This window comes from Agelaius tricolor, unplaced genomic scaffold (genome assembly GCF_023055355.1).
Source record: "Agelaius tricolor isolate 1412-34295 unplaced genomic scaffold, bAgeTri1.0.p SCAF_4, whole genome shotgun sequence".
In the NCBI taxonomy this organism is placed as follows: Eukaryota; Metazoa; Chordata; class Aves; order Passeriformes; family Icteridae; genus Agelaius; species Agelaius tricolor.
Genome location: NW_027269264.1, coordinates 54739543 through 54811631, shown reverse-complemented (window position 1 = coordinate 54811631; position 72089 = coordinate 54739543).

Genomic DNA, 72089 nt, shown 5'->3' with positions numbered 1-72089 from the left:
AAATCCAGAAAACCAAAATTATAATATTACTCTGTGCAAAGCACTAATATTATTTTGAGATGAGTATCTTTCCCTTTCCCCTGTGTCTGGTCTAAACAGCCATTCTGTCAATATAATTTTTTTAAAAATATTTATTTGATTATTATTTCTCCATGATTATGTAGCTTCTAATTAAATGTGACCTGAAGTTTCAGAGGCTCTTTACCCCGAACTTTTGTGTGAGGCTTAGTACAGATGATCTCTTTGATGAAACACATTCAGGATGTCCTTCTTGAAAAGCCTGATTGAGGAGTGTTGAGTGGTTGTCGGGATCTTGATGATCTGAGATGTGGAAACCTCTCTGAGGTCTCAGCTGAGCCTTCCTGTCTTTTATTTCTAGGCTAGAAAGAAGTGTTCATGCCTCTTTCCTGGGGGAAATAACAGAGCATCCAGTGTTTTTCACCTTTACTGGTTAGGAAAGGAGGTGATAAAAGAATGCAGTCTGGTCCTTAGGATCTTATGGTGTTGTTTCAATGAAGTTTAGATGTTAACTACTTGCATGAAATGTTTTTTAATGGAACGAGCTTTTGCCAGATGGGAGAAAATATATGCTGCTTGCTGCTATTTTATTTTTCTGCATTTCCCTCAGGCTCCATTTATATAACAGCCATAACCCAATCTCCAAACTCAACTGCAATGAGGTTGCCATCTTACCCCAGCAACATTTCCTGAGCTGAAGGGATCTAACCATGTTTCTGGAACAAGGCAGAAAGTTAGAGGATCCCTTTAACACCACTTGCATTTCAAACAGCTAGCAAGATCAAAAGGAATTTGTTAGCACCTCATCAGTCCTCCAGGTTCAATCATGTTGAACCTTGTTTTCTGGCTGTAGTTATTTGTATTTTAATGCGGATTTTGGGTTCAGATCTCTCAGCATGCAGCTGTGTGGGCAACCATGCTCAAGTGTGCACCAATCCTTGATGATGCAAGCTGATAATACAAACTGCAGGATCAAGGGTCCAGCAAGAATACTCTTGGTTTTTTGTCACCCTTCCCACTTCAAAGGAGACAAAGCTGCATGGGAAGCCCAACTCATAAATCCTTAAACAGCTCCAAATTTTGGCAAAAGTGGGTTCACGTAATTTTCACCTCCAGGCAGCAGAACCACCTGAGATCAGGCAGGTCTATGCCTCAAACTGGCTCCTGGATTTGGGATATAGGAAAGGTTTAATGAGAGGGTCATGAATTTAATGCTACACATTTCAGATCATTCTTGGCTGTGGCTTGCAGTGCCAACAAGAATATGATTGCAAAGACTCAGACCAGGCTTGACTATCAGTATTTACTGCTTCCTGCAGTTAAATCTGCAGAAATATATGCCAAGTGCTTAGGAGCCTGAGCCCTAAAAGGATTTTACCTTTCCTAGCTTTTCATTGCCCAAGGCAACACAGTTGCCTAGAAATAGCTAATGGTGCTCCTTGCAAAGCCCCATTCTCCTTTAAGGGTCATCATTATCTCCATTTTAAGGCTGAACTGAGATTTAAATATAACTTTACATTATTGAGATGCAAATCACCTTGGTCTCATAAGTACTATATGTCTAAATCATATTTTTCATCATGAAAACCTCTCTCTCCTTTTTTAAAGTGTTTCCCTTTAAGTACATTTTTCCATTAAACTAAATATATGTTCAATTTTTTTTTTTCTCCTCCAAAGGCAAGGTCCTTTCAATTCATGCCAGTGTTATTATTTCTCAAAACGAGTTTCATCTTGATCCATAAACATTTTATGCCAAGAATAATGCCGTTTTAAAGACAATAAGTGCCTATTTCTGCCTGAGGCCATCGGAAACCCCGTAAAGGAGGCAGTAGGAATTAAAGACACTTAATCATATTTACCCATTTTTAACTGCTATTTTTTTACACTCTGAAGCAGTTTTTCTATCCTTGCTGAGTCCTATTGAATGCCATAAATCTTAATTAAAGATGTAATTTTTTTTTTTATGAAATCTGAGCTGGAAAACACATTTCTTACTTTTAAGACCAGCACTATGTATAGGCTCATAAAGCAAACAAGACTTTTACACTCGCAGGGTTTCAAAACCAGTTATTGCTGTTATTATGTCGAATCAGTGCCATAATTATTATTATTGCTTGGTTTGGTGTTTTTATGATTATTGTTAATGCCTGAGCTTTGCATTTTCTGTGCACAAGACATCAAGGGGAAAAGAATAGCTTATACTAAGTGCGTATCTGTATGCAAAATGGAGGAAAGCTTGCAGAAATGTACCCACCAGCGCAGGATTTTGGATTTAATATCTTCATTTTAAGGTTTAGTGATTTTTTTTTTGTGTGTGTTTGGGGTTGTGATTTTTGTTGTTGTTTTTTTTTTTTTTTTTGTTGTTGTTGTTTTTTTGTTTGGTTGGTTTTTTGGGGTTTTTTTGCTTGGTTTTTTTTGAATGCAAAAGCTGTTTCAGTTAGGTAGGCTTAAATAACAGCATATTTGGTGTACACTTGCATTATTTTATTGAAGCCATGAAGCCAAGAGAATTACACTGCTTTATACCGCACAAAATGCTGTCTCTCATAATGTCATTTTCCCACTGTTCCATGTAATTTTGCTATTGAGAGGAAGGAGGGGAGCAAAGCTCCATTGTCTTATCTGCTTTGGTGGAAAGAAATAGGTACTCCACGCCTCTCAAGACAAGACTTGAGTGTGTGTAGTATCTCCCTGAAGATGAAATGGAAAGCACTGCACAAGAGGTTTTGATCTGAAGCCTGGTAAATTCAACTGGAAGATTTGTGTCGGCTCTTGGTAACAACCAATATTTGCTCTCTATTAATGGCACCTGCTGGAAATGGCATCACCTGACAGCCCCTTGTTCTGAGCCCTGGGGCATTTTAACAGCCTGCTCCAAAGTCAAGGAAAATCAACATGAATTTTCCCAATGATTTCAACACTGTTTTGGATTCAGCTGCTTTGTAGGCCGATGGAGGCAGGTACATTCCAAGGAACTTCACTTGGTGGGAACCACTGGCCACCACACTGCCACGGTTTTCCCAACACTTCCCACCACTGATGCCATCAAAGTGGATATCACTAAACTTCACCCAGCACTCCTGATGTGGAGAATGTAGCAGTACAGACACATCCAGGGGTGTAGCCCATCTATTCACAGCCTCCAACCTGACAGGTGCTTAAAGAGCCCCTTGGCTCTCCATGGCGTAATTTCAAATTTCACATTAAGTTAGTTAGGCATTTACATTCTGAAATGCTCACAGTCCTGCTGGTTGGTAATGAATTGTCCATTTAAATTTGGCTCTTGTATCTGGAGTTTCTCCAGTTAATGCTAGTACTTTTCTGTGTTTTAGAAACAGAACAAAATAAAGGGTGGAAGTTTTGAAGGCTGAGAAGCTGGTTTAAGGCTTGAGTGAGTGTACCAAAATATGATTCTTCAGTCACTATTAAGTACATGAATAATGTTGCTCCTGTGAGTAATGCTGCTGAGTCCACAATGAAATATTCATGGGGATAAACCTACCTATGGCTGAGGCTTTGTGGGGGTGCAAGCTTGTGCTCTCACCTTTTGCTGCAAGGTCACCCTGTTTCCACAGCTGCCAAGCCAACCAACGAGACACTGGTGGCTTTTATTAGATACTCACAGTTGCTGTTCCTTAACATAACATGACCTTCCTCAATGAAGCCTGAATCAAAAGGGCACTGATTTACTGGCTGTGAAGTGATGTTTCCTCACTGGCGTCTAATAATTTATTTAAGGCATGGTTTTGCCAGGAAAGTCTCTCATTATTTTAGAACCATCTTTCCTCTTCCAAAGGCATTTTGGAAGATAGCAAAAATGTGAAGAAAATATGTTTCCCATCACACGCCACTCACAGAATTTATTTTGGGTAGCTTTCATGCCTGCAGCTACAGTATCTCACTTCTTCATGGGCACTAAGTTTGGGAGAAAAGCAGGAAGCACTTATTTTGCATCACAAATCAGTTGCTGTATTTGGTAGTTTCCATTTCATTCACGGTAGTAATTACGTGGTTACAGCTATTCTGAAGCTTCCTAGTGAAGGATCATAATTTTCATGCTTCCTCTAATTTATAAAGGGTAAAAAAACCCCAACCAATCAGTATCATTTTTTTTTTCTCAAGCTGGTACAATTTCAAGGGCAAAGTTCATAAAAGAGAAGTGAAACTTTATTTTGAGGATACCCTGATGAGTACAAGTGGGAGGAAAGGCCAAAAGCATTGCTGGATTATGGATAGTGGGGTGAAAAAAAGGTTCCCAGTGGGGTGCCATAATTAGACAAACTGGTCTGAGGACAGGAGAGATCAATAATTCCTAAGATTCAAAAATCCAGATAAAGTAATCTTTTTGGATAAAACACGAAAATTAAAAGAAAAAAAACCAAAACAGCATATCTAAGGATAATCCTGTGCAGCATTACTGAAACAGACTCTATTTAGACAGAAACTTTGATGGAAGAAGGTTTGACATTGAGTACCTTTTTTCTTTTTTAATTGCTCTTTGTTTGTTTATGTTTTGAGTTTTCATGAGGTCTCTCAGTTTGTTTGTTTGGGGGCTTTGTTTGTGTTTACTTTTATTTTGTTTCTGGGTTTTCTGTTTGTTTGGTTTGTTTTGCATTTTGTTATTAATTCCTGGAAATGGGAATTCACTTCTGTATGATCTTTCAAGGATTTTGGCAGTCATTTCACAGGCCCCATTCTGACACCTTCCAGACACCCAGCAGTCCATATACTGCAGTCTGAGAAACACAGGACAGCACAATTTCTCCAGGCTCCAGCTGGCTTTATTTGCTATAAAACTCTGATTTTGCAAGTTCTTGGGTTTACAAGTAATTTAATGCAGGTGAGCAGGGAACTGACACAGGTCATTTTGGGCTATTTTGGCTTAATTTAATTTTTCAGTTCATGACATATCTTGTTGAAAGCTGATTAACTCTGTTTGTGATTGACTGTTATACCACCTTTCCTTTTTTTCTTTTTAAACAGTTGTGAATAGAAGGCCCACAGAAATAATAATATTAAGAAAACCTCCTTCCACAACCTGTGACAAAGGTTAATAAAGTTTTTCTATGTTTTTTAACATTTAGGTTTTTTGTTGCTTTGTCAGCTATGCACATATGCACACACACATATATATATATATGTATACATACACCTATAGGTATTTAGGTATACATAGTAATGTATATGTGCATCTATCTACAAAAATATATATTTTTTTAAATTTATCTTTACTTTCTTCAATTCCTGAAGTTAACTGATGGGTGGTGAGTTAGAGTGTTATTAAAGCAATATATTGAGGGAAGTTTAAAGATGGTTTTTCCATATGAACGCTTTGAGCGCAGGCCACAGGTTGAGAGGGTAAATGCAACCCCTGGATTGGTACAGAAATGTACTTTATCCTAAAGTACTGCTGAAGCAATTCCATTGACACCAGACGGCTGTTCTATATCTGCAGCATGGTCCAATGTTTCTGGTGAGTGTCTGAAGCTGATGAGGTTAGTTCTCCTCCTGGCAATCTGGTAAGGAAATCAGTAGGGCATTTGTTTTTTCTTTTTCTTCTTCTTTTTTTTTTTTCCCAGTAAAACTTCTTTTCCTTTGCAAAGGTGAACCTGGCACTACTAACCAAATGTGAAGAAAATATTCCTGTTTTCATTGGGGATCAAGGGCAGCCTCAAAACTGGGTTGTGTGGACAGGTCTAGGAAGACCTTTGTATTTCTCTTATTCTATGATTTAAAAGTAATTTTATATTTCATATTCTGTATCAAGTGTTTTCTAATGGTCTCTGGCACTTTAAAAAGTGAACTGTCATTTAAGGAATACTTCATACTTAAAAATGTCACCTAGTCTTTTCTAGGTATTAGAATTACTTATTAGATTATAAAAATCTCCTGCATTGTGAATTCAGAAGAAATTCAGAAGAATAGACAATGCTGGACTTAAATTATAAATGCAAAATCTCAGAACATCAGACTTTAGAGATTATGGGACTCAGATTTGCTATGATAGTTGAGGCTTGTGGCTTGGGTGCCTCTTTATAATGACATCATGTTACCTTTAAAAAGACTTCCCACCAATCTAATAGGCAAATTATAGTAAATAATTATTAGCTCTCAGCTCAGTCTCTATTTTATTTAGTGGGCATAAGCAATGTAAGTACCTGAATTACATGGTTATTTATGCAAGGGCATCTTTGTTGAGATAGTTTTTTTTTAATAAAGAAACAACAATTTTATGATGATAAATAACCCATGAATAAAATTATATGTTCATGCCAGGAATGACCAGTCTGCCTTGAAGAGATGCAGAAACCTTTCCATGAGCCTGTGAGCTGCTTGTCTGCACACCTGAACACCAGAAATTCTGCTTCTGGATGAGCCAAAGGACAGCTTTACCCCACTGAGAAGGCAATGGAAGGAGTTGCTGATGCCACAAGCACAGCCACAAACCTGCAGGGATCTAACTAAATCTGTAGGTCTAAATAGTGAAGAAAAGGCCTCCATTCCAAGGAAAATACAGATATTCATCCTTTGTGGTTTCACCCTTTTCACCACCATTTCCTTACCTCTTGTTCTGTTTCTACTCTCAATTAATTTCATAACCAAAGGGTGTCTCCTGGAAAATACATTTCCATAATTAATTAATTTTTTTTTTCCAGAGGTTGAAGTCTCCAACCAATTTTGAGCAGGCAAAGTGGAAAGACATCAATTAAAGTTGTTGTTGTCTAGTAAAATTTTTATTTCAAGAAAGAAAAAGGGTTTTCCTTTGACTTTTTATCCTAAATAGATTTTTGACTTCTTAAATAAATTATCAAATTTTTTAGTAGTTAATTCTTTTAAACAGAATATTATGGCAATAGTAGCTCATGAAGTATACACCCACACATATAAAAATATAAGTATATATTACATTCTTACCTTTTCTATAGAAAAGTAAAGTACAAAATGCTACTTCATCAAAAATTAATTCTTTAGGGTCCCAACGACCCCAAAGACAAGATATTTTTGAAGTCCTGCACGTTTCCTCTTTTATATTTTTTTTGGTGATTCATTTGAGAGAAAAGAAAAAGGTTTTTACAGTATTAGAGCTACATGGGGATTATTTGCATCTTTAAATGCTCTTCCTTTCACTGTGCCTCACCTTCAACCCCTGATGGCCCTGCAGGAGGCTGGACAGGGAGCAGGATGCTCTGGTTCTGCTGCAGCCTCACTTCACTGACAGTGGGTCCCAGCTCTCCTGAAAGAACTTGCATTTGTGATCCAATATATAACCTGGCTGAAGGGTTTAAACCTCTGGCAGGAAGGGACAAGTGGTGCTCATACTGAGAAGAAAACAGACATCACCTGCCTCCAGAGCCATGTGGCAGCACACTGTGTTTTCTGGGACTGTGGATGTGACAGAAAAAAAACAGGGTTGGGTTGAGATTTTGCCCATTGAGCTGGGGAAGGTGCTGTACTCAGAAGTGTTGCATTTTGCATTATATTTTTTTTTTTTTTCTTGAGAGAGGGTGGATGCATAAGCCACAGCAAACTCAGGTGTCCCCCTTAAGCTGTAACCATCCATATCACACAGTGTGGCACGCTGCACTTTAAAGGCAGCAAGGCTTGTGCTCCTGACAGGAAATTGTCACAGATGTAATTACTCAAACAATATTGTTAAATTCCAGCGCAATATGTATTGTCACCCACCAGTTACAATAATCACTGTACAGATACAATCTGTTCCTTGATAAAACGCAGAGGTTTGTGATGTACATGGAGCTCACACAGAAAACCCTGCCTGGGACTCAAAGTCCTTTATCCACTCTAATTGTTATTACTTGTAGCTGTCTGGTACCTGGGGACAATTTTTCTCATATTGTACGTTCTGAAAGAGCAGAAGCCATTCAGGTAGCTGAATTGGTAAAATGAAAGCTGCAATCTGGCTGGGGGAACAGGTTGTCCTGGACAGGCTCTTCTTACTTATTATTCACAAGAGGCTTAAAGGCCACTTGTGAGCTGGATCACAGAACAACTCAGATAAAAAGGACTGCTGAGGGACATCTACCCCCACCTCTCCTGTTCCTTGAACCACAGAAGGGTTTGGGTTGGAAGGAACCCAAAATCCCATCTCATTCCCACTCCCCCGACATAGGCAGGGACACCTTCCACCATCCCAGATTGCTCCAAACCCTCTCCAACCTGGCCTTGGGCACTCCCAGGGATCCAGGGGCAGCCACAGCTGCTCTGGGCACCCTGGGCCAGGGCCTCCTCACCCTCACAGGGAAGAATTTCTTCCCAGCATCTGATCTTAATCTCTCCTCTTTTAGTTTAATACTGTTCCCCTTTTCCTATCACTAAGTGCCCATGTGAAAATGTGGCTCAGCTCTGTTTCATGGGGTTAGTCTTTCCCAGATAATGGGCTCTGGGAGATTCCAGTTTCTGCTAGCCAATTTCTCCAGGCCACATAAGCCCCTCTGTATAAGAACTTTTGTCAACCACCCAGTCCAACACAGTGTGATCTACAAACCTGGTGAGAATGTACCATCCCCTTTTTCAGGCTCTTAATGAAGAGCACAGACTGACTACAGGCTGGACTTTGTATCACTGTCCACCACGCTAAAACCCAGGAAGTATGGCTAATTTTCTACAATCCAGCCAATTTTCCACAATCATCACTTCACAGAATATTTATTCAGTTTATGAATTGGCAATTTGGCTATGGTGTATTCCAGCCATCTGTGTCAAAATCTCTGCTGGAGTCAAGGTGTGCAGCTCCTGCTTCTCTTTCCCTGTCCCCAGAGCCACGATTCAAATCCCAAACACATAATACCATGTTAGGTGTGCCGAGAGGGAAATGGAAGCACAGGTAATTAAATATGCCACTGGTTCCTAGTCTAGCAGAAAAGGATATTAAGAAAGTAGACAGATTCTTCGGAAAGTAGACAGATAGGCTTTGGAAGGTTTGTGACTTTTGTAGGGGTAAGGAATATTTTCTGCATCTTGGTAAGAGGAGGTACAGTACAGCTGCTTGTTTACAGAGGGCTGGATCTCAACAGCACACACCAATCTGTCTCTGTGTGTGATATATCATTTTAATTACCCTGAGTTTACTTTCTTTATAGGCATCCCTTCCATTATTTAAAATTAGCCCTCCATGTGTCACCCCACTGGCATGGATGAAGAATCCCAGCCAGAAACATTGCCCTAATTCAGCTAGATCAGGGGCACACCATATTTTTCAGTTAAACAAAGGCAACTCAATATTTAGATCATCTTTCTTGTTCCAGCTGCTGCCCCTTGCGTGGTGTGTAAATTAAGAGCTCTTGTGCTAACCATTGATTTTTCTTCCCAGGATCCCAAGGGGACACATCCTGCTAGGTTTATTCTTGAGGAAGCCCATTCCACCGCTGCACAAAGCTGGCATTGTCAGGAAGATTTAGCTCCCGATGACAAAACATCTTTCATTGTGAATTCTACTCATCATAAGGAGCTTACAAATCCTAAATCACAGTGGGGCCACCCTTTCTTTTGCTCTCAGTGCACCATCATAACTCTTCCACCTTAACTATCAGAGGAATGCTGCCTATGCCTCTTATCAGGCCCGGGTCAAAGGTGAATATCTGAGCTTCTCGGTCACAGTGACACCAAGTGCTGTGAAATATGGCAATAACGATCCTTCAGGAATCTCTGGGGCCATTCTGTAAACCCAAGCGGGGTCTGTGTGACTCTGCTTTTTGTCTTCCACTGCAGATGTGATGCTACCTTGAAAGAAGAGGCTAAAAATCCCCCTGAAAGCAGCTTCTGTGTTTGGGGTGGTTAGGGGGAGAGGGTTGGGGTTTAGCCATTGATGGTATGGGAGCTGGGAGAGGGGGTTTGTGGAACTGTCTCTGGTCTGTGAGCTCAGCAGTGCTGATCACCATTGTAAATAGACACTGATAACTGCTAGAGATATTCGGTAACCTTTCAGCACTCCTTCCTAAAATAGACTTCTTTGTTCTTAGGAGAGAACAAAATGAAACCACAGTATCATCCCTGAGCTAAAATCTTCTAATTATCAATTACCCCCCCCTTGAAATAAGGGTTTTTTTCCCCCCCATTCTTGCTGTACTTCTAGCTTCCAGTCTGTTACCTACTAGTTTTCTTAGACAAGAAAAAGGGAAGGTGGGATATAGAATTATGTAGGTTTAAAAAAAAACCCTCCAAGATTGTTGAGTCCAACAATTAACCCACATAAAATATTTTTGGATCACGAACACACCTTGGGTGAGGAACACCCAGGTAAATTACAAAGAGGAGCAGAGGAGATTCCCTGAGCTGGTGGCAGGCAGCAGGGGAAGAGTGGAGGGTCTGTTGAACAAAATGCTCTTTATTCTGCAGAGCACGGGGAGCTGTGTGTGTGCAGGGTGATTAGAGCAGAAAGGCCAGCCACTGCCAGTGTGTTCTGAACCTGTAATAATCACAACAGAAATAAAAAACACGGTGAGATGGAGCATGATTCCCTATGTCTGGGCACGCAGAAGGAGCAGGGAGGCTCGCTCACCTTTTGCTGCAGAGATTAGGAGGCACAAAAGAGACTTTTCCTCTGTGCATTTAGGTAATGGGCAGAATCTAAACAGGCTCTATTGCTGCAGACAGCCCCGTTGAAGCAGCTAAAGGTCATGCCCACAAAGACCTATTGCATTTCCCTAACCCTTAAAGGAATTAAAATAAAAATGTGCTCCTCGCTAGTGCAGCAAACGTGTTGTAATAATACTGGGAGGCTAAATTTAGCATTTGCTCAGTAACAGCTTGCAGTCCCATCATCACGGAATACCCTGAGCTGAAGGGACACATAGGGATCACACCCTATGCCTGAGAATGTTGTCCAAACACTTCCTGAGCCCTGACAGGCTTGGTGCTGTGACCATTCCCTGGGGAGCCTGCTCCAGTGCCCAGCCACCCTCTGGAGGAAGAGCCTTTATCTAATACCCAACCTAAACCTCCTCTGCCACAGCTTTGGGCCATTCCCCGGGGTGCTGTCACTGTCACCAGAGAGAAGAGAGGAAGCTTCAGACCCCAATGAGGTCTCCCCTCAGACATATTCAGCCCCAAACCCCCTTTTGGCCTCATCTTTGTTCTCCCTGCCTCTCACACTCCCTCTCCTGGGTCACATCTGACTGCTCCTCCCCAGTGTGCTGAATAGCCAGAAACCTGGTTGCTAATTACTGTGGTGAAGATTTGCAACCTGTCTGGCAGTGCCAGGAAGTGGGGCACAGCCTTTGCAAGTGCAGAGGGATCAATCAGGCTCAAGCCAAAACCAGAGTGTTTCCAGCCAGTTCTGAGGGTGGGCAATGACAAGCACCATTGAGCATGGATGTTTGGCTGTCAAGTGTGCAATTCATTTGGGAACTCACCCCATGGGAAGGGCAATGCGATTTTTCTATTTTACTTTTATCTTCCATACTCAACTCATTTGATCACACACACCAAGGGAGAAAAAAAAAAAAAACAAAAACCAACCAACAACCAAAACAGAAAAAAACAGGTGGTGGTGGTGGGGAAACTGTCCATGAAGAATTTTCAAGTCTGTTTTCAATCAGACTGATACATCTGTTCCCAAGGTTGGTGTTCCTGCCACCCTCTGTCCCTGCTTCCTCCGCTCCTTTTCTGAGCTCTACCATGAAGTTATTTTTCTAGGGGTTGTGACAAGAGACTTTGCAGACTTCATATTTTTGATGTCTTAAAGTGCAATTGGATATATGGGAGATATGATGACTAAAGGAAAATTAAGGTCTCAGGCCTGGCTGCTTTCATAGCATCTTTTGACTGCATAGTAATTCTGTCAGTATTATTAAACAATATTGTAGTAGTAACAAAGAATAATAGCCAAATGTCAGAGATTTAGTATGCTATGTGGAAAAAAAAATTAGATTCTGCGTTAATTGAATAGTCAGGAAAATGTGAGAATGAATCCAAGTTTTCATTTACAGTTCTGACAGAACCAGAAAACAACAGATTTTAAGACCAGAAATAGACCTTAAGCTATCTGCTTTTTCAACCTCCTATGTAACAAAGCTATGTATCATCCAATTTTTCAAAGTAGAAATAGTAGTTTAATTTCCATTTTCTCCCTGTTATGTTTTTAAAAATGGGAGAGGAAAGCAAAGGTGTGAAAAAAAAATTGATGCAATTTTTTACCAAGTTGGAATTTACAGGTACAAAACTTGTAGTTTTGGGCCACTACTCATGTATATCTAAGCACCAGAAACAGGTCAACAGTGTGATCATTTTTATGCATCTCAGGATACTACAGAAGAGAAGATCTGTGTGTGGAAGTGGCAAGAGGTCATTCCCTGTCCTAACACAAGCTTGATGAGAGCTTGTGGAGGGCCTCCCATTTGCTTTTGCACATCACATCAAAGGAAAAAATCAAGTTCTACCTCTTTATTCACCCTTCTTGCAGAGCAGAGGCATTGTGGATGTTTGTTTCAAATGCTGTGGGTGGATGACCCAAAACCCGCTTGTTTAAAGACCAAGTGAAATTGTTTGTAGCTGGCGACCTAATTGTGGGTGTCCCTCCTGCACTCTATATGAGAATTTCTGTATACAAGTATTACTTTTTCCTTATGCTAATAATTGTATGAGAGGGAGAGTGATATGTTCTTAAACTGGCTGTCACACTGGCTTTGCCTAAATCTTGGGGGATGTTCTGAACAAAACAAGTTCCCTGGATATTGGAGAAGTTGTTGCAAAGATATTGAATATTTTTCACATTTAATTAGTTTGTTTAACCTGTCTAAGTAACTGCTGCTGCCTCTTGTTTCCAGTCATGAGTAAGGGCAAAATGATCTTGAACGGAAAATGAGAAATAACAAATTATTGTTCCCTTATAAATTGCTGTGTATAGTATTTCATGCACAGAGAGACACATTTAGTCATAGAGATGATAGAGGAAAGAAATCAAGTATAACTTTTCGACTTAAAGAGTATTAATTCATGCTTCAGGAAGCTGTCTTTCATACTTCAATGCAGGTATAAAGGGGTCTTTTTGAGCTTCTTAAGCTAATTAATAAATCCAATGAGAAATTATGTGTCATCAACTGTAATCCTTTCTACAATATGTGTCTTATGAAAAGCAAAATTATCAGTTGAATACGGTTAATGGCAGACAGAAATCACAGGATAATACAATTTTGGAGGAACCTCTGGAAGCCAAATCTTCAGCTCAAAGGATGACTTGATCAGATCAGATAAACCAAATCTCTGCTGAAGCAATGAATAAAACAGTAAGGCTTTTTCCCTTGAATTTCCTTAATTTGCAGGTTATTCCTGAGCTTGCATCGTGCACCACCTGCTATCATTGGGGTTTGTTAGGTGCCATTGTAACTGACCCTATTAAAATGTTTTTCCTCTTTCTTATAGGTCCTCTTAATGTATTAAAGGGCCACAATAAAATCTTCCTCATTATGGACTGTATAAACCTATACTAGTTTCTCCTATACCAAGGAGAAAACAAGACCATGGTAAATGCAGTTGCATGAAATTAGGTGATTTATTCAATTTTCAGTGTCTAGATTTGATTTAGTATTTTCCAGCCTGGATATCTTGAACATTGCTGATATGTGGGCAAAATTTACTTATAGGTTGGCTCAAGATGGAAATGGAAAAGTCCTTACAGAAAACTCATAATGTGGCTGAGGTGGGAAAATATTACTATTGCAGTATTTTTTGTCATTTTCTTTCACTAACTCGAACATTCAGATACAATTCAATTAACTATAGATTAAATTGGTTTCTTATTCTTGTTCTCTAGAAATATAAAGAGCTCTGGAGAACATAATGTTTGCTCCTTTCCTTAGTGACAAAGGTGACACAATCTCAAAGAAAGGGAGAACATGGTAGCTGCACTCAGTAGTTCTGGCAGCAGTAGCCCTGAGGACTATTTCCTCCTCAACTCCAAGTACTTAAAAGATTAGTTTAAGCCATGAGGCAGGAAGGATTGCTTTGGTATGATAATAGGGAGAATTGCACAGGATTCCCTTCTGAGTATGTTGGTTTTGAATTTAAGGAAAAAAAAAAAAAAAAGAATTTCAGGTCAAAACAAAAGGAGATAAAGAAGCACATTAATAAAACTGAAGTGATGAGATTCTGGTTCTCAAACCTGCTCAAAAATTGAAGTTACTTTAAATAGAGTATTATAGGATGTCAAGAAATTTCACTTCTTGTTGAAAGAAAACAGAAGTCAAAGCTGAGACATTTTAAAATAAAATCTTGAACCATATTTTCACTCCATAAAAGATAATTTTCTCAGCAGTTGTTTTCTCTTGAGCTCATTGGGTTTTATTTATGACTGCAGAATTGCCTATGATAACAAAAACCAAACCCACACCAGAACAAAACTGCTGTTTAAGAGATGTTCAAGATATTTAGTAATTTCTTAAGAATCTGTGTGACTTTTGTATGAACAGGTAGGCATTTGTTAGAGTGGGATTTCACTGAGCAGCTTAATTAGCTCTTCATGCTATTTAATGTTATGTTAAATGACTTACCAGAAGTTATTAATTAAAGTATTAAAATCTCATTATTTGTTAGTAATGGGGCACATGGGAAGAGGGAAAAGAATAGGCCTTTATTATTAACACATTTCAGGGAACACGCAGTAAATTGGATAAACAGAAGAAATATACATCTGGCTGTTTCCACTTGTTGTATAAAACATCTGATAGTTTATACTTGTTACAGGAATCCTATAAATACTCATGCATTTATTTCCAAATATATTAAACTTCTAGCACTGTTGGTTGGTAGTTTAAATAAACCTTTCCATAACCAAATTTAGGAAATCAGGGCTTCCTCAAAGGGATTCTCAACTCCTTAGGGAACATGTGTTTGTATTTACCCACACACTAGACCCATGGTGAGAATGTATGTTTCATTCTGGCCTGTTTTTTAATAGTGGAGATGGCAATTGATTTGCTTATTACTGGTCTGATTAAATGCTGTGTGCCATGGTGACAGAAGGAGACCAACCTCATTATATTCCGTGTCCACCATTTCCTCTGTCAGGTCTTCATGGCTTGATGATTTCCCACTCTTCCATCAAGGCCTCCAGAATCCCATGAGCTTCCAAGAGGTGAGCCTGTTCTTAGACACCGGGGTTGTAGTTTCTCTCACCTGTCTTAAAATGTCTATATTGCATGTGTGTGTCTGATCTGGGAGCAGTATGGACTTGAGGGTGTAATTTCTTAATTATGCCTAATTTCTGATGCGGTGAGAAAAATTTAGCTTGAACGCTATTGATAATGCTGTCAGATTTCTTTCCCCTGTAGTGGTAACCCAGATAGATTTTACATCTGTGATACCACAGATGTCTTCAGTCATGGTGTAGCTATATCAGCCCAGCTTTTATTTGCCTGTGTTTTTTCCTGTGATGTGTATTGTGATCAATGTAAATGCAATGTAAATCTGGGTTCATTCAGAGTGCAAGGAAAATAACCCAATCCATCAGTAATGAAGGCTTGAATTTCTCTGTCCAGTTCACACTCTGGAAGAAAGAGTTGCTTCACCGGAGGAAAATATCCATGTTGCATAATTTTGCAGCTTGTATATTAAAAAAAAAAAAAAAAAAAAAACAACATAAAAAAATCAAAAAAACACCACCCCACAACAACAAAACAAACCAGAGAGTCTAATTGTATTCCTTTTAGCATTCAGTCAATACTCTGAATGACTTAGATGACTTAGATCCCTATTGTGATCTTCTTATCTTTTATGAGTGGTGTCTCATTTAAAGCTGTGTTTAAGGATGCAGCTCAGGAATCATTACCTTGCTGCTCTTAAAAGTCAAAAGCAGTTCTGGTTGTGTAAAGCAGAGTGCCTGTGGGACCAGTAAATGTTTTAGAACTTCCAGCTGGACTTCTAAGGAGTGCGAAAGAGACAGGAGGAGACAGAATACCTCAGGATTCTGATGGTACCCGCTGTCTTAATGAAATTAATAAGCAGATCTCCAAGAGTTTGCATAGTTTCTGAATATTCCACAGGAAATCCGAACAGATAGACTCAAGCTGAAGCTCACAGAGGTCTGAAAGTGACCTTGAAAATTTTTCCTGGTGAGCAGAAATCATAAATGCTTAAACAAAAGAGTCAGCATGGATTTTGGTCTTTGTCCTAAAAGAGATAGTGATGCTTGGATGGTGCTGTTTCAACAATGGGGTGAAGAGGATAATTCTGGTCCCGTTGGACATTTCCTCCCCACCACAATATTACAACAACCTTGGGGGCAAAAAAAACCTAACATGAACAAAAGATTGAATGCGCTGACATGCAAAAAATTCCATAGGGTTTATGTTTTGGGCTTACATTTTGTCTAATTATGAAGCAGAGGATAATTAGATGGAGGAATGGAGGAATATTATGCTCAGCTGTGGAAATATTTCTGGTCACTGAGAAGTATTTTGGCTAGGTGTCCTCCCCACATTCAAAGTGTCCTGTGCCAAACTGGACCTCTCAATTGGTTTATAAATTCCAAGTATATGCATGTGGAGGGAAAAAATGGTGCATACTGAAAGCATGAATTTGAAGTAATACTCAGGAAAAACATCTTCAGGAGTGTGCTAAGCATAATTAAAAATATTTTGGGTCCAAAAGAGGTGAAAGATATGAATAAAAATGCTAGAAATTACCAGGAAAAATCAAACTAACAGGGAAACTAGAAATATCAGTTATTTTTTAGGTTCAAGATTGTCTATATTTGAAATTATTCTCAGAAAGGATGTGGGAAAATAATACAAAAAGTACAATGGTGAAGACTGAATTCCATGAGGAGGTGCAAGGCTGTGGTTGTAACAGCTTCAATATTAGACAAGCAGGGCTGTCAATGATGTCCAGAAACTCAAGAAGGTTTTATGGGTAAAGTATATTGAAAATAATTAATGTTTTCACAGTTAAGAAATAGTTATCAGAGGGCATTGGATGAAATTTTTGGGCAGAACTTTTAATGCAAATCTGATGATTAATTACTTTGTAATGAAATGCATGGTTAAACTATTAACTCGATGCCAGAACATATTGTGGAGGTCAGACATTAATTATTAAATTTAGTCATTGAGAAACAAGATGCTGCTTGTAAAGTTCATAAGATGGTGGAACAGAGAGGTTACGCCAAGAGCAGGGTGCTATTCTATTACTTCATTACTCAGATCTAAGTTATTTTCCTAAGCATCTGCCATTAACACTATTACAGATACAGGCTAAATAAGCCTGTGATATGAACACTTATCCTTACATTTTGTACTATATCCTTATATATATGCATCTTTTTAGATGGTTGCATGGGAATGATCATAATAGAGTGGTTAAAGTGACCAAAATGTATTTGACTAAGAAAGAGAGTCACTAGGAACACACAGAGCAAAAAACAGGGAGAATATTTTTCTCAGAAGTTATTTCAATTATTTCTGTATGTACTAATATACACACTTAGAGGAGACAAAATGCACCAAATGGTTGTCTTTTACCAATCTAAAATGAGCTTTTAAATATTTAATCTGGATTAGAAGGTACACCACTTTTCCGGAGATATTTTGGACAAACAGCACGGCTAAGAAGGCCCATGGTCCCTGGGCTGTCCCAGCCAGGGTGTGGCACAGCCCCAGTGTTAAAAATAGGTTAGAAACTGATGTAAAATAGTTGATAAAGTGTTAAGCGAGTACTGTTAGTTTGGTTACTGTGAAAGGGGTTAAAAGGGTAGTTATAGGAAATACGGTACTCAGCGTACCATATTACACCTAAGTAAAGTGCACCAGCCCCAAGGGAAACGAGCCAGCCTGGACAGAACTGTAATGGGCCAATCGAGCGCCTTAAACCTTCATGCAAATGAAGGATCCAAACAGAAACCAATATAAAGGGGCAAAAAAAGAAAAAAAAAACAGGATAAAAAGGGGCTTCTGACCCACTGAACCTGTGCCGCTCCATCTGGGGCATCGGGGATATCGCTGCTGAGCAGCCCCAGCGCCGGCGCTGCAGCACCCCCGACGGGAGCGCTCCTGCTCGGCCCGCCGGCGCCCTGCTTTAGGCCTTTCTTTTTCTTATAATAAGTGCTGAAATCACTCTAGTACCGGGAGCTTGCTCTCGTTTTTAACACCAGGGCAGGGCCTGTCCCTGTGCCGGCCCTGCTGAGGCACCTCCAGTGCTGGGGACAGCTCTGGGCCCTCAGGACAAGAGAGACCCTGAGGGGCTGGAGCGTGTGCAGGGCAGGGAACGGAGCTGGGAAGGGGCTGGAGCCCCAGGAGAGGCTGAGGGAGCTGGGCAGGGGCTGAGCCTGGAGCAAAGGAGGCTCAGGGGGGCCCTTGTGGCTCTGCACAGCTCCTGACAGGAGGGGACAGCCGGGGGGATCGGGCTGTGCTCCCAGGGAACAGGGACAGGAGCAGAGGGAACGGCCTCAGGCTGGGCCAGGGGAGGTTTAGATTGGATATTAGGGAAAATTTCTTCACTCAAAGGGTTATCCAGGCCTGGCACAGCTGTCCAGGGCAGTGGTGGAGTCCTCATCCCTGGAGGGGTTTAAAAGCCCTGTGGATGTGGCACTTGGGGATGTGAGTCAGTGGTGGTCTTGGAAGTGTTGGGGAAATTGTTGGACTTGATGATCTTGGAGGGCATTGCCATCCTAAATGATTATTTGACACTTTGAATAAATATGTCCACCCTTCTTCAGTACCACTCCATCCCAAATAATTTTGTTAGTAATTTTATTGAGTACCCAAATGCTCTAACTGTAGATTTTAGGGAGCCTGACCTTCCCTCACAAGTCAAGATCATTGAAACATCTGGCTGGCTCTGACTGGGTTTTGTCATACTCTTTTTACTCAGCTGTTAAAAATATTTGACCACGTGTATATTTTTTGTATACTAATTTAACTGTTTTTTTCCTCTTTGTCATTTAGATGCAGACAGGAACAGCACTTTAGTGTAAGCAGAGCAGAAAAACACAAAATATTTGTTTTTGGAAAACCAGAATGTGTTGGGTAGCTGTGGACTGCATCAGAGAGATGGGTTTAGTGACAAAATGCACCTTTGGCACAGGAAATGGTGAATCCCAAGATTATACAGAGCCCAAAGAAATGTATAACAACAACAACAACAACAACAACAACAGCAACAACAACAACAACAACAACAACAATAACAATAATAATAATAATAATAATAATAATAATAATAATAATTTTAAAACCATAATAAAATAGATATTGAAGAATATTTGTTAGGGTGTTTGAAAAACTTTTTGAAAATATTAATTTCTACTATATCCATGAGGGAAAATATGGGAGTCAGAGAAGACAGCTATGAAAAGGGAAGAATTATGAACTTAAAAAATAATCAGAATGAATGACATCAAGAACAAAAATGTCTGAAACAGTATTTTATTATTATTAATATCTTACAACTTTTGCAAAGCTTTATAAGCAAAGACTTCTTTTATTTTTTAAATATTCACCTAAGTAAACACTGAATTAAAGACATCAAGATTACAGGATGGGGAGATATGAAAGGAATTAAGTTTTGCATGCATGCACATTCTGCACATTTGATAAGTAATAGTATTTTACAGCAAATTACTAATTTTCATCCTCAAGTTTCTCAAGGAACTTTACACTGTAACTCTGTGTATGTGTGTGTGTGCATGTTTGGAAATCCTGCCAGCTGTCCAAGTGTGTCCCTGTACACTATTAAGGTGGCACAAGCATGAGCTATTTTGCCCAAACTCTGAGCAAATGTTATAAATTTGTGAAGGGTCTGAGGAACAGACATTTGGAGACCTTACCTAAAAAAGGTCCTGCCATGGGCAGAGACACTTTCCACTAGACCAGGGTGCTCCAAACCCTGTCCAACCTGGCTTTGAATACTTCCAGGAATGGGATGGCCACGACTTCTCTGGGAAAGCTGCGCCAGGGCCTCAGCAGTTTCTTAATAAAGAATTTATTCCCAACATCCCATCTAACTCTGCCCTCTGTCAGTGTAAAGCCTGGCACTTCATGTCCTTGTCCAAAGCTCTCATGGCACTGGAAGGACTCTAAGGTCTCCTCCTCTCATCTCTCCCCTCCCCTCCCTTCCCCTCCCCTCCCCTCCCTTCCTGTTTTCAACATTTCCTCACAGTGGAGAAGCCCCATCCCTCTAATCCTCTTCTTGTCTTCTAAATAAATCTTTACATTTTAATGTGTAAAGATTTTATCTAGTTGAAGGTAATTGCATTATCTGAAAAGACTCTAAAAAGTGCAACTACTTTTTAGATTCCATTAGCCTATCTTCCCATATAAATTTCTTCCCTCTTGCCTTTGTGATGTATGGAGCACATCCTGTAGGCAAAGGGTGATCACTTTATAAAAGTTGAGAGAAATCCAAGGGAAATTCCAAATTGCACTAAGTGTAAGATGTATGTGTAGCCTGGACTGAAGGGCTGTGTGCTTCTGTGGCCAAAGGAGTACAAATTCAAGTACAAAAATGAAGCAGAGGAGGCCTTCAGGACAAGCAGAGGGACCAGAGGAGTTCTCAGGAAAAGGAACTAATGAACTGAGATGAAATCTCATGGGATTGCTCATCCCAGTGAAGACAAAGGTGGCAGGGAAATTACTGCAATCTTTTGAGAGGAAAGAATGAAGACTTCAAGGACAGCACTCAGGGAATGAATTTGAGCTGACTACAAATAAATTTTAGACAATTTTAAACAATGGGAACAACAGATAAGAAAAGGAGTTTGGCAGTGCCCTCTAACAGGAGAAGGATGGGACCCTCACACCCTCAGAAAAGACTTGCTGAGATGAATACTGGCATGAAAATAATTTGCTTCATGAGCAAAAATGTCTGGTCTAGTCTTCTGATGCACAGCACAGCACATGTTCTGGTACTTCAGCAATGCGAGTGCTGTGCACCTAAATTACACCAATTTCACTGCTGGTCCTCTGTGCCTCCAACCATCCCAGCTTATAGAGGTCCTTAGATTTGAGATTGTTTCCTTAGATAATTAGCCAGCACCTTTTGTGACTCTAGCCAGTTACTCGTTCTTTAAGTACTACTTTAAAGGACTGCAGTGAATACTGAAATGAATACTGAATACACTGAACTCAGTAAAAAATTAGCATGAAAATCTTCTGAGAATTACTCTGATCTCTTGTGCAAATAATTTGCAAGTTTTAAATTATAAGTTTTCATACATTTCTTTCTTTTTTCTTTTCTTTTGTTTTAATTCAATTCACTAAACCAGTCAACTGCTTTGTTTTATACAGAGTCTTGGAAGATGCAGATAACATTTCTTTTCTGAAAGGGGAAAATTTGGTTTCCTGCGCTGAGCTGCAATTTATATGTTCTTAGTGTAAACATTTGTGTTCAAACAGAGAATAGGAGGACCCCACAAAATCAGCCCTGCACTCATTTTCAAGGAGCTTTATGACATTCCTGATGCATGATGTTCTTTCTGGCTTGGGTGATGGGAGGATAGGGAGCAGCACAAGGCAGCCCCGCTGGTCACATACTCACTGCTCTCGTGCCTGCATTCAGAGACAACTTTATTGACCATATATAATGAGTATTATGAGACCCATGGGGTTCCTAGGGGAATATCCCTGTGCCCCAGCAGGAGATTCTCCACTTCCTCTCCATTCACAGGTGGTTGTTCTCACACTGAGCTGCTGCTGCTGCTGCTGAGCCTCTGCTGGAAGAAGAGGCACAAAAGTTACTTAGTTCCCCTCAAAATGGGATCATATGACAAAGCCTGCATGGAAGTAGGTTTATAAACAATGTGTAATTCTAAGCAGCCAGCTAGAAAAAGTAATTAAAGAGGACATCTAAATCACAATAAAGTGCACAGAATTTTAAATAGCCTAAATGTATTCCTGCCCTCCAGCTAAGTCATTTGCAATCAACTTGTTGATTCTTTTAACTACACATTAAAACCTACCTCTTCTACAAAAAAAAGCTTCCACACAAACACAGAGATCCAGTCCATTCTCCCTAAACTTTTTGGTCTAAAGTTTTTGATGGGAGCAGTCTGCAAATAGCCAGGCTGCCGCTTGACTTTCCATCCCAACAGATACATTGCCAGGCACAAATTCTTCAGGATCTGCAGGGATGAAGAAGGGTAATGATTTCCTGCTGTGTAAGAGCAGTCTCTGAAATAATTTCTAAGTCTTCCAGGCTCTGCCTCCCATCCTCTACCATACAGATTACATGCTGACAAACCTGTGGACTTAGTAATGCAGGCTGCCAGTGGTGTATGGAACTTTTTGGTGTCCATGGGAACTGCCTGCTCAGCTCTTCTGTTCTCAAAAGGGATGAGTTTTACCTCAAGAACTGGGCAGCGATGTGCCCAGGGCAGCTGGACTATCAGCAGGGTTGTGTTCAAATGATAAATTTCCCTCTCATTTAGCAGTACCACACTGTCCCACAGCCTCATAGAATCACGAATAATTGAGGTTAGAAAAGCCCTTCTAAGGTCATCAAGTCCAGCCATTAACCCAGCACTGCCAAGGTCACCACTAACACAAGTGACACATCCACATGGCTTTTAAACCCCTCCAGGGATGGGGACTCCACCACTTACCCAGGCTTCCTGTTCCAATGCTTTACAGACCTCTCTCTGAAAAATTTCTGCCTAATATCCAATCTAAAAGTCCCCTGGCCCAGCCTGAGGCCGCTCCCTCTGCTCCTGTCCCTGTTCCCTGGGAGCACAGCCCGGCCCCCCCGGCTGTCCCCTCCTGTCAGGAGCTGTGCAGAGCCACAAGGGCCCCCCTGAGCCTCCTTTGCTCCAGGCTCAGCCCCTGCCCAGCTCCCTCAGCTGCTCCCTCAGATGCTCCAGACCCACTCACGAGGAGTTAGATAATGTGTTGGATTGAGCTGCTGTGACTAACAAAGCAGTAAGTCAGAAAACTTGTGTGAGCATCCATTGCTCTGAAGAGGTCCAAGAAGACAAGTTGCTGGTAATTCCTTTCCTTCATACACTTGTCCTTGCTTTGCTTTTATTTACACTTTTGACTGAGCTGTTGTCCTGGCAGCCTTAATTTTGCATAAATTTTCTCTATGCCTCATACCCATCCATTGACACCCTTTTAACCTAGTGATGTTTTCCCTCCTTTGGCCACTTAAGGGTTAAGCTGGGATGTTTTGCTTGGGCAATAATTGCCTCAAAGCCTTTCCCAAACTTTGCAGACATGGAACTGATATTTTTACTTCAGCACTGAGTCTCTGCTGGTCATAATCCACAGGAATGCACCTGGATGCAATTGTGCTTGGATAACTAAACCCGAGTGATGTGTTTCATTTAGTGGGGACTCCGCTGGCTTCGTTGTAAAGATTAGAGAGTGATTCAGCATTCATGGGAAAATGTGGCAAAAAATGGTGAGCTGAACAGTGCTAGAAGTGGAGCCATATTGGGAGCAATTGAAGGAGGAAATGGTCTGGATTTATTGTCTGCATTAAGGATATTGTGGGTCCCATGGATACCAGGAGTGTCATGGAGACACAGCTAATAGGATTTTTATTGGATTATTGTCCGACTGCTGCACCTGCTTCTGAAGGGGACAGTGCAGTGGGTTTTCTGGCACAGGACTTGAGCAAGGAATCAGAAAGGAGCTATGGGAACTGGAAGCTCCAATATAAATTTTTAAGGGAACTTTTACAGTTGCCTCAAAGCTATTTCCAGGAAGGCAGCAGCCAGTGAGTACCGTGCCCCTTCTCGCTCTTTACAGAATGTTCAAGTATAGAAAATATGTCTGGAGTAAAGACACCAAGGACCTAGCTTACACACTTCTACTCTTTGCAGTCCAGATGTAGGTTATTTTTTATTTGAATTTACTTTAGGGAAGATTGCTTCTAAAGTTTTTATATTTTATAATAGCAATTTTGATTACTGTTGGGTTTTGTGGTTTTCTTTTGTTTTGTTTTTAGGCCTTTTTGTTTTTGTGTTTATTTCTTTTGGCTTTTTTTTTTTTCACAGTGACATAGAATTGTAGGATCATTAAGGTTTAAAGAGATGTCTAAAGTCTTTGAGTCCAACCAGTAATCTAAATTACATCCCCAAATGCCACACCTACAAGTTTTTTCAAGCTGCCAGGGATCTTGACTCTACCACTCTCCTGGGCAACCTGTTCCAATGCTTGACCACCACATCAGTGAAGAATTTTTTCTTAGCATCTAATCTAAATCTTCCCTGGCACAACATAAGGCCATATCCTCTCATTCTACTGAGAGGAAATGTTTTCCTCTCTACTACTCATTTTCCCTGTCTTTGTGCATTAGGTTGCAGTAAATTCCTTCTCTGTAGCCCAAATCAATGCTTCTTCACCTTTATCTAAATTTTGCTAAAGGTTCCAGTTGCAGACCCTCTCTGGTCATTTCCATCCTTGAAGATCTCACACAGGGTTTGCCTCTCAGTTTCATGTTCAACAAAACATTTCCCAACTCACTTTTAGTTCTTTTGTTATAGAACAGAGAAATGTACTGAGGGGAAAAAATGTGAGTTGTCATCAACAGTTCATTTTAATTTTTACTCCTGTTCTCTACTGAAGCTGAGAATTAGAGAAACTTGGAAGCCATTGAAATTCAGGTCTCAAGATAAACACTTCAAGCATTGATTTAAGAGAGTCTTAGGAGATTTTAAGTGGATTTGGGTGAATTATTTGTAACAAGTGATTTCATGAATTGCATCTCATTTCTTTGTTCATTAATTACTTAGAAAAGGTGTGAAATTATTCCATTCAGGATCTATTACAAAACTTTCTGGAGTAAACGGGTGGAAATAAATGCATTCTGGATTAAGATACATAGATATTTTATTGAATTTCTGTGATCCTCCAGAGAAACAGTGCATTAATATGTCTCTAATGCACAATATAGTTCTTATCCACATATAAAAATATTGTAATTTTTTTGTCTATATTTTCTTGACAAACCTGAAAAGTCCTACTAGTGTGGTGCGAATATTTCACATTTTTTACTTCAAAGGTATTGTTTTAGAATGCATTTTTGCCAGTTAATGTAGGTAGAAAACCGAGATCATTAATATACAAAGCCATCTACTTAAACCTCATGTTTAAAACCTGATGTCTCATTTTCAAGTAATATTGTCATCAAGGATTACAGTCAGTGGCTCCTAACGACCAGCAAAACCACAGCAGGACACAGTCTCAAGCTGCACCAGGGGACATTTAGGTTGGACATTAGGAAGAATTTCTTCACAGGGGAGGTGATCAGATAATGGAATGGGCTGCCCAGGGAGGTGGAATCACCATCCCTGGAGGGGTTTAAGGAAAGCCTGGATGTGGCAGTCAGTGCTCAGGTCCAGTAGACAAAGTGGTGTTTGGTCATAGGTTGGACTCAATGATCTCAGAAGTATTATCCAACCTAATGGTTTCCATGATTTTCTACATGCATTTTTTCCCCTCCTTCTCTTTTTAATCTTTCCCCTCAGTGATGTTATTTATTTGCCTCTGTACTAGTCTCTTATTCCAGCAATTTGTATAACCTTGAGGGTGTTTATATCTACTTCTAATTGTGTTTAATCACTTGTTTATTCACCTGAAATTCCTAATCTTTTAAAGTGAATCAGTTACTTTCTCAGCTTTATTTATTTATTTATTAGTCTTTTGGGCAATCACTCTCTACTCACTTTCAGTAACCATTTCCCCAGTTCACATATTTTTGCTCCCTTATTTTATTTTGCTTCATGCATTATTAGACCACCACTCAGCATCATGTGGTATGTTGTCCCTCAAGCATGACTAATTTCTGGTTCTATAATAAATTTGAAGGAAAATAGTTTGATTAAAAATATATTTTGTGTTGAAAGATGTATGATTTAGATTCCAGATTTTATTGTATCTTATCTTTGTGATCAGTTCCTCATCTCTAAGAAGTATACCACTAACAATAATACTCTGTTGGAAATGTAATTTAAAAATTTAAGTTGATAGTGAAAAGATATAGGAATAATTTACTTAGACAATGCAAATTCTTTGAAAATCCTGCTTGCATTTTAAATTTACTTTCTTATTAATATATTCTTGCTAATTTAGAATAAATCATAGGAAATCTATATTGTCAAGCTGCTAGAATTTTCCATGATTTGGTGTTGGTCATTGTCATTTCCTCTGAGAAATTTGGCAATTTATATATTATTGGGCAACACTAAAGAGAGAGCTGGTTGTCTGTCTAGATTGGAGGTAAAAGAGCTTTCCATACATGTGTAGACCCTTCATGGCATCCTTCATCCTTGCTGAATGTGGTTCTGAGTGTACTTCATTTTCCTCTGCTGGTGAATCCCATGATATCCCAGTTTTAAGCTTTGCCAAGGGAAATTTAAGTTGAAAGTCAGGAAAAAGTTTTTTTTACTGAAAAAGGGATAAACAAATGTAATAGTCTGCCCAGGGAGGTGGTGGGGTCACCATCCCTGGATATGTTTATAAAAAGGTTGGATGTGGCACTCAGTGCCTTGGTGAAGGTCTCTTCCAACCCAGTAATTCTGTGTGATATTTATTGTGTTGTTATTTATAGTGCAATGCCTTCACAGAAGCACAAAAGCTCCTACAAGGCAACAGCCAACAGTTCCATTCCTTTCTTATGGCTAATAACAACAACAACAGCAAAACAACTTCTAAAGCTCTCCCGCCTACTTTATAATTTGGCTTGGCTTAATCCAAGCAGATAGATGTATTTCAGGAGTATATTTTTGTACCCAAATAACGGTAATGGGTAAAATTTAACAGACAGACTTCTGATGGTGAATTGCCTACATTGAAATATTATTAAGGAATATAAGCTATCACTTCAGTCACACACTTGCTTTGATGACACTTTTATTTACATACTGTTTAGATGTGTGTTTACACTCTGATGAAAATAGATTTTTGAAATTAATAAAATTGAGGTACAATCCATGTCACCCTAAGGCAGGTTGAATAATTGCTTTCTGCAGCTGCTTTATGACTGTAAAGGTGATTTGAAATTACTCAGGGGTCTAACTGAGATTTTTAAAGCTAGGTAAGGCATAACCTTAGCATTTCTCCCCCTCAGTTCTTCCACCTGGAAAGTGCAGAGAATCTGAAATCTGTACGCATTATCTCACTAACATGCTTAAAACATTTAGGGGGTAAACTTGAAGATGTGATGGTAGAGGGCATTTAAGAGCTAATTAGCCAGGCTAGAAACCTATTTTCAGTTTACCAGGGGAACGGAGGCTGACTGGATGGAGAGGGCAAGGTACTGAACTATCCTGCAAATAACCTGTCTGTTTGGACAATGAGATTATTAGGATATGGATTGTACCTTTAAACATGCCTTCTAACTAATGCAGAGCAGAGCAAACATAGAAGTTGCCTCCATTTTATTGAAAATTCTAAAACATATCAGTAATCTCTCAATTAGACAGTTCTGGGACAACTGTCAGAGCTATTTTACCCCCAAGGATGTGATTTCTGAGGTTGGCATTGGTGTGGAGGTATTTGAATTTTATTCTAATGATTCATGTACAAATGCCCTCTGTGCCTTCAGTGTGTGGTGTACCTCCACCCTCTTTCAAGTTGAGTAGTACCAGAAAAACTGAAAAGGTGAGGAGAGAGATATGTGCCACAATCATGGAAACTTGGCTCAAATGATTTGAAAAGAGAGGTTGCTGTTACTCTGTGCACTGACCTAGTTCTGATTGTGTGTGAAGTTACTGCCTGTAAAACCTGCCAGTTTAATATCTCTAGAGAATAATTATTTTTATTTATTGGCCATTCTGTAACTTACTGCAAAAAAAAAAATCATGAGAATCCTGCCAAAGTGTCACCTCTGGCCAGGGACACAACATCATAAACTGAAAACAGAGTATTGGAGACGACACACATTGTGAACAACACACCGCCCTGTATTGAAACAAACAAAACTAAAAGAAAAGCTTACTTTAGGTTAAAACTTTTCCTCCCAGCTTTCTATTTTCTTAGCTGGATTTTAAAGTTTTGACCATTTCATTTCTGTAATTCCAAATACAAATAGTAAGGCTACTACTAGAAAGCATTGACTCATAATACTCACCAATATTGCTCCTAGGAGAATAGTAGGGTCATTAACAAAACACAGTCATCACATCTATGGTCCTCGATGGCATCAGCCCAAGCTTTGTAAGAGAGTGTTCCTCCCACAGGGGTTGTGAGCTCATTCAGATTTCTGCCAGTTTCCAGGATCAAACCCACAAGTTCAAAGGACTTGCCTTGACAATTGGCCGCTGGTTCCAGTGCTTCACTTCCTAGGTAAGAAAGGCCAAAAATCTCACTGCTGTCAGACGTGATGCAGGATATGCTTCCAGGCTCAATACTAATAGCAGAAAGAAATTCAAGGGGAAAAACCATCCTATATGAAAATGAGACATTTATAGAGTAGTTTATTACACCCCAGCAGGATGCCTGTGTGAATTTTGATGTTTTTCCTCCATGACGGCAGAGGAAGCCGAGATGTCAAACTCTGGATTAGACAAATAGATACTGAATCCAAAGTTTGGTGAGATGAATCCTGGTCTCTGATACTGGTGTGGAATAAGAAGTTTGTTCCAAGCATGTCGTGACCGTCTGTATTTATTTGTTTTGCAAAACACTGAGTTTAGGTGTTGAGCTGTTATTTGAAACAGCAAGACAAAGGTTCTTGATGATCATCATAAGTGACCTGTATCGTATCACGGGTCCAGAACTCTATCTAAACATGAAAAAAAAGACAAAAAAAAAAAAGTGGTCTGCACAATCACTGTTAAACCCCCTCCCTCCCCCAGGGACAGTAAGTAAGGTTTGTGATGAGATTAAATTTGCTGAAAAATTCAAAAATGTTCATGAACATTTTGACAAATATAGGGTAAGTATTCACAGAGCTTGGCTCAAATTTTTAGGTAGAATATGCCACCTCTTTTGAGGGCAAGTGTCATGGACACAGCTAATGTGGGTGACTTACAAATATGCTTTGCATATCCATATTTTCTCATAATTTTCATATAGAAGTAAATCATAACTATTCTTTTGGTTGCTTTAATTTTGGTGTCTTTAGCTTGCTTCACACTTGAATTTTAGATGGTGTGCCTGACTCACAGACAGTATGAGAGACATACAGAGATGAGTTTTTAAGAATGAAAACCACAAACTCTCTTAGCTTTGAGTAAACCTCTGAACTTTCAATCACATAATTAACTTTAAATTATTCAGCAGTGTCTCTGACATGTATTTTATCCTTTGTACATGATTAAAAAAATTCTTGTAACTGTGTGTATGCTACTAAGATGTCATCATGGATCCAGTGTGTAGTCTTAAGAATCCCTCAGTGACAGCTTATTCAATTGCTATTAAAAAGCAAAATTGGCAAATTATTTTTCAGCCATCTTATTCTGGTCCAAAGGGTCAAAAAAACACTAGTTTGCACAATGTCTAAGGAAAAAAGAACTGACTGATTCAAGAAAATAGGTATGATGATAGAACTTTTTCTTTTCTCAAATTGACACTCAGATTCTCTGAATTTGCAAAAGGTCAGTTGTATTTTCTAAGTAATCGCATAAAATATTGGCCTTCAAAATACAAACAATCTTGTTAAGGGTTGCTTAAACTGCAGAGAAGTATCTGTCATATAACTTATTTTACTGGAGACATCATTGTTGCTTCTTGAGTGAGTTTTTGACAAATAGTATGATAACTATTTAACAGGCTAAACATTTCATAACATAAATTTTAGACCAAATCCCTTAAATTTTATCAGTGGCTTTATTAATGGAATAGTTAAAAAGAAGCTCTATAGTAAAGTCTTTTTTTTTTTTGAGCAGTAGATTATATGGTTCAAATGAACAAAGAACTTGTCTGGTTTTTGTTTTATATTTTTTGGTGTTTGTTTGTTTGTTTGTTTTTTATATCAAGTCAGTATCAAGTCAGTATGTCCATGAAGTGAATTTCAAGTTTTAAAAGGTTTGGTTGAATCATCCTTCCTCCTTACCTCATCTTTTTTTTTTTTAAATTTTGTCCTGCTGCTATGCTGCAGGAAAGAGTACAAACACATGTACAGATAAAGACTCTAAAAAATTTTTAGAATGTGTATTCTCTTAGAAATCAGGATTTTCATCCCTATTTTGAAAAATCAAAAAGCTCAGTTGAATGAGGCTTTTGCTCCATACCAATGCCTTTTTCCAGACATATTAGTTTATTCTACCTTGAGCTTGCTTGTAGAAGGAACTGCCTCCAGGGCTGTTTTCTTTCCCCAAATACTGATTTTTGGTCAGATGCTGCTCTCTTTCCACCTTTAATTATGAGCAGTGGATGCAAGTTTAGCTCTGCGGCGATGTCTTTGCGAGCACGCGCGAGTTTTCATGCGCTCATTGCAAAATCTGCTTTGACAGCCCCACCAAGGCTTTTCCCAGATTAAGGAATCATAAGCAGCTTTGGACCACTTGACCCTGCTTGTTCATCATTTATGATGTTCAGAAACACGTACATGGCCAATTTGAGTTTATCTAAACACTTAAGAAGTAACCCTCTAACCAATATGTTGTAGCTAAATCAACACTAGATTCTGGGAAAAGTCCTCTTCAAAAAAAACAAAACAAAAAAAAGCTCTTTCTCAGAAATAATTTTTCACAGTCTTGAAAGGAAAAGGTGAACCACCATAAAATGGTCCTGAAAGACTTCACCAAAGGTTTTTCTCTGGATGCAATTTCCAAATGTCTGAAAGGAAAGAAAAAAAAATATCCTTATATAAAAAGGAATAGTGCCACATTTTTTTGGTATCAATCACACACAGTGATTTATCATTTTAGTAAATGATGCCATATAATCTTTGTGTCACATTAAACAGCGTAGCAATAAATTCACTGTGTGGTACTTACAAGGGTATCCAGGTTGAATTGAGTTGTCTTCTAGTCTTTTCCCTAAATTGTCACATTTACTGCCTGCTGTAGAAAGAGGAAGCCACCAATTGATTTCTAATTCTGCAAACCCCAGGGTGTAAATGTGATTAGTGGTAATTGGAGAAGTTCAGCAACTGTTAATTTCTCCTCTCTTTGTTGTTTTTCCTATTTAAAATATTAACGAAATGTGTATGTAGACCAAAACTGACTCTGATGCAGCTGAACAAATGATACATATTTAATCAGAGCTGTGGGACCCCAATGCAGTTGTCTGAAACAAATGTGACATGTGCTTCCTCTCAAAAAAAAAAAAGGAAAAAAAGAAAAAAAGCTAGGCAGCTAATAAACAGCACCAGTATTTTGTTGTAGCATTCATTGTCTACATGATGTCGAGTTTAATGGCATTAGGCTATGTAAAAAAGCCAGAAGTACACTGCTAAATTTGTCTTTCCCAGTTGGCTGTCCCCTGAGGAGATTATAATGCAAGCAGTCTCTTTGTTTGTTGCATGCATAAGTGTGCACAAATTCCCAAGTTTTCAGCTGTAAAGTCAGGTGGCCAGAAGAGACATTAACCCCTGCATGGCTGAGTGTCTCCTCGGAAAGAAGGAGTTTCACTGGTGCATCTAGGACTGGTAGAAAATTTAAAAAAATAAAATTTTGCTCTCTAACAGCATAATATCTCACTTGCTTTTTTCCTAGTCAACGTTCTCCCTCAACCATAGTTACCAAGCTAATACTTTTAAGCCAGAAAATGGCTCTTATTTTTCAGCACTTGAAAGGAATCTATGTTTACCTTTATTCCCTTGCATTAAATAAGTTTCTTCAGAAACTTAGACCCAGGAAGGTCATGTTCCCAGCAGTGTGTAGTCCTATTTAAAATGGTTTGAACATCTCAGGAAGCCAGCTGGAAGTTGGTTAGCTTGGCATCTACACTGCACTCCGAAAGGCTAAAGCTAACCTAGCTGTAATTATTTTAATCAAGAGTCTTAGAATCATAGAATCATGGACTGGACCAAATAGGATGGAATTATGATTGGACTTGGTTTTTTTCAACGTCAGAAGTCCCATGATTCTATGATCCAGTCCAAGCATTCCCCCAGCACTGCCAAGGCCACCACTAGCTTGTGCTCCCAGGTGTCACATCCTCACAAATTTTAAATCCCTCCAGGGATGGGGACTCCATCACTACCCTGGGCAGTTGTGCCAGGACTCAAAAACCCTTTCAAGTGAAGAAATTTTCCCTAATATTCAACTTAAACACTTAGGAGATTTGAGTGTTGAAATGCAGAAGCATTGATCTCACAGAGATCAAATTTCCATTCTGGGCAGATCTTTTCCTCTTGAATTGGCTTAGTTATATATAATTCATTGTAAATTTAACCCTGTAAATCTAACCCTGTAAGTTTTATGTCTGCCTGATGTCTGTGGTCTGCTCTGCTCTCTTGAGAGCTAAGAAGTTTTTGAGATAAAACACAGATGCCACCCTGAGCTCAGGAAGGTTGGCCACAGCAATATGAAGATTCAATTGACAAAGGAAGAGGCACAGAAATTAGACCTGCATTTCATTGTGAGATGCAATAGATATCTTTAGACTCCAGCTCTGTAACCTCTTGTTAATTTATAAATTCAATTTGTATTTTAATTTACATTTCTTTCAGTGGGAAACATAACCTTGACTTTTTTTGCAAACAAATGTCAAGAGACTGTGCTTTTTTGCTCACTTGATTGCAGGCAAGGTCAAAAGCATCCCAAGTATCATAAGGAGAATGAATGTTCTGTCTTTCAGTATTTTTAATTGTGTTTGGCCTTGTTTCTGTTTTCTTTAGGCAATACAACCTTGACTTTGAAATAGGGACCTATAGATAAAACATTTTAATATATTTTGAAATATATGAATATACTATTGATATTATTTACTAAACATAAAATCATAGATTGGTTTGGGTTGAAAGGGACCCTAAGGATCAACTTGTTCCAAAATCTTCCATGGACAGGAGCTTCTCCCTCTGGACCAGGTTGCTGAGGGCCCCATGCAACCTGGTTTTGAACACTTCCATATAGTAATAGTAGCCATAGAATAATACTGTATTTATTATATGATAGCATTATATGTACAGTATGAGTTTATGTAGATTCAAAATTTAATTTAATAAATATGTTATTTCTATACACGCATATATAAAATCAGTCATGGACTGAAAAACTGGTGACCTTGGGAACTAAATAACTATTGGTGGGACATTTTTTCCTTTTCTAGCAAAATGTACTTCTTGCTGCTGCTTACTTAATGAATAATACTTCTGAGACACCTTTTTTAGTGTATTACAGCATATTTTTCCTTCTGTTTTCCCTGGATTACATCCCAGATACACAGAGGCACCATCACTCTGAAAGTCAGAAAGTTGAAATGCGACCCTTTGTTTCCTTATCTGTGATGAAGCAAGATGGAGTTGTCTGAGAGTTTTGTTTCTTATTTCTGCTGTTAGAAAATTTTTGAATGGGGAGTTTTTTTCTCTAATAGCATGCTGCACAAGCTGTAGTCTACATGTGAGGATCCTGCACTTGGGCTTCAGGAGAGCATTTCAGACACTGGTGGGCACTTCCTACCCTGGTGTGCGCAGTTCCTTAGGCCCCGAAATGCTTACACCACCCCATTTCAAAAACACACATTTCTCTGCTGACAACGAGGATGTCTATGTCTAATCTTTTTTAACAAAATTAATAAAAGCTCTTGATCTGCAGTCATTAGAGGAATAAATGTGCTCCTAATCCCTCTCTGGACAATTGTTCCCTACAATTCCCCAGCAGGATGGTACAGCCAGGTGGGAGTCGGGCTCTTTTCCCAAGTAACACGAGACAGGACAGGAGAAAACAGCCTCAAGTTCCACTACAGAAGGTTTAGATTTGAAATTATTTTCCATTTCTTTATGGAAAAGGTTATTAATTCCTGGAACAGGTTGTTCAGGGCAGTAGAGAAATCACTGTCCATTGGAAGTGTTGAATAAACAGGTAGATGTGACACTTGGGGCAGGGTCTAGTGATGTCTGTCAATGCTGGGTTAGTGGTTGGACTCAGTGATGTTAGAGGGCTTTTCCATACTTATTGATTCCATGACTCCATGATTCTGCAGCTGCTGTAGATTTACTCCCAGAAGTACCTCCCAGACAAAGCGTTACCACTGGCTCCAAAAGCAGAACCATTCATAGCTCCTAAGGCCTTAGAATAGTTACTGCAGGACCTCCAAACATGTAGTAAAAGCGATGAGCACCTTCAAATCAAATAACAGGACTCCAAATATCTTTCTCATTTCCCCTACACCCATGAGAGAAGCCTATGAAAAGGAGAGGTTGGACTCTGGTTCAGCTCAGATGCCTAACTCACCTGTCGGTGTTTTTTTGCACCTGGGTCGAACCCTCCTAGGTTGCATGGATATTTGGAAGAAGACTTGGCAGTGTGGTCAACAAAGTAGTTATTTGTCACCTGAAAGACACTGCAAGCTCCATGGACTGCATCTCTGGGATGATTGACTAAGATGTGAACACCTACACTGTAGACAGCTGAGGTGGGAGAGAGGAATTTGGCAAAAAGATCCCAAATTAACTTTTTGCTAAGTAGAACTCTTTTTTGTGAATTTTATTTAAACTACACTCTTTTAAATAAAAATTAAAATAGTAAAAAAGGAAATCAAAAAGTTCTGCTTCCAAATTTCCTTTTTTTTTTTTAAGTTTTAGTAGAATGAACCAAGAAAGGGAACTTACAGTAAAAGGGAAATATTTTTTTCATAGAAAGACTTGGAAGAAATAACAGTCAAACCTCTTCTTTGATCAGGAGGAAAATATAGCTCTTCACTGGATACTCTAGTGATGAAATAAATGAACTCTAATGAAGTGAAATTATAATAAACCCCACTCTTTGTAGAATAGCACCCAGATGGAAAATATATAGACATGCCGAATGAAATGCTGACCTTGTTACACTCCCAAGAAAAACCCATTGATAAATAGTTTCCAGAGTCAGAGGTTTGATTCTTTTTTCTGCTGTGTTCTTTTATGTATCCCTCTCTCCTCATCTCCATCTCTGACATTTCACTCCTCCACTCAGTCCTCTGCCTTGTACGGTTGTGCCTCCCTCTCAGGGAGTCCCCTGCCAAAGCCTTTTTGTTGTGGTAACCTTTAGTTTGTGCAGACATTTCTCACAGAAACTAATTTTCCTTCTCTCTAATGAAAAGACATTTTTTCTCGTTGGTTTTTTTTTTTTTTAACAGAATAAAGAGTGCAAGAAAATTAAGGAAGATGCTGAGAAGTACTCATACCTGAGTGAGTCATGGATACATCTGTATCTCAGAACAAAAGAAGTCAAGGTCCAGTTTCTGGCCCAGGGGCTTTGACAGTGGCTGGCATCCACTGCTGCTTGGAGACCTCAAACTTGCAAAATTGACTTAGAGTAAGTTCATTGCCTTGGTCCAAGGCTGAGTCAAAAAAGAGTTACCATTTTGGTGCCTTTAGTTTTTGATTTATTTCATGGTAAAGGTGGGCCCTGTGTGGGCTTTTATTCAAGTCAGATGTCGAGGATGAAGAATCCCAGAATGGGTAAGTTTGGAAGGAACATTTTCTGGTTCAACCTCCCTGCTCAAGCAGGGTCATTCTAGACTGAAGAATACAATGGATTTTTAAAATATAGATCATACAGATGAACATCACTTGGTTGCAATACTCTCCACTGGTCCTTGTAGTAAGTCTGAAAACACCTCCTTCCCCACACATCACCAACATACTGTTATTTCTGCTTTTAGGCAGCTGCTCAGGTATTGTGGATATAAATGTTATGTAGCCATGTATGCAAATAGTTTTAGAAGGTAATTGAGCTTGTGCAAGTATTTGGCTCATTTTTTTGGTTTGAGTGTTTACAAAAATGTTGGGCTTCAGAGATGGTAGGAAAAAAAAAGTATTCAGCCACAAACTCTTGGTGGAAAATAAATGCTGTGCCTTTTATACAAGATTAATGAGATCAGAGGAAACTTTTACTTTAGAGCACTCCCGACCTTGTTACAACTAGTCTGTGTCTTTATTTCTCAATTTGCCTATTTTCTCTCTTCTTACTGTCTGCTCCACCCACATTTTCTCCCTAGAACAACCGTAAAATTGCATTTACAGCTGATTTGTAATGCTCAGAAATGCAATTTAGATTCCTTAAGTGAAGCTGTCTCCTTCTAAAAAGAGAGGTCTCTCACTGTTTATTTTTTTTTACCTTGCATACATCTAACCCTGCTCCTCCAGAACAGCAAGTAGGATAAATGTGTCAAAAACATTCACATCAAAACCATGTGATATGAGTTGTTATTTTGACTTCTGTTGACACCTCCTGTTCTCTTTCACCCAGATGTTTCCATAAAGTAGCTCAATTATTTTTTTTCTTTTTTTCCCCCCTCTCTGACAGGAGAAACAAGCAAATCTCTTTCTAGTGAAACTGAAAGTTTTTCCTTCCTCTATTACCCTGTGTGCAGGTGCTTTTACACAGATGAACATTTCTGCACTGGAACAATCTTTAAGATGTGGGAAGCATTTCTGTCCAAATGTACCTTTGATTCACAGTGAACCAGTTATTCACTTCATGCAAACTCTTATGTGCAGTTACAGATATTTAGCTTGAACAGACTGTTCCCACAAATAAAGATCAATTATCACAAGATAAAAAATCAGTGTTTTGTAGGCCAGCAGGTGCATTTTTATGCTTTCTAAGTCAGAGTGTTAAAGGTGTCTAGACACCTAACTGCTATTGAAGTAATTGGCTTTTAAATGGCTGTAAAAGGGTATTTCTAGTGATTTTTTTTTGCTTAAAAGTTCAGAACAGTTATCCAAGGCTCTGTGCCTTGTGAAGCACCCAGCCATGACTTGGAAACTCGTGATTCTGCTGAAAAGTACTGAAGAAAGATATCCCATCCCTGGAAGAGTTCAAGGCCGGGTTGGTTAGAACTTGAAGCAACCTGGTCTTTTTGAAAGTGTCCCTGTCCATGGCAGGGGGGTGGATGTAGATGGTCTTTGAGGTCCCTTCCAACCCAAAACATTCTGTGGTGGTTCAATGTTAGTTGCTGTGGCCACTAGGAATGAGATGCCTAAAATAGCCACAATGAATGCCCAGAGAAGGAGTTAGAACTGCACTTTAGGACAGGTAACTAGCCATGCATCTAACTATGGAGCTGAAAATAAAGTTCATTTTTATTCAGCTTTTTCTAACATGAGTCTTTCCTAAAGTCACAGTGCCCTGCTGTACACCTGGACTGCCCTTAGGTCTGGTAAATTAAGCACAGACAAGGAAGCTCCTTTAGAAGTTGAACTTGTTTCAGTCTTCACCTCTACCTGACCTGAAACAAAGCTTGGAATCTTTTGGTCTTTCTCTCAGGGAAGTGTCCTATTTATGAAGATAATCCAAATCTGGGATGTATCCCCCTCTCTTCTCCCTATCCTCCACATTCATATTGTCTGTGGAAGAATGTGTTCTAAAATCTGTCTTGTAAATATTTTCTTGGTCTTAAGACCAGGGTGATCTTTGTAACAACCTTGTTAAAACAGAATGTTTTACCCAGTGTTTCCTGTGTAAAAACCAATGCCCTAAATTAGAGTAATCACACTTAGAAGGAAAGCCAGACTCGATTTAAGGACTGGCATGAGTGGTAAATCCACCACATCCATTGGCAAAGCTGTTCCTGTGATTAATTGCCCCCACTGTTAAAAAAATTACATCTCATTTCCTGTTTGATTTTTCCAGTACTACTTCAATTGTTTTGTTCAGAAGTTTCTTAGCTTCTAGGTTCTGTCCACAACAGGAAACAGCAGTGCCAAAATACCATGGAAAAAAAAAAATTATCTTGTTTTTCCTCCCTCAGAAGTAGGAAAGAATTAAACCAGTGAAAAAGAAACTAGAGATTTGCTTGGTCTGAACACTTCTTCACCACTAATCAGTCTCTGCAGAGGCTTTATTTAAGCTAAACTCTAGTTATCAAATCTGTCTCTGCAGTTTTTCTCCCAAGTTTCTGAATCGAAGATATCCACTTGATAAAGGAGCTCATCCCATCTGAATCACTGAGACTGGGACTCAAACTGCATTAACAACTCTATAAATTCTTGTGTGCTTTTCCACTGCTGCTGAAAAATTTGGCAAGTCTCAGAAGGCTGGGATTAATCAGAATTCCAGCACTCCTTGGACTGTTTCTGATGTACCTTGCAGTTTTACAGCGTTTTTAGCTGTGAATTCACTTTCTCCCCCTGTGAATTCCCCTCCTGGATTGCAGGGAAGGGGCATGCTCCTCCCCTCTGCTCTGGGCATATTATTCTGTGGTTTCTGACTTTCTGCCTGTGTGTTTCTGTACAGCAGCTGGCAGGAAAATATGCAGTGAGGGCACTTAGTGCACCCAGGCAGAGTGAAGCATGTGTTTACATCTTTTCCTCAGACAGGGTCAGAGCAGAGGTACTGGACCAAATTGTTTGTTTTATACTGACTCCTTAACATCAGGATCTGACTTTTAGCTTCTCCTCCAAGAAATGTTTTTATGTCAGCGTCAGTTTGAGGATAAAAATCTGGTCACATGCAACGTCAGGCACAATATTTGAATTGTTGGTAAGATGAAAATTCTTGAGGTTTCTTATGACTTTCTTTCCTCATTCTTTTCCTTTCAATGTGCTGCTTTAATAGCAGGATGAATGTATGTTACGCATTTCAGTTTACACATGGTTCTGCCATTAAGCACCTGGATTTGAAGCAGTTTCTTCCCTGAGGATTTCAACAAAGGCTTTGCCCCAGTTTCAGGATCCAGGTTGCTACGGTTTAGCCATGTGCCACAGCAATATTAGCTCAGAGAACACTGTAGCTATTTGCACAGCAAATGCAGCTCTCCTGACGATCATAATGAAAGAAATCAGCTTGCATTTCTTTAATGACAAAGCCTCCCTGTGTATTAATTTGGTTCTACATGACTATAGATCTTGTCAGAGCAGCCCGACAAATGTGAAAACATAGACTAAGAAAATTGTCAGTAAAGTAATTTATGACCTTTTGTTCTGTGTTGCATGGCATTACTTCTGTTTAGGAGCATGGGAAGGCTCCCTAGAAAGGAATATGTTTATAAAATAGCTTCTTGGCAATGCCAGTTCTAAAATAAACTCAGGTTTCCAGAGCCTTTTACAAAATATAATCTAGTATTCATATTAATACATAGACTTTGATTCCTGGGCCAAATACCTGTTTTCATTTTTGATTTAGATTCATTGTATGACAAAGCTGGGATGTGTTCTGTGAGGATTGTGTTCCTCTTAGTAATTTGAAAAGATTTTTAAAATTAATCTATAATGTTGTGACAGCCTAGTACATCAAAGAAAGCCATAGTAAATTGCACACTGAAATTGTGATATCAAATGGGAATAAAAAATGGAATTTGTACCAGAATTTGACATTTAGTTTGGAATTGAGATTAGTCTAAATTATTGAACCAGTATAATTTGCCAAAAACTAGTTCATGTCCTTTTACTTCACTCTCTAAAATCAAATTGGTTCTTTTATGTAATATATGCCATACTGACAAGTTACCAATTTCTTACCAATGTGAGAAGAAATTATTTTGGCTAATCCAGGAATCTCTGGGTAATATAATAGAATATTAGATGTTCTAGAGTATTATGTATATTAGAATATTATAGAGTATAATATAGAATAGAATATTATAGAGTGGAATGTTTGAGAGTAGATTTGAATGCTATGGAAAACTATATTGTTGGGTGAGTGTATGCCATAGGTTGATGATTATAATAACCTTTTTGGCTAAAATCCTAACAAATTTAATGTTATTGTTTTAATTTGTTTTACATAAGATGTGCTGGAATATATTCTTTGAACAGGCTTCTGCATGTAGGAAAATGTGTAGCAAGTGAGCTGGCAACTCTGCTGCTGAAGAAAAAAGCTTTTAACATCTCATTCTTTTGAATAGAGATGATTCATCAGGGCTCGTTTGCAAATCTTGGGGATTTGCAAAGTGGTGTCTTTGGGTAAGATAAAGCAAACAAAAATCCAGAGTGTGCTAGTGCTTGTCAGCTTGCTGCTTATAAATGTTTCTATTCTAAGGATTGGGTTTTGAAGATTAAAAAAGAGAAAAAAACAGAAAACCAAAACCCAAAAATTCTCCTTGGCACTGCAATAAGGAGTGTGACTTCAAGTATGAGCTCTGCTGTCAGGTTGAAAACAGACTGTGGACTGAAAGGTGGGGCTATCCCAGGAGCAGGTGAGCTGCACAGACACCTTTTCCACCACTGCATTTCTCAGGCAGCAGGTTCGTGTTGTGTGGCTTGATGGCTCCAGCCAACAGCTTTTCCAAATAACTCATTTCACCAACTCTCAGGCTCACAGTGATCCTGAAACCAAAATATCCATCCAACCTAAAATATCTATTAGTCCCACAAGTCTTCATTTTTAATTCCTGTTTGCCTAAATTTATGCATGAAGTGCAGTGCTTCAAAGGAATGTGGCTAAATTATCCATGGTTCCTTGCCTGTGGTTTCTTGCATCAGTAACTTGTGGTATTTCAGACACATCTGATGTTTAGAAGTGACCTCACCTTGAAGGGAAAGATAAAATCTCAGTTGCTGACATTGATTTGGCTTTAAAAACTGTAAAAAAGCAAATGTCACAAATGTATAGCCAGAGACAAATACTCAAATGAGAAGAGACTCCCTTCCATTCCCTTTCTCTAGCCCTCTGGTCCTGGAAAACCTGATGGCTGCCCTGGAGCTCAGGCTCTATCAGCAATTCCATCACTGCATTCTGACTGTAAGAGCTCACTTGTGGGAAATTTTCAAGCCATGCTTGTTTGGTTTTCCTCTTCCTGTTTGACTTGTATCTTTAAATAATATGGTTACTTCACAACAGCTTGTTTTTTGACTGGGGCACAGGGCATATTTTTCTAGCAGATAAAAAAACTTCCCACAATTTGCTTTGTGTTATTTCCCCTTTCGAAGGCAAAGCTGATAAATTCAGGGTAATATGTAATAGATGCCTTCCTGTTTTTACTTATTGCTCTGTCAGGCTTGTCAGCCAGAAATTTATTAGCTAGTTTTGTGGCTGTAACGTTTAAACAAGAAAGACTAAGCAGTACACTTAGGCTAAAGAGCAAGTGTGAGTAACAGTGCTTATTCTGTAACCTGCTCCACAGATCAGCCTTGGTGAGGTGTGGCAGGAATTTTCCACATCAGCAGGACCTTACCTATATACCTATCTTAATTTTTAATGTTTATCCCTTCATTTCTACTCTGTGCTAATCTCTCTGAGAAATTGGCAAGAGGATTATAGGAATATGCATTAGTTTTAATTTCACCTGCCCAAAAGTGAGCTGACCTGGCTGAGCAGTCACTGATCTTCTGTAACCAGTGGAGTCAGGAAATCTCCATGAGCTGATTGACTGCATTTATTTATTTATTTATTTATTTATTTATTTATTTATTTATTTGTGATGGATAGGATGGGTTATTCTCTGCATCCTTCTGTCTCCTCATTGCACACAGGGAAAGCCTATGTGATTAAACAACCTCAACTGAAGTTCCAAAATTCAAGAAGGTGAATGCCTCGTTTCATGAGCTGGCCGTGGAAAGAGGGAAAAATCCATGAACTGAGATTTTGTCTGCCACTTTACCCTAGCAGTACTCCTGACAGTCATACATCTTTCCTCTACCTTTTCCTGCTTATTCTACAGTTCAGTGTCTGATGGATATATCATCTTCATCTGACCAAGACTGACCCCACCAGTGGAATCAGCACCATGGGCCCTCTGCTGTTCAATAAAAACTTCATTTACCCAAAGTGAACAGCCCAGATCTGGTGAAGAGATTGGTGTTTGGCTGTTTGGTCGGTTTGTTTGTTTATTTATTTATTTAGGTATTTGTCTGGAACCCAAGATCTTTTTTACAGAGGAAGGATATGCACAAGTATTTCCTGGGTTGGAAGCTGATGAGATGATGGGTGGGAGACCAGGAAAGAGAGTTGCTTTTGTACCACATTAAAGGGTGATGGGAGAGTTAAAGGGCACTTCAAATCTCTTCACAGAGGTGAATCAGCTTCTGAGTAGTATATGGAGCACTGACTTCTAAAATTCTGGAGAGTTGTTAGAGAGATGACTGATCATGGAAGAAAATCTGTCTTGCTGAACTGAGTAATTGGAAATCTTGCAAGTGTGAGAAGCATTTGAGCTGAATTTTTCCCTTCTACCCAAACATGGGAGAAAATGCTAGTGTCCCCTTGAACTTCACAGCAGCAATTAAAATGCTTCCTTTTTCTGGAATTTCTGAGTCACTTCAGCCCGCAGTAGGTAGGAGGAAGCACTGGTCCTGTAGAGCAGCTGTGCAGAAGGAACTGGTCTGCCTCAGATTCTTCCCTGCTGGAACAGTGTCAGTGGAGACAGAAACCTGGCCAGGATATTAGTCCTGCAGCTGTCCCTACACAGTGATGTTTTGGGCACTTTCTGTATTTGGAAAACCCTGTTTTCTGTGCTACTCAAATAATGCCCACTTAGGGCTCCAGAGTTTGCACATTGCCTGTAAAACAGCTTTATTCTACTGATTTTACAGGCCAGGATTGTGCCCCATTGGTGCAAGTTTGTCAAACATATCCCTTCTTCTTTTCTGCTGACCAACAGAGCAGTCACACACTCTGTAAACTGCACAGCACACAAGAATTATGTGGCACTTTTGAGACAAGAGGGGATAAAGAGAAAGCAAATCTTGATGGTCATACTGAGTTAAGTCAAAGGTCTCTTGTTATTGGTCCCCTTACTTTAACACTTGGTGGTAGCAAATGATAAGTAAAAGTATAAAAAGCAGTTTGCCCCCAGAGACTTTCTACAGTGATCTTTCCTTGTGTCATCCAAGATCTAATTTTGGACTACAAAAATCAGTCTTAGGCTCCAGCAACCACAGTAGGAACCGGGCAAAAATTACTGCTGGAACACTATTCTGAATCCACAACACATGTGATTCCCACAGTGCAAGTGTCTGTCTGCCCATGGCATCACATCCATTTTGGAGCCAAAGGCCTTTTGCTTCCATTGCTCCTCTGTGCGAGTGAGCACATCCAGACTGAAGATCATTTGTTGTTGCTGTTCAGCAGCTGCTGTTGTTTTCAGTTCAGTCAATTTAGGCACTTCACTTCTTCCACTTTGTTGTCTGCAGGTCCCACCGGTATTAACCCTGAGTGAAACGTGCAAAGTGGGGCACACATTTATACTCTTTCTAACAACTTCCTAAAAATCCAGACAGTATCATTTGCCTTTTCCATAGTCAATGGCTACTATGTTCCCTGTGACATTATTGTACTGGCCAGGATCCCATTGCTCTCAGATTATCTAAGCTACAGAATCCCAGTTTTGAAAAACAAGCCATTTACGAACCACTTTATGATCCAAACATATATTTGTAGGAAAAAAATCATCCCTTTATCCTGGAAAGAGTATGAGGAAATGGAAGCACAGTTTTGCAGTGTTACAGGAGGAACCTCCATCGTGCCACTGTAATAAACTTCAAAGTATGTCAGAATTTACTTTCCATTCCCTACACCCAGACACAAAGTCTATATGTTCTGTCATGACACACATAAAATGAAAACACTTTCCAGTCCAAGGCAGAGAAGGGCTTTGCTCCTTGTTCAGCAAATAAAAGGCTCAGTTATGGAAACATCATGTGTTCTTCAATTTGAAAAGGACCTAGGACCTAGTTCCTTCTGATGCCTGAAGTTATTAAATCCACATTAAAAGGACAGAGCTCAGAGAAACGGTGAAGTCATGCATCTGAACGGAACAGCACCATAATCCATTTCTATCAAATGTTGTGTTTTCCAAATTACAGCTCTTCATAGTTGTAGATTGAAGGTTGTATTTTTCTATTTAGCTAACAGAAAATAACTTCTACCGATTTTCCACCAGCAGTTCATAAATCACCATAAAGAGAGAGCTTATCTAGAGGTTTTTGAATACCTACTTTTTCAATTTAGTGCCCAAGAGAAAAACAGCAAAACAAAACACTCAGTTTTGGTCTAAATTAAATGTTTCACATGACACAAACTGTATAATTTCCTTTCTTTTCCCCATCTCTTTAGTGAGAATATGACATTTTGAAGTATGAAAACATTTTGTTTTGAAACTATTAAAGGCTTTATGCAGAAGTGTACCATTTTCCACACTGAACTCTGTATTCCAAAAACATAGAAGAATTTATCAGGATGATATCAGGGTCTTTTTGAAGAGGCATGGTTCATGCATTTCAGACAATGACGATAAAATAAACAGGCAAGGTTCTGACTTGATAGAAATATTTCTTATTAAAGGACAGGGAAACATTGGAAGTGGCCCAAAGAGTTTGTGAAATCTTGGTCCTTGGAAATTTTTTAACATCAAACTGGCATAAGACCCAAGGAACTGAGTTGAACTAAATGTTGACCCTACCTTGTAGTTGAACTAAATGTCTCATGAAGTTCTTTATAACCTAAAACAGCCTGTGCATTGGGCAGAAAAAAAGTAATTTGACTAATCCAAATCTGTCTTGTTGAGGAAATAAACCTTTAATTTTTTAGCCAAGAACATCCCATTTAAAGCTGGCCATCTACTTCAGCTTGAAGTATAACAAGGGACATTGTAATGAATTTGACTGTTGGTGACAATAGAGCAGAAGATTTAATGTCAGAACTGTTAGGATTGAATTTGCTACTCAAATTTCCCTTTTGTTGCAGAATTCTCATTTTAAGGAGACCAATATTTAGGTGAGAACTGGTCTCATATGCACAAGACTCACATTTTCTTCCAGGAAATGGATGTAATTTTTAGATATTTGAACTGGAATATGCTGAAGCTTTAACAATGAATAGTCTTTTCTTGTATATGGTTAAAGATTGGAGTCACTCTTTTGTTCTCAAGAACAATTATTCCTGTACTTCTTGCAATTGTATTTATAATTATTATGAAGAACATTTTCTGAACTATTGTTCTTCCTTCACAGATTGCTATTAAAATAAATTGGTTCATATTTTTGTGTTTTACTGCACAGAAATGAGGTTCAGCCTGGAGAAGAGACCTCATCTAAGACCTCATTGTGGTCTTCCAGTACTGATGTTTGGTAGAAATCCTCCACTCAGAGGGGAGCGAGGCCCTGGCACAGAGCAGCTGTGGCCTCCCCTGGATCCCTGGCAGTGTCCAAGGCCAGGCTGGATGGGAATTGGAGCAGCTTGGGGTAGTGGAAGGTGTCCCTGCCCATGGCAGGAATTTTGAATGAATGGTGCCTTCCATCCCAAGCCATTCTATGACTCTGTGATTCCATGGTTCTAAATGGACTTTTGGCATGATCCCTGTTTACAAGGGCAACTTTGTTTACCAAGTCAGGAAATGAAGTTACATAATGAACATTCCCCAGTCAAAGCATGCAAGAATGGAGGCCTCAGGTTTCCCCTCAACTGAGTCTTGAGTGGACCAGCAGGTCCTGGACAGGTCCAGTTACATGAGGCAAACTACATCCTGATGGTTTCTTCCTCCTTCAACTCTAATACAATGATTTGGAAATTATAAGATTTTCTACACTTTTATTCCACCAAAGGAAGCACCAAAATTTTGGTTTTATAGAATTAATTCCATGCTGTGAGAGACTGAAAGCGTTAATAGCTTAAACATTCTGAAGGCCACCAGAAGAATTTTGTTCACTGCAGCAAACTGTGCAAAGAAGCAGCTGCTCATCTGCAGCCATGGAAAGCCCACTCCTCTGGTCAGTGCTGATTTGGATCCAGCCATGACAAGATGATGTCCCTGTTTTTAAACTTTAAGCCCTACAGAGTGAGCATGAACCTTTCCCACCTCTTGTGGCATCCTCTGTGAGCTCTTATGCGTCATTGTGTACTTAGACCATGGTGATTACCTGGAACTATCCCGAATATTTTGGTGCAAGTAAAAACCCCAGTAAAAACATAAGGAAGTCAAGGTCAGAGTCTCTAGGCCAAGGAGCTAGGGAAAACATGTAATCAGAGAGATGTTACAGGAGTAGTGAATTACTTTGCATTATTCTGATGCTTTTCCATTACTTCCTGCAGTGCAATATGTCTGGGTGAGTCATCACAGCAGCAAGGACTAAATTTAGGATATCTTTGAAGTAATGACTCTTCACTGCCTACGCTAACTGGCCTCTGTTTTCTACCTAAAAGACTACTGATTCAAACTGTGAAAGGACAGGGACTTCAACTTTTTGCCTAATACAGGGTCATCCTGGCGAACTCGTGACATTTATGAAATAACCATTGACTTGTGTCCTTTAGCAAGTGCTCTTAGAATCCATACAGTATTATGGTGCTCTTCCATGCTCTGAAACAAATGTAGTAGCAGTCATGCTTCCTAATGCATTCCTATAGCAGTAAACTAATTATTATGGGCAATAATTGCAGTGGTAGGGTCAGTTACAGTTCTCATCACTGCATTTTGACTAGCTAGCATGCATTCATTAATGTTCCCAGCCATTGACACAGCACATATGAGAAATTGGAGATCTCAGGGGGATGGCCAGCACACAAATCCTGCACAGAGCCAAAAATTAAAATAATTTTCTTTTTCACTCTCCATCTACATCCTCATGCACCCACTTGTGTGATGAGGGAGGCCAAAGTTATATTTTAATGATGGGGAGTCATACCTGGCAGCCAAGTATCTGTGGAGCTGGAAAGACCAGAAAAATCTGTGAAGGAAAGCTGGCATTTGGCAAATTATGTCAGCCACTAAGAATCTTACAAGGCATATGATCAGAGTTCCCTGACTGTGAGCCAGTGATTCCTGAAAAAGACCAGCTGTCGGCCATGAAAAGGAGAGTGGCTCCTGGAATGGTGGCTGAGAGCTAAAAACTGCAGCAGTCTTGGGAGAGGCAGACCTTGGAGCCTTGTATTTCTCCAGCACCTGCAGAACAGCATCAAAGGGAAAGGCAGAAAAAAGAGGAAAGAAAAAAAACCAAAAAAACCTAAAAGGATATTAAACAAGATTGTTAGGACTTGCCTGGGGCTTGGGGAATGTGAAATATCTTCCAGAATGGATCACTGTGATAATGAAACTTTAGAACCCGATTAAAGTTCACAGCAGTGGGGAGAAGCAGCTCCATCAGCTCACAGCTGTGGCTGAGCATGGGAGGAAGGAGAGCTCTGCCTTAAAATCCACCCAGGGAGAACACAATTTCGGGAACATCTGGCACGCTGGAGGAATTTAAAGGGTCAGCTAGAGTGGTAAGTAGGGGAATGCACCTGGCAAGACCCAAGTGGAATTAGGTCAAAGCACCATGCAGCATGTACCCAGATGCACTGCAGGTCCAACTCCCTCCAGACTGGGGGTCCACAAAGCAGCTATGGCAGGAAAAGGAATTTTCATGTTCATTACTGGGAGGAGAGAGAGAAAGCTAAAACCAGGTGACTTTTCTTTTGATAACAAATATTTCACGGGAAATATTGAACAAGAACTCCACAGGGTCAAGTTCTGATGATTTTAGTGCAAAATACATCTTAAGGAGAGTAGGAAGAGTGAAACTTAGAAAGTGATTATAAACTACATTTCCTGAGGAAAACAAAAGCGTATGCCCCTTTGGAAAGTGAGTGCAGGAGGATAAAAAAAGTACAGAGAGAAAGGGCACTCAGTCTTTTCTTCCTCTGTTTTGTTGGTTTTTTGTCTTGCTTTTGGTTTTTGGGGTTTTTTTTTTGTGTTGCATGTTGGAACCCTTGCAAGACTCCTGTCCTTTTGAGAAAGGACACAAAGAACTGCAGGTGACTTGAATTGTTCATGGGCGTTTTTAAGACATATTTAGAAGAATTTTCAGGAAACTGCAGACTCAGAGAAACAGATGACATTCTGTCCTTACTGAATCCAGAGGTGCTGTATTGGCTGTTTGGTCCCCACATAAGAGCAGTTCCAAACAAAAGGCAGGCAGAGAGGGATGACTGTGAGTATCCCTGCTGAAAAGAGGCACCAACAAGAATTTGTGTTTATGTATGAGGTGAGTTCAGGCTGTTTGGAACAATTGTGGACACATTTAGGTCTCATTAAGTCCGTTGCTAACAAAGGACAGCCTCTCATGCTTGAAGATCCAGTTTGAAGCTTCCTCTTTGATAAATGAAGAAAGTTAAATCCTAAAGTGAGATTCAGTGAAGTCTCAGGATGGTTTTAAACACCCTATTTTTTTTTGTGAGTAGCCAAAGCTGGAGATTCACCCCAAAAGCAGCTGTCACTCACAAAATTTAGTTCATTTGTAGCAAAGCTCAGTTGGTCCAGACAGGAGATTTTTAGAAATTTGGAATACAGTTTTACTCTCCTGTTCCATAAAACTAGTCTAATGATAGATAATGGCAAGGCAAACTGTTGGGAAAAGCAATTTTACCTAAGAAAAAAAGCTTCCCCCAGGCTGCTGTAGGAACCTGTGCCTTAGGGCCTCTGTTTTCCTCCCTCCACCCTACCTAGGAACTTTATACAGCTGAAAAGAAATCTAAACAATTGCAGGGAGATTTGGCTGGGAATGCTGAGAGCTGGCAAGGCCCTGCTCTCTCCCTAGCTGCAGTCATTTATGATCATTAAAGCCAGTCTCTCTAGGAAAAAAAAAAAGACAAAATGTGGAAGTGCATGAATCATACATTCCAAGCAGTAAAAACATAAAATTATAGAAGTTAGACTGTATGATTTTCCTGTCCCTCCCCCACTTCTCCTCCATTCCCTGACTTAAAATAGAAGAAAGCTGCAGAGAAGTGAGACCAAGGATTAAGTCAGTCAGGAAAGGAATCAGCAGAGCTGCTCTGTGATCTGTAGGCACAGCAGTAAGCAGCAAAAGAAATAACTATACCAGCATGTAGGGAAAAGAAATAAAGGCAAATTAGTAGAGTCACAATGGATTTAGGAAATTTTATTTAGGACCCATTTTGTTTTTCTGACCCTGAAATAATATTAGGATATCATAAATATATTGCCAGAAAGAATTCCTTATTTTCCAGTCTAAACATGCAAAACAGAAGGAAGTGGACAGGAAAAACCCAAATAGCAAAGACATTTGTGGTTGTTCACTGTTTAGGTGACAGAACAGCCTGAAGCCCTACACAGGATGAAAATTCAATTTTGAGAATACAGTTCTCTATTCATATGATAGATCACTGAATTGGCCAGTGCAGTCCGCATCCACAAGTGCTCTAAATTCCCAGAGTTACACATCACCAAGAAAAGTGCACAAACTAATCCATTTGTCACATTTTCCTTTCTGTATCTGTGTTATTCTAATTTGTGCATCAGTCAGTCGGGTTAAAATTGAGTTAGATTCAAGAGTAACCACAATTACAGGGATGGCTCTTAGCTCTGTTTTAACAATTTGTCATCATGTTTTCTGGAGGACGTTTTTGCTACAGCTGATGACATTTAGGTCTGAAAGACTTTGTGAAATGAAACAAAACCAAGCACAGCCAACGCAAAAAAAAAAAAAAAAAAAAAAGGACAAGCAGTGTTTTGCTCATTTTACTTTCAACATTTCTTTCCCTATTTGGAAAAATCCTCTCACCAATCTGACTGAAACCTTATCTCCAGTTGGCACAAGCCATCACGGATTCAGTGACAGGAATTGAGTTTACACCTGCTGTGGATCCAGCTCCATGACCAGAAACCTATGAAACCTTACACTGAGTAGAAAAAGGGGCAAAGTAGTGCAGCCCCTGTCCCAGGGAGTGCACATGTGCTCCTACAGAGTAAAGAAACATGAGCTTCCCCTCAGAGGAAAGTGGAGGAGGTTTCACAAAGCAATGCTGATGAAGTAAGCCAAGAAACTGCCAAAGCTGGGAAGAAGATGTGAAAAAGGAGTCGACATATTAATGATGGTTTTTTGTGTTTTCTTGTCACTTTCAGAACTCAGCACAAATCCCTCTGCTATGTAATGGAGAAGTTTCACTCAATTAGAAGGCTGATGATGCTCCTATCAGCTTTTCATTAAATAAAAATTACTTTTGAAGCTGATTTTGACTAAACCCCTGGGTTAGCAGTGACAATTAAGGAGCCTGATGAAGGGGGAGATTTTAGATTCGGAACAGCCTCATAAGGGAGAGAACAGCCTCATAAGGGAGAGAACATTTGAGTCCATTGGCCTTTTACAAGTCCTAGTACAGCTCAGCTGTATGATCTTGAGAGAGCTTTACATCTATACTTCAAATCATCTGTTTAGTGGTACTTTTTGTGAGGAGTTTTGTTCAAAAACTGTTGTTTTTTTTTTTTTTTTCCAAAGGCAGATCAGAGTCTCATGGGAGATATTTGGGTAATCTGTAAACAAAGGATGTCCACACCCAAAACAACAGTCAGCGTCTGAAATGTTATGACAAACCCAAGGTTAATTTTCTTGTTCTGGGCACAAGAAAATATAAATGTTCAGTGAGTCATCCCAAAATATGATGATAGCCTACTGGGACAACTGCCTGCGACATTTCTACTTTGGGACTCACAGAAGAGAATAATAACCAGCCCCAATGTTCACTGACAGCTGAAATCAGGAAGCTGATAAGAACTGGTGGTCAGTGTTCCGTGGTGGAACTTTAAATAGTTCTCCTGTGGGGACCTCAGAGCCTCTTGGAAGATGAGGACACATGAGCAAGGAAGAAATTTTGAGGACATCTGGAAGCACAAGTTGCAGCAGGCAAAGGCACTTTTACTCCATGGCAGGATGCATATTTTGACACCCCCTGGAACATCCATTTTCCTGTCAAGTTCCATCTCTCTCTTCATTGATATACTGGAGATCAGGCCCAGCAGTGAGCACCATGAGACAATTTAAAGAGGAGCATCATTAAATTGTGTTGACCAGAGAATAGAATCATAGAAAAACAGAATGGTTTGAGTATAAAGGGAGATTAAAGATCATCTAGTCCCAGCTCTGCATGGTCAAAAAAGGAAAGAACAGCTTGTGTGCAACAGCTAGGAGAGTTGGATGAGATGGGGAACAGGGAAAGACACTAGGATGTCAAAGAAAATTGACAAATAACAGCAAATATCATGATAATCATAGTAATAAAAATAAAAATTCAATCAGCATTGTATTTCTTTCCCACGGATTCTACTTTCAGCTTTCTGCTGAAACCACCAAGCTTAGATTATTTGCTGACAAATAAGTGCTAATTGCTGACAAGTAACTGCTGACAGGAGGATGAGGCAAAGGTCCCACCACAGTTTTCTTGAGCAGAGAGCACTAATGTGGCACAGCTTGGACTCACCCACCAGCAGGGATGCAATTCACAAACCTGTGAGGCACTTTTGGTCTTTCAGCATTGTTTTGCTTTACAACTGCACAGCACCGGTGAGAAAAACAAAATATTAGCCAGAATTGGAAAGGCAAATGTCAGACAAATTATCAAACCATCAGTGATTCTTTCTTTTAGAAAACAACCCTTTGACGCCTCTTTAATCAGTGGCTAGTTAGCTCTGTATGTCTTCTTCTGACAAACAATTTCCTGTGCCAATATTATAGAGTGCTCTGATATGCACATTAAATCTAAATTAGTGTATTAAATGTGTTAAACTGCATGCAACTGTCAGCTAATCTGACATTTATCTCATGCACCTGATATACTGCCACCCACGTCTTCAGCAGAATCTCAGTTTTGTTATACTTGAAGCAAGGGAAACAATGTGTATTTGATACAAAGTGTTATCAGAATTCATGCCTGGAGTTGGATATACCACTGGTAGCTGTGGATATACCACAGGTGCTGTGGCTGTGCTCAGGGGGGCCAGCTGAGGTTGTCTGGGATTCTGATGTGGATCTGTGGTGGATTTTGACATTCTCTGCTTGGATCTGAGGCTGCATACTCCAGCCTCAAAGCACAGATTTATTGAGAGGGATTTATTGACAGCTGTGGAAAACTCCACCTCTGGAGGCCTGACCTTATAGCAGGTAGCCTAAAGTGGTTCTGTCCAATGCAGGAAAGAAATTTCATTGTGCACAACTACACTTGCCAAATGATATGGCTTAATTAATGGAAATTTGAGCCATCATGGAAGTTACTCAAAGTAGCTCTAAAATAAACTGACAACCACAAGCCAATTAAAAACTAATTTCTGTAACTGGATTAGTTTGATTTGAGCTGCGACAAAATTGAGTTTTAGAGACCCATATCAAAGCATTAGGCAGGTAGTGCTGGACACTGAGATACAGTTTGGGAAGACCTTTAGCTGATGAAGGATGTGGCCTAAGGGAAAGAACAGATTACTTCTAATGCCATTATCCTGTAGGGTTAAACATGCATTTTTCCCCCATTTAAGGATGATTATATTATCACTTGCTGTAAGTCACCTTGAAATAAACTTTTGAAATGTGCTGAAAAAAGTCTTGGCTGAGAATTACTACAGCTTTTATAGACTAGAGATTGTATGAATACCAGCTGGATAAAGATCACTTTGTAAACTTCAGGACAGCATCTCTTCAGGATTTCTTTATCCACTCTGGGTCAGGTAGAGATTCAGTAGCACTACACTAACAAATAAATCATTGAATGGTTTCAGTTGAAAAGGACCTCAGAGACCATCTTGTTCTAACCCCTATGCCATGGTCAGGGATAGCTTCCACTAGGTAAGGTTACCTTGGACCCCATAAAACCAACCTACATATCTCAGCACCAGGAAAATTACTGTAAGACCTAGGAGTAGGAACATCTGCTTACAAACAGCACTTATGTAGCATTGTTTCACCACCATGCACAGCTTAGAGAGCCTTGCAAAAGTAAAGCATTTTCCCAGATTGATATAGAGAATTCAGCTGTTAATGCTTTCAGTTAAAACCCATAATTTACTGTAGCCTGAAAAGTGGATCTGGGTTTTCCAGGCATTTTTTCTTACAGTAGCAAAGGGACATGAATCATGAGTGCTGAATAAGTGGTGGGAAGACATGTTCACTGGGATGGTGCCAGGGGATAGTTTCAGCCTGTCTGTGCTGACAACCATGGCATAGACTCTCCATGCACAAAATCTGGGTACTCCCTTCCCTAGACCAAAAAAAAAAAAAAAAAAAAAAAAAAAAAAAAAAAAAAAAAAAAATTTTAGAAGAAAAAGCTTTTAAAATGTGACACAGCTCTTTTCACTCTCTCTGCCTGGTAATACAACTCTCCTTGGCTTTTACAACAGAACTGCCTTCCAGTTTAAGAGATGGTAGCAAGGGTTAAACTGCCAGTCCTGTTACACACTACAGGATTTATGGACAGTCCAACTTACAGTCATCCAGCTCTTCCCACAACCCTCACCTGTGCTTGAGGAGCTCCTCTGAGGGTATTGGAAGGTGCAGGGGGCCTTATCACTGCTCCAAAATCTTCTGTGGGTTTTGGGCTTTGGAAATACTCAGCAAAGGAAGGGAGCAGCCACAGGATTTCATGTGAAGTGCCGCCTCTCCATTTCACAGTACTCAAATTTCAGAGTGTTCCTTTGTAATTGTTATTTTTTTTGGTCACCCAGTTGAATGTGGTACAAGGGAGGTGAGGAGCAGAGTTCCCTCAGAACTCTGTGAAGTGGATCCCATCAGTACCCAAACACAGGGGAGTTTTACTCATCCATGACACCACCAGGCTTTTGTTTGCAAAGAAAAGGTTTGCCTGGCCCAGTCTGGGCCCTGTAACTTCTAAATTTCAATATGACAAAAGAGCTTCAACTCAATTTCTCCACACAGTGATCTCAAAACTTCCAAAGCATTTTCCAAATGACAGCAACTGCACAACGTGCCATTAATCACTGTTGACAAGTTCTCCTGAGCAGACCCTGATTGATCCTGATGTTGTCAAACTTTCTTTTTCTTTTGACATCTTTCTGATTGGCATCTCTGTTTAGTGCTTTTGTGACCTTTCTGCTGTATTGATCCACACAAATCACAGGGAAGTGAGCAGTTTCATGAAGGGGGAAAGTTGATAAGGAGAGGTCAAATGGTTACTGGGACCTCCACACACCTCCATTTTAATGATTGATTAGTGGGAGAGCAGAACAAGTGCCAAGGACATCAAAATTAGGAAATGATAAGGTCTCTATAAGGAGGTTCTTATAGTCTCTTTTTATGGCTCCTATTGAAGCCTCTTATCTTGCAGGATTGATTAGCAATGTGAACAGACTCCTGTTGCACTCAGAGATAATTTATAGCAACAGATTATTGAGAAATTTGGCTGTGGTTTTGGTGGTGCCAGTTCTGTGGAAGCAGATCTTGGCATCAGCAGCTGCCCTTCCTCCTCTTCACAGGCTGGGTGGAAAGGAGGTGGGGGTCCCCACTGTCAGGGAAAATGATTGCTCCAGAGTTTTGGGATTGGTACTGTGTGTAGCTGCACACCTCCTGGGCGTCTCACAGCACACCATGGGGTTGGGAATTGTCTCCAGCACACAATGGGTGGGGAATTGTCTCCAGAACAAACCTTCCTCAGATCCAGACCAGCACAGACACACAGTAAATCAGCAGAATCTTCAGACAGATTGATTATGTCCAGCACAAACACACGTGTTGGAATGTGGGAGTGCAGAACAGAGGGATCCAGGGAGAGGGCTGGATGAAGCTGAATGCACAAAATCCCCAAACAAAAGCAAATACTCCACAAAGCTGTCACAGCACTGATAATCTTGCTTTATTCTATTTCCCCTTTTTTCCTCATGCATCACTCCTAAAAACTTGCTGTTCGGGGGGATATGTTAAACAGGGAGAACAGGCTAGCTGAGAAAATGATTCGCAGACTGGGAATCTGAAGACTCAATTTTTAATCATTCTTTCACTTCAAAGCACTGTGAATTTAGTATGGGTAGCATGTATGTGAATGTGCATTTGAGTGTGTCTCTTTCCTGAAAAGCAAAGTGTTTTATATTTTATGAGAAACCACCATGGCCATTTCTAACATAGTTAGTTCATCATAGAAACTAACAGAGTTTCCATGATAAACCTGTTGCTGATCTCAAATACTTTGAATTCTATTGTAGAGACATAAACATTGGTTTATAATGAGAATAATACAGTTTCAGTGCAAGGACATAGAGCACTTAGAAAAGAAATTAGAGTCTTTCAAGATGGGAAGGATATGTTTTCTTTAATCCATCTTAGCTTTGTTTAGTGTCTAACACTGATCAATACCTTTCAGAGTGTGGTAATGGTCCATATTTAAATATCAAGAAATGTAGTTGTAATGTATTTTTTATTGAGATAGCTGGTTATTAAATTATCATGTTTTTACCCCACTGCACAATTTCAATAAACCAAACTATTATCTCATGGGAACCCTGAAAATTCAGAGGAAAACAAAAATAAAGTCTTCTGAAAAGGAACATTTTGTTCATGTGATATCTTCCACCCTAACACTTCTTCCTGTCAGATGTAAATATTTATTTTAAATTTTATCACCAAAGTCCAATCAAAACATAATAAAATATGCCTCAATAGGAATGTAAATGAAATCATCACAGATTTGCAAAAATTGTTGCATTTACTCAGAAAATGTTTTCAGCAGGGAGTATGCTGATACTTTTTAGAGCATGTCTTGAAGTTTGGTTCTTGGGGAGCATACTCATGTCATTAATCCTCTTAGAATGGTAAAGCTACAACCTGGAAATCTAACAGTGATGGTAGGAAAGCTCATCCTTCCTTTCTTTTCCTACGATAAAACTTAAACTGGTATTGCTTTTACTTGCACAGATATAAGACCTGCAATTGTCACCCTCACACTGTGAGGTGCACGTGAGGGACCCACCACAGCCCCCAGACTCACAGGTTATTTTTGGACTGTCCTGGTTTGTGTTTTTCAGTATGCCCAGTGGAGTTTAACAATATGAGATGACATTTGCAACACAACCCAATGTCCTGGGGCAGAACAAGTTGCAGAGTCAGAGGAGTGCAGTGGTTTGCTGAAGATTTATTGCCTGAGTTTTAAAGAGTACTAAAGAGAAATGTAATAATATGTGGCACTTGGAAGCCTGGAAGCAAAACTATCCCTAGTACCAACCCTAATTATGTTCTGCTGTTAAGTAAGGAAGTTAATAATCTGTATCATAGCTAAAAGAGTTTAGGGGGTTTTCTTCCTTCCTATTTTCATTCATTTAATCTTCTGATTTGGTACCACTTCTTCTGGTAACAAACATATTCCTCTAACTTTAGATTTTGGGTAGCACCTTGCTGCCCAAGGAAAAATTAAGGAATTTTGTTGAATCACCAGGAGAAGTGACAGACATCTCCAGTGACCTGCAAGATCAGAAGAAGTCTGATTATCCCAGGTGCAATGCAGCTTTGGGTTGTTTCTGGCTCTGGTTTTAAAAAAGGCATCCACTCATTCAAGTTTATGGACTTCATTGACATTTTATGCAATGACAGCTCTTAAATATTCTTCTGCTTAATTGCTCTGTGGAATCTGTTTTGGTACTAATCATTTAAATGCACCACACAAGTCTCCTGCAATAGTAGATTCTGCTTTTCTTTCAAAATTATGTGATAACACCTATATTTTACAGCTGTTTATGCATGAAAAATGCACATGAACTTCAGTGTTTATATAGAATTACCAACTGCTTTTTTTTTAACATGACAGTATTTTTTTTTAATGCAGCAGCTCAAATTAGTAATAAACATAGTATTTTGTGAGAAGCAGAACAAACAAAAATTCATTGCCTTTCCTCAAATTCTCAAATTCACTTGACCTGTGCAGGACACTCACAATTCAATCTATTAGTTGTAACATACCCTTTTTTTTTTCCTTTTGATGAAAATTAATTTAGATTCAAACCAAAGAGACTAATTTCAAGATATACAGTATTATCTGCATTGAAATAAGAAAGGCTTTGGGATATACTGGGCTGTGAGAACATATTGAGGTGAAACCACATTAGTTCAGAGAGATTCCATTTTAGGATTTTGAGTTTTAGGAATTAATGCAGTCAGGCAGCCTAGAAATGAACAAGAGCAATCACTCAACCTGAAGAGGGCTCTGGAAAGCTCTGAAGGAAGATTTGTGTGCTTACAAACTTGCTCATCTTTTCTTGACTATAATAATTGCTCCAACTAAAATCTTGTGAAGATGGGCCATGTTTCAGCAGGCTCTGCACTCCTGGGCTCCAGGGTTCCAGGCTTGACCCAGGGTGGGCTCAGGGAGGCTTAAACCATGGTTTTAGCCTAGGCAGTGAAGCATCCACTGGACACTAGGCTAAGGAAGATTTGGAGGTTTCCTCCCTTGGGTTTTTTGCTTGTACATTAGTGCCAAGTGCTGAAACCCAGCAGGGATTGCATTGTGCCAGAGCTCTTCCCTGTGTGCTGGGGATGAGGAGTACGTTGCCTGAGGAGGTCCCAGAATGACTTTTAAATCCCTTTTATTACAGAGGAGAGCCTTGAGAATTTTGGAAAGTCCGTCTTCCTGCTCTAATCGTGGAATCAGAGAATCCTTAAAGCTGGGAAAGATCTCCAAGACCACCGAGTACAACCTTTGACCAACCACCACCACGTCAACCAGAGCAGGCACTGAGTCCTACATCCAGCTGTTTCTTGAGCACCATCAGGGATGGTGACTCCACCACCTCCCTGGGCAGCCCATTCCAATCCTTAACAACCATTTCTGTCAACATATTCCTCCTAATACCCAACTTAAACCCCCCCTGTCCCAGCCTGAGGCCGTTCCCTCTGCTCCTGTCCCTGTTCCCTGGGAGCACAGCCCGATCCCCCCGGCTGTCCCCTCCTGTCAGGAGCTGTGCAGAGCCACAAGGGCCCCCCTGAGCCTCCTTTGCTCCAGGCTCAGCCCCTGCCCAGCTCCCTCAGCCACTCCCCATCAGACTCACGCTCTAAACCCTTCCCCACCCCCTGGGTTTTTAAATGAGTTTTTCTGGGCTGTTTGGAATAGGTCAAAAAATAAGAAATTTCACATAATCTTTAGTGAGGATGATGCAGGGGAGACAGGGAATAGAATCTTTTAAGCTGTAAATGGTGAAATGCTGGCCTCTCTTATTTAAGGGATCTGTAAATCTTCATCCCTTCTTGTCTCAGTGGGGTGTGAAGGGGAGAGGAGCTGCCAAGGCTGGGCACCCTCTCTGCCTTCTAAATTCTGAGCTCTTTGGGGTCGAGGCTAATAGGATTCAGGATCTGCAGAATACTACCTTAACCACTATCAATATTCTAAAAAAAATTGAGATTCAGAGCCCTCAGAGGTTCTTTGATTTGGTTTCCCCTACATTCAGAATATCAACTAAAGTCAGGCAAATTATGTTAGGCTCCTCTGCATGCTTTCAGTGTATTGTAAAAATTCAGAGGGTTCAGAAATCATCTCTTCTCTTACATTCTGTCTACATAAATCAGTCCCCTGTGCTATGTTTGGAGAAAAGAATCAGTCTTCAGACTAGCTCATTTTCCCCGAGCACAATTACGGAGTTTTGTTCATCTTCAAAACATCTGAATTTGATTTTCCCTCATTAGATGGGAAAGTTTCTTGAAATTATTTAAACTCAGTACAACAATATGACTCTTCCACTCCTCTCTGCCATCAAAACAGGAATGAAGATGTTAGTTTGGGGAGCAATCAGGCAATCTAAATTATTCAGATCTGAAAGTTTTAGGTTAGAACAGTTTTTCAAATTCATTTGTATTTGGATTACAACAGTCTCAACCCATGTCTGTCTAATGAAGCTCCTGCTGAAAATCTCAGCTGGAAATTCAGGGAATCAAGTCTATCCATCATCTCAAAGTCATGATTATTTCATAAGCAAGACTCGGTGTTCAGTCAAGTCTTTAACTCATCATTTGAGTTACCACAGTTTAACCATACAGGCATCTTTTAGGAGAACTCATGCTGAACATTACTTGATGAAGATAAATCCCATTAGCAGAACAAACAGTACAGAAGTCTGTGTCCTGACACCACAATAAGATATCCTTAAATATTCATAAAGGATACAGGTGCAGATCTCTCATCACATACTGGAGCACATCCAAAGCCTCTAGGAAGAATATTAATAGCTGCTTCTCTTGCGTTCCTGTTGGAGGAATAGCTCAATTAGTCTCAGTCTGCTGTCTTTCCCTTATCTATTATACATTTGAGCAGTTACACTTTGCTCCTGGAAGTGCACATGGAAATGTATGCATTAACAAGGTGAGGGTGCAGAGGAGAGCCCATGGGCAGCCCCCACCAAGCTCCTTGATCTAAGGAAGGCTTCTGCCCACGTGCCTGTGCATGTGCTCTCCCTGCTCTCCTGCCCTTTCCCCGCGTCGCTTTGCGCGCCAAGAGCTGTCAAAGAACTTGGTGTGGTGTATGCTGTGGGTGGAAGGAAAGGAAAACTCCCAGCAAAGAAGGATTAAAAGGGTTAAAAAGGAATGGGAGACCTGAAATGGGGGGACAGGTTGTTGGTGAGGAGTGCAAGCAATGGGTGAGACTGCAGCTCCAGGGAAAAAAATAGAGGTGGGAAGGCAGAAATGGTTAAATCTAACTGGAGGCACAGAGAGAGGTCACTTATCTTTGAGCTGTGCCCTGAAAAAATGTATTTATTATAGTATATCTGTGGGTCCGTGAAAAAATAAGTCATCTTCTAGTCTTTTGCCTTTTGATTTCTATTTCTACTGAGTCATGAAGGAGACTTGGATGATTAATGGTGTGGAATCATAATTTGTGGTATATGCACATTCCCAAAAACCTTGTACAGTTCAGTGAACAGGTCAATTAATAACACCTATCACCCCTCAAAAGTGGGTTAATCATCTATGGGGGATAATACTCTACATCTTTCAAAGTGTAGCAACATAACTGAATGCTCTTAACTAGGTTCATTTTCTGTCATGCCATCCACCATAAACGTATCTCATGTGATGTATAACATGATTTGACTTTTGAAAATCTTATAGACTACCATTATCTCCTAGGATACATATTAAAAAAGAGACTAGAACACATGTAAAAATATCTAAAGAATGTCATTTAAGCTGGCCAGAAATATTCAGTTAATAAATGATGGCTTAAGTTAAAAAATAATCATTATAGCTGTCAGTAAAGGTTTATTGAGTTCTGCATTAAAATAGTGTAGAATTTCCTAGGCAGAAAAATTACATCTTCCTTTCATCTTGGGGAAAAAAAAAGAAAAGAAAAGAACCAACAAAACTTCACAACTTCGTGGTTTGCAGAAATAACACTACAAAACTTTTTCTCCAAAAAATTAGGCTATTCAACAGAAAAAATTACCACCATCTGTTATCAGTATAGAGCATATAACATAAGAAAGGAATTCTGTTTCTAGGCAGAAGGAAGGGTACCATGTACAGCAATAAAAAAATCACTATACTCACTGGGGCTGAATATTCTTAATATTCTAAATATTCTGTTTGAGGTAGCTCCGGTATGAGGCCAGGAGTGTGCCTTGAGTCATCTCTCATTCCTCTTCAGAAAATACATGGCTAGGAAGTAGAGCAGCCTGAAATGATACTGAGACTGCTTGCATAAAGTATTGAGCCTTATTTGTGCTCCATTCTAGCAATTTCTCAGTCAGAACACTGGAATGACTATGTGAATTTATGATTTTTGACTCTATGTGGCTTAGCTTTAAGTTTGTGGTTCTCTTCAGAACAATGTTGGAGCAGCAATATCCCTGACAACTCCTTTTCCAAGGCTCCTGAGCTAGAGAGAGACCCAACTCTGTTAATTACTAATCTAGAGCTCTTCTAGGTAGACAATTCTTTAATCCCAGCAAGGGTACTTTCCATTCTAAAGTGTTTGATGGATTGAAAAATCTGATGATCTCCCTGTAGCACTAAAGTCTTAAATGTCTTTCTTTACTCCATGACTGTTACAGGTAAAATGAAATAGGTCAGAAATTCTTCTTTTCCCTCAATGGACAATGCCTTAACCTTTAGGCTTCTTCTGCGCCAAGAATTTCTATTTTGTTGGGTGGAAACCCACCTTTGCTCAGAACAATAGGCAGATGCCAAGGACATCTATCTCCAAGATCAGGCTGGATATGGGCAGAAGGGGGACTGAGTCTGGGCTTTTTCCCTTCTCACTTTGAGAGTCTCTAACTCACGAGCTGTTCTGTTCCCTTCTCCCCTACCTGCTTTGAAAGGGGAGACAGGTATCTTGTTCAAATGTTTGAAGGAGAGATCAAAGACATCTCCCTGCAGAAGGACCCTGTGAGCTGCAGCTTCCCTGTGAGCAGGAGTGTCTCCTTCAAATATAGAGGAAAACATCTGAGACAGACAGAGATTTTCTACCTGCTCAATGCGTAGAAACACCGTTGGAAAATTCTTGGCTACTCTTTGTTCATCTTGCTGGCTGACTTAAAATGTCCTTCTAAAGTGTCTTACCTCTCCTCCTTCCCTGTGCATTGAACACTGGGACCTTATTCTATGATATAAATCTTGGTCTGCAGAAAATCAAATCAGACACTGTAATATTCAGGGGCAGGAAGAGGACAAGAGGCAATCAAAGGGCAATTTGACTTTCATTGTTCCCTTCTAATATTTTCTTATCTCCTGGTGCTGTGATAGAGAGACATATGTGCTGTACTGTACTAACAGCAACCATGCAAGTACCCACAATTATTAAAGAGGTTAAACTTTAAAAGCACAGATGAAATACATTAATGGAATCCTGGAATGGTTTGGGTGGGAGGGGTGACCTCCAAGACAATCTACTTCCAAACCCCTTCCACTGGACCAGGTTGCTCCAAGTCCTGCCCAGCCTGGACTTGAGCACTTCTGGGGATGGGATTGTGGGTGGAGATGAGAAGAGGATCACAACTTCTGTGTCAATGATTACAGGAAAGCTTAGTCCCCTTGGACCTGTGCAATATCTACCAAATCCATGAAAGCACCTCAGGCAGAAATTTTAAATTCTCTAAAATGGTCCTGGACAAAACAGGCAAATGAGTTGAGTTTCAGGGCATCTCCACTGGCAGTGATGGTTCCCAATTCCTAGGTCACATGTGGAAAATATGTTACACATTATATTTGACACTTAATATGGGCATAAATGCAAACTCAGCTGACTTGACCAAGAAACAGGGAAATTATATGGCCCAATAGGAGATTAACTCCATTCACAAGGGATGAAAAGCATTGGAAAGGAAGGTTCCTGCCTTGCCAGAACCATCTACCTGTGGCAAAAATGAGTGGTTCTTGAATTAGTAACTCATAATATTTCATTGGGTGATGTTCTCAGACTAGACATAAGAAGTTGTTTCATGCACTGGCACAGGTTGCTTGGAGAGGTGGTAGAGAATCCATCCCTTGAAACATTCAAGGTTTTGGATATTTAGGGCTTTGAGTAAACTGATCTGGCTGAGGGTGTCCATTTTCATGGCAGGAGTTTGGTGTAAGGCCTTTAAAGGTCCCTTCCAATCCAAATAATTCTATGGTTTTAACATTTTATCTTAAGATTATAATAAGTAAGGTAGTTAAAATATTAATATAAAGACAATAAGGCATGGTGGATGACATCATTGAAATTCAAGGAAGATTGTTTTCTAGCAACTCAAAATGCAACTCTTAAATGGAAGAATTGATTTATTGTGTTAGGCTACCTGTGTAAGCAATTACTTATTGTTGAAGAAATAATACCTGATTAAAAAACAATCTTATAATGAAACAAACTTTGGTGTGCATCTTCATGGAGAATATTACTCAGGAAAATATTTATGCTTTGAGTTCCCAAAATGGAACACAGTAATTCACATATTTGAGGAATATTCTTGTGCCAGATAAGGGTCTAAAACCTTATGGTTAGAATATGAGAGTAAAAAAAAGGAAAAAAAAAAGAAAAAGAAGAAGTCTATCATTTTTGTGCTGGAGAGTGCAGTGATTGCCATAATAATTAGATTACTACTACTTAGTGGGAGTGGAAACATTTTTTTGCTGGTATGGAGATAAAAAATAAGCCATGTGGAGAAGCAGAGCATCTTCATCTGACAGAATCACACTTTCACAGAGCTCACAGAGCATTTTGGTGTGATCTTCAGTGTAACAATGGAGTGAATTGCACACCTGCACTACCTGGAAGCATTTTAAGTTCAGGTCAACATTAAGTGCAGAACCACCACCCACCCTGCAAGGGATCCTAAGAGGTAAACAGACTGGATCAAGTAGGCTGAATCCAAGCTGCTGAACAGCTTGCTTTGACATGCAGGGTCCTTCACTGTGAAAAGAAGATTCCTATTGAAATTGTTGACAGTTTTCAAGTATCTCTAGTGCCTCTCTGCTCAGGGAGGGTACTTAACCTTTGCATTTCTGTGACATCTCAAGAAGAAAGGCTCTGAAACTGGAAGGAGAGATCAGAACAGACAATAAGCCACTTATGTCAGTAAAAGTGGCTGAGTAGAAGGGAGGGAAAAAATCGTGCTCTTTGGGGGAAAACAGAACAAAACAAAAAGAACTTGAGCATATGGCTCCAAATCTGTGAGCATGCACATATTCTTATCTCTGCACTAGCACATGGTTTTATTAGCACCCAAGGATGCTGCTGGTACACAGCACCTTTGCAGATCTGGGTCTAGCTTGTAATGTTATGATATGGCCAGAGCCCATGAACCATCTGTATGAGCTTACAAAACATGTCTCTTTTTTGATGTTTTTTCTTTAAAGACATTTGAAATGGCCCATTTGTTTCTTGTAATGTTCCATTTGTACCTTATAATGTTATATTTATACCTTGTCTTTACTATTTGGTCCGGAGTGGAAAACTAAACCTTTGTGATCGCAAATATCTATTAATCTTATTTTATGTTTATATGTATACTTTCAATCTTTCTCGAAGGAATAAACCCCCAGTGTTCTTTGGAAGTGCACTTTTTCCTCTGTGATATGAAATTCTGGTATTTTTCTATTGGCAGTTTTCATAGGTGAAAAAAAATAGGTCTTGCACTGTGAGTACAGGTGACCAAAAATGAGTATATATACACAGACACACACATTCATGCATGTCTGGACAATACCCAAAATTATTTTTTGAATTCACAGGCAGTTTCTAGCTGCACCTGGCACAGGTGATTTTGGTAACTCTTAGACAAAACAGAAGTGGCACTTCTTGAATCCTCCAGCATATTAGGAGACATGAGGCAGATCCACTGGTCTGTAGTCTGTTTGTGTGATGTGCTTCTTCACACAGGCTGGAAAACTGGGGACTGTGTGTTTGGGAAGAAGAGGTGGTGCCAAAAATTACAAAAAAGTAGAAATGTAGACATGTGGGGTTTAAAAAAATGCTAAAGGAAATATTCCTGAAAGAAAAAAAAAGGAAAAATGAGCTTCAGAAAGAAGGTGAAGATCCTGGTGGAAGCATGGTGGTAGATGGTGGACGGTGGTGGAAGCACAGATCCAAGAAGCAAGCAAGTAGGCATGTGAGGTAATTGATTAATGTCAAACTCGTATCTCTCTGGTTCTATAAAATCTGGGGTGCAGATTCTTTGTGGGCTGTCACTCATTCCATCTCATCCACGGCAGCAGGGAAGCCATGATCCTTGCTGTGATTCTTTGATGATCAGTCAGGCACCACTAAATCAGTGCTTAAAAGCTGTGCAGTTCATGAAAAATACACCACTGGGGAATTAATGGGTAGGTGGGAAGAATTGAATTATCAAGAAATATTTGATCTGACAGATTAGTAGTTGTGGAGGTCAGGAAATGTGTGATGTGGATGAGCTGGGGAAGGGTCTGGAGCACAAGTCTGATGAGGAGCAGCTGAGGGAGCTGGGCAGGGGCTGAGCCTGGAGCAAAGGAGGCTCAGGGGGGCCCTTGTGGCTCTGCACAGCTCCTGACAGGAGGGGACAGCCGGGGGGATCGGGCTGTGCTCCAGGGAACAGGGACAGGAGCAGAGGGAACGGCCTCAGGTTGAGTTAGGTGACGTTTGGATTGGATATTGGGGAAAATTCCTTCATGGAAAGGGTTGTCCAGCCCTCGCTCAGCTGCCCAGGGCAGTGGTGGAGTCCTCATCCATGGTGGGATTTAAAAACTGTGTGGATGTGGCATTTGGGGACATGGGTTAGAGATGGGCTGGGCAGTGATAGGTTAATGGTAGGACTTGATGGTCTTAGAGGGCTTTTCCAGCCTAAATGATTCTATGACTAAAGGGAGATTTAGGGCTTCCTTTTTTTTGGTATTCTTCCATAACATGGTTTTGTAAATACCCAGTGAAGGGACAGAAGTATGGCCATGGCTTTGATTAGTTCCCCTCCACACTCCCCAAAAAGATGCACATCATAAACTTACACAGCACTTGAGCACAACCTGAGTTCATCTGATTCAAACCCCTGCTAGATTTTACTAACCACAAACTGATTCTTTCCACAGTCAGTGATTGTGTAGGACAAACCAGCCTTTAGAGGACTTGCAGCTTGCAGTGAGATGTTGGCTGAAAGGCAGCTAAAATAGTCACAGGCCTCACACACACACGTCCTCTGATAAACCTGAGGAAGTTTGTAGAGAAGAAGCAGTGGTATGCTACACATCTAACAAGTTGGCAGCCAAACACAGGGTTGAAAATTAGGTCAGCTACATGACCAGCCCAGCCTCTTGACAGCCAAAAAAAAAATCATACTTACATTTGGTTTTTTTATGTGACATTCACCCCACGATTCCAATGGTTACACAGAATTATTTATCTTTTCCTTTACTCCTCTGTTCCTCACTGTTCGTGTGACACCATATTGATTAGATTTCCAGAGCATACCACTCCAGATGTATTTATATGGCTGTTTCAAATGATTTACAATAACTCATCTTGCAGCACAAATATAATTTTGGAAATATAATACTAGTCAATAGCATTAAATTTTCTGCTAATGGCCAGGACTCCCTGTGCCATGGGAATAAGTTGCCTCTAACAACTTATCACCTGAGGGCTGTATCTTCAAGTTAGTGTAAGCTGGCATGGGACCAAATTTCAGTGCTCACTGGAGCGCTCCACAGTTATCTCAGCTGAAAGTCTACATGCCCTAATTACCCTGATAATAGAGCTGGATTAAGCACCCTGCAAAATGACAAACTGGTCTGAAGCTTGCCATGGTGCAGGAAACCCAGGTTCCTGGTCTCCTTTTTGCCAGGGAATTCCTCCTGACTGCAAAAGTATTTTGGATCAGCAAGTATTGTTTATTTCTCTAAAACACAGATCTTCCAACAGGAGAGGAGGAGAGGAGTTTGCTTTAATCCAGTGTAAACATACATTTTCCAAAAAGCTTTGAAATTTTTAAAGAAAGGTAATATTTCTACTAGTATTTTGCTGTTCTAATTCTTGAATTACCTAGGCACAGATCAGACAGTAATGATTATAGATTTGCAAAAGACTTCTCAGGAGAAAAAACATTATAGATTCAGGATTATCCAAGTTAATGGAGGGATTTCCTACCAGAACCTGGAATAGCATACATATCCAGGTCTTTTACTAAGAAATGATTCTCCCTCTGGGGACATTGGCATAAAAAGGAGTATTTTCATAAGTTGATTGTTAAGGTTTTATCTATGAAACCAACATGATGACAAGAAGTGTATTATTTCTGCCTGAATAGCAGCTAATTTGTAAATATCAAGAAAATCCTTTTTTTTTCTTGCATAAAAATGTGATTTGAAGCTTGCAAAATTCACAAGAATGAATGAAGTCTAAATAACTAATTCTACAGTCTGTCAGAAGAACAAGGGATCAAAGCTTTGTTTTGTAGGTTGGTGATTATACTAACAGGGAAAAAAGCTCCAAACAACCTTTCAGTGCTAATAGAATGGAGTGTCTTTATCTCCAGATCTATTTGTGGATCTATTTATCAACTCTCAGTAAATTCTTTAGGAGTTGTAGAGAAGGCATCTTTGTTTTCCATGCTGAGGGGAGAGCCTCTGCATTTTGTAGGGTATTTTTGGTTTTTTCCTAAATTGTTTTTTGCACAAAAGACAAATCCCTCAGACATCAGTCTGAAGTGTTTGCAGTTTCAGTGGCTCAAGAGGCTCTGACTCCACAAATGTACCACACAAACGCTACATACAGATCTGGCAAAATCCCAAGTTTCTGCAGAAAAATTGCATCAACAGTAAGTCCATATAAAGCAATAATGTTCAGGGAAACATCTTTCAAAAACATCTTCCTATTTTTATCATAAGCTTTCCCATCCTGAACTGGTTAACCCAGCTGATTGTTAATACTGATAACTATAAAGTCTGGCCTAAAGTCCCAAATTCATTTTTTTCCAGGCTCTGGGTTAAAGGACTGGATGCATTTAGTAACTTATAACTACGTGAGGAAGTCTAAAATGCTACCTGAGTGTCTTAAACATATTTAAACAGTACTGCATTCCTTGAAAAGATTTGAAATTAGGAAGTGTCAGATTCTCAGGAGAATGTGAAAAATGAAGAAACTTTTGAGATTTGTGATGTGTTCAGAATAGTTAAATAGACCATGCAACTATTCAGGGTGTGAAATCCCTAATCTCCAATTTAAGATCAGATTTTAGATTGGACGACCCCAAGGGGAAAAAAAGTCTTCTCTTTTTGATTTAAATTTTAAAAAAATCTATTTTAAAAGATGCATGATATAGTCAGAAAAATTATAATTTTTCAGAGGGAAACGTGGAGGCAAAATAAATCCAAAATATCCAAAGATAAACATTCTGAAATGCAAGTAAAATTCAAGCAATGTGAAATATCAAATATAATGTGGTGGCAAGTATTTTAAAGTAGGGAATATCTTTCAGACATAGCTTCACTTCTTTGTAAAACAAATTAAGTCCAGGAAAAGACCAAAGAGAGCGTGCACACACAGAGACACACACGTGCATGCTGAGAAATAAAGATTTCAGGAGCAATGCATGAAGGAGCTGGGACCAGAAGATGTTTCACCACATCTGCTCTTCAAAACAGCTGCACCCAGTGATCAGAACACTCCACAGTGGATACTTTATGATTTTTAGGAATTTGCACACAAATCATAATGATGTGACCAAGCTTACTTGATTTTGTATAGTTTATTTGCAGATCAAAGAATCAATGATATTAAACAAGCATTACAAAAATAGTAACATATACAAAATATAATTAATGTGTGAGCATCTGATATGATGAACATGCAGGTAGAACCAAACTATAATCAAGTAGATAAGACACAAAGAGGGAAGTGTAAGTTAGAAACAATACTAAATTAAATACAGATGAAACAAGTCAGTAAGCCAAATTCATATGAAGAGCAGAATATTATGGAAAAAGCTGAGAAAGAAAAAAGGTAGAATAAGTTTCTGACATTTTAATATCATCTTTAAATACCATTTCAGTTAAAAACTCCTACATACTTTTGATATATATTACAAAAATTGGATTTTCCATGCAAAGTTTCTGAGGTTTTTTTGGTGTATTTCTCCATTTTTTTATATCCAAAAATTTTATTCTCACACATGTGGTAGTTATGTATATTTCAGCCACTATGGCTTTGGGATATTATTTTGGGTATTAGGGGAAAAAAATGAATGTGTCTAAATTTCAAAATATATTAATAAATTTTATTAAATAAAATAATTCTTTTTATCACTACAAATGAAAATTTAGTTTTTAATTCAACTAAATTACACTTCTAATTAAGCTGCAAGAAAAGTGTTAATTTTAGGGAATATTCGGAGAGAATTGAGAGTGATGTGAGCTGGATTAATTATTTTTAAGAAAATTGAAAATTAAGATAAGAAAAGAAATTCTCAAAATTTCTTTGAGCACTTTTTTAAAGGAAAATATATATTTTGTGCTATTTATACAATTTTACTAATAGACATCTCATGTTATATATAGAAAGGGACTTTTCCTCTTTCCTCCTTTGCAGTCTGTTAAACTGTAAGAGGAAATTCATAATCCTTTTAAAGTGTTTTCAAATAAGGGATGGAAAGTAAAGTAGCAGGATGCTGTCCAGTCCAAATGCTGTTGGAAAAAGTATCCAAAGTAATGTTATAATTTCCATCAGGGACACATCTCCATTTAGATAATTCAGTCACTACAGCACCCCCCATCCCCTCCTCTCACAGAAAAAAAAAAAAGAAAAAAGAGAAAAAAGAGTGAAAAAAGAAAGAAACAAAAAAAGAACAAAACTATGGGTTCATCCAGGCCCTACTGAAATCTTTGGAATCTTTTTACTAATCTCAGCATATTTAGCATCAGATCTCTAAAGTTTCAAACAAATTCTTAGACCTATGAGTATGGTTTCCATTCAAAAATTAATTAAAAATAAATTACTAGGATAGTTAGTTCAGGAAGGGAGGTAAATAGTTTTAATTGTTTTCCTAATGCAAAAGGAGAGAGAACTGGTGAGATTGACTTTTGCCAAACACAGGGCACTGCCAACTTGCATCCCACATCAATAAGGACTTGCAGATGCAAGGTATTACCTAATTTTGACAGAGCACTTTTCATCAAGATATCTCAAAAGGGCTTTAAAGATGATATAGCATCATCCATTCCACTGCTAGAAATAGAGGCATGGGGAAGTGAAGTGACTCACAATGCACAGAAGCCCTGGAAGAAAATCAAGATTTCCTTTTCATCCAGCCAGTGTCCAACTGTGTAGGCTGCACTGCTTCCCCCCAAAAAAAACGTGTGCCACTTCTCTGGAAATCAGAAGGAGAAAATGATGGGGAGCAAGTTTAAGGAGAGACTAAAATAAATAAACAGGGCAGACACTGCAACTGTTTGCAAGGCAGCTGCTAAAAGGCCGAATGTAAAGAGCCCATTCTGTGAGACAGAGTGGAAAAACCCAACACTGCAGCAAAGTCCAAGCTTCCCTAGGGACAGCAAGCTTTTTCTGGGGATTGTGAGTGCCCATTACATATTTAAAGGCTGTATCAGAGTGTTATACTAAAGGCTACACTTTAAAGGGTCTTAGTCAGAAGGTTTAATGTCCACTGAAAGGCTCAGGCTCAGCCAGAGGAGAATAGAGGCACATCTAAGAATTCAAAGGTGTAATTGACATCTCTCATTTAAGAGTCTCCCCATCAGCCAGATATTGGGCTATAGCTGGAAGTCAGCTTGGACACGTTTTTGTGCCTTTATCCATCATTCCTGCGTAAGAAATGTGCAGATATTGACCTTATCCTCAGAAACAGAGATGGGCTGATACTGAGGAACTCAACCAAAAGGGTATTACCTGGCTCTTTGTAGCCTCAGCTTCAAGCTGCATGTAGAACTGTGCATACAAGTGATCTAATTATGCATGCAAATACCTCAGCTCCATCTGACTGTTTGCCTGTGTAATTCCTGAGGTAAAGAAGAACATATTATAACCAAGCATTTTTATACGCACAACCCTAAAAATCTGGAGCTCATCAAGAAACAATTTCTTCTCTGAGGACAATAAAACTGTGGAACAGCAGAAGCAGCAGCTGTATGATCATCCAGAGGGGGCCAGAGCCACCTGCTCTGAAAGGCCAGAGACCTTGCAATTAAGGCAAAGTCTGCTCAGAAGGACAGAAAAGTTTCTTATTGAGTCTCAGTAGCTAAAAGTTGGTACACACCAAGGAGCACAAGAGCTTTGACCCTTCCAGAACTCTGAATATTTTATCCAAGTGTGTGCCAGACCCTTTGTAATCCTCTGAAAGTCTTGGCTTTAATAAATGACTGGGGAATTATTGCCACCAATTTCAAAGCATGATATGGAAATACACTTTCTTTTACATATTTTAGATTCTAAGTCCACCTATGGTGGATATTCCCTTAATCTCATATTAAAGAGGAAAACTGAGTGGATAGGCAGGCAAAGACCCAAATTGTATCTATTTACGTTTTTGCAGAATGTTTAGGAAAAATACAGCCTTGATCCTAATTCAGGTTTCTACATTTTAATTATCACTTCATCCCCCGATTCATGCCCAAAGGATGTCTATTCAACTTAGAAAAGAAGTGCACAGAGATATATAGGTTGCAGAGACCCAGTTTCAGCTCAATTTCCTTCAGACTGCTTCAATTAAACATTGCAAAGATTAAATTCTTTTAATAATTTCTCAGATTGATTTCTACTGAAGCTCAGCGACAAGGACTGCTCTGTATTCTGTATTCTTCATCTTTATAAATGGGCAAATGATAATAAAATAACAAGCAATAAAATGCTTCTTTGTCAGAGTTGTTTCGTTGTTTATCACATCTGGTTTTTTTCACCCAGCACAGAGTAGGTATCAATAATTCAGGTCTGAGTGAAAACATTTGTGTAAAAGTTTATGCAGCTCATACCATTAGCAATAGATCACATTTTAAGCATCATTAGAGTCTCTTCCTATTTCATGATCTGGTTGTTATCTTCATTTCAATAAAAAAGATTTATTTTTTCAAAAGCCACACAGCTTAGGCAGCTCAAATGACACAACTCGTGAAGGAGAACATAATTCAAGTGCAAAGACCTTGCCAGGATTTGCAAAGAGATCTTGTTTATAAACCAAAAGGCAAAATGAACATTTTCAAACAAGTTACAGCATTTTAGGAGATTAATTCCTATCTTGTGGAATTAGACACTTGATGATGTGCGAGGCTCAGGTTTCATTCCCTGGACACCTGGAGAAATGTTCAAACCTGGAATCTGACCAGTGCAGCTACTGTACACAGATTTACTGAAGGAGAGGTTCAATACGGGGGTTTTAAGCTAATGGGATCTGCATTGTACAGCCTGACCCTTATCACACAGAGCATTTATATCATGGCCAAGAGTCACCTACAGAGTTCATGGTAGGCTTAGGTCCTTCAATGCAGTGACTGCACACAGGGAAAGAGAAGCAGACTCCCCTTGATGCCAATACTGGGACAGGAGGAGGCCACAGATGCCAGTTTTGGGCTGGCAGGTGACTCTGTCCCTCTGCTCTGGGTTCAGAGCTCATTTTTCAAGGGTGGCCATTTATGTGTTTTGCAAAGACCTGAGTGAAGATAGAGCTTTTCTTTGTTCAAGGCCAGGTTGGACAGGGCTTGGAGCAAGCTGGCCTAGAGAAAGGAAAATCATCCCACCCCAGTGTCCTTCAAGGCCTTTTCCAGCTCATACCATTCTGTGATTATCTGATTTTAAAACAGGACTCCTAGATAAAGTAAAGCAAACTGCTCTCATGGATATTGATGTCAAGGATCACCAAGGCAGGAGCAGATCACGGTTTGCATCTGTGGGCTGCAGAGAGACAGGCTGTCAGCCCTTTACCTCAAGAGAATGAAATAAAAGGCTTGTGGAGCTGTCTGAGGGGCAGGGAGCAGTCACTGGTGCCTTGCTGAAGCTGCAAGGAAGGACATGAAGGACCACA